This window comes from Netta rufina (genome assembly GCF_964035555.1).
Source record: "Netta rufina genome assembly, chromosome: 3".
In the NCBI taxonomy this organism is placed as follows: Eukaryota; Metazoa; Chordata; class Aves; order Anseriformes; family Anatidae; genus Netta; species Netta rufina.
Window position 1 is genome coordinate 86,652,087 of NC_140125.1, and position 72,089 is coordinate 86,724,175.

The following is a 72,089-nucleotide window of genomic DNA, read 5'->3' on the forward strand; positions in this document are numbered from 1 at the left end:
CTGTGTGGCAACCTGGGCATGGCGTGGGCAGGGGGCTGTAGAAGATCATTTCAAGCCCCTTTACAAGATAACAGCCTTTTTATTCTGCTTTCTTCCCAACATACAACAACTGAATATTCTCATGTTGTTAGTATTAGCTTTTTTTCTGCTTGTTTTGTACAAAAATATTCCTTTCATTATTATTTTTTTATAAAAATGTTCCCAGTGTTGTTATGCACACATTCATCTACTACAAAAATTTCTGGTGAGAACCCTGCCAACTAAAATGCTTTAATGCAGAGCTGTCACTGCTGGAAAATGTACAAGAACCCTCTTGAACTTTCATGAGAAATTTGTGATTTCACTATAATAGTGGAGGAAATGTGATGCTTTGCATGTGTCTGGCTTGCCTAGAACTACCTTGTGGGTCTTCAGGAGCATGGTTCTGGGAGTGAAGCCCGAGCTGATCATGCCTTAATAAGGCACTGGAAAGGTCCATGAGTTTATATGGGTGACTGAACAAGATTTATCTAACATCAGGAAGATCCCAACTTTTTTTTTTTTTTTTTTTTTTTGATTCCATTCCAACGAGCTGGCATTGCTTTTCTTGAGGCTTGATTGCACTATACGTAAACTGAAGTTAATAATAATCCCCACTTATCTCACTAAGGTGTTATATGACTAAACTATTGTTTATAAAATTTATAACCCTGTGGCAAATACTTCCACATGATCTTCTGGGGATAGGGCACAGCAAGCCTCTAATGAGGACCGGCAGTCGGGCTCTCCATCAAGATCACACGGACCTGCAGAATATCCCAGTGGCAGAGTGAAAGGTTGAACGTGCGCCAGGTCGCACAGGTTCAGAGGGCCAGAGGCTGACACATCCTTTGTGTAACTCCTTCGCCACAGCCCTGTTCCCCTCGCATCCATCGCACAGATAATGGCATGCCCTGCGCCCTCGCTGCCACCTATGCTCACATGGTTGCAGCAGAGAGCGTGAATTAATGCACAGCTTGAGTAATCCGCACCCCTCCACCTAACGACATCGCTGTGAGCGGCTTCTGCAGGGGACTATGCCCTACATTTCAGGCCATTACTAGCACAGGAGCAAAGATGCAAAATCATCCCTGCAAACAGCTACACGCCTTCAGGTGGCTGACACACCCAGCCAAGTGGGCGCAGCAGCAGTGACACACACCTGTGGAAAAGGCTGGATTTGGTAGTTAGCAGGGTGCTGCAGATCTGACTATACATGTTGGTGCCGTTTCAACACCGTGCCCTCAAAACATCAGCTGATAGTTTGGCATCGCCACTCTCCGGCATGTACACATACGAATCCCTCATTGCAAAAGCGTGCTTGCCACACCTCACAAATGACAGATGCTGTGACAGATATCACGGCAGATAAAAATCTTAGCTGTGTAAAAGTATGAGAAACCATGTAAGAAAAGTATCAGTAGGGTGAATAGGAGATAGTGCCCATGCAGGTTTTTATCATCCTTGTGCCCGTGGAACACTTACTTTTAAAGGGAAGCTGAAATGCAGATAAAGCTATGAACTTGCACCTGCCAAGTATGCAGCAAATCTGATACACTGTGCGTTACACATCAGCTTTGGTTAGGGTGAAATCTCCCACAAAGGAAATCATTATAAATAAATCTCTCGGAATGGGAAACACTGGGCCGATGGCTCCTCTTCGGGACCGGTAGGAACAGCAACAGCTGGGGTTGAATGCAGATGTGCAGAAAGGTGGAGAAGAAATATCCATATGGAAATAAAATCCTCTGGAAACAAAAGGTGTATTTACATCATACGAATTCCCTCTGTTGGATCCGGCCCTTCAGTATTTAAGCCATGATATTAAATATATTTAAATTCTGGGTTTAGATAGAGCCCCAGCAAAAATGGTTGAGGTTTAAAACTTGCAGTTGGTATGGACTGGAAAAAAAACTGGAACACTGCTGCAGGTATATTCAGGTTAGGTCAAACCTAGTGGGAACTTACATCAAAGGTTCATTTTGGCCACAGTCCTCACTGAGTACTGACATCTCTGGATACTTTCTGAGACTTCGCTCCGAAATACTTGTTTTGGAAAAATCTGTTTTGATGCAGCAAATTGTATGGGAGGACAGATGGCATCTAGCAGGTTGTTCAGAAGACAAAGGGCTGGATCTGTTTCAGATCCTGCTGAAGACTCTCTCTGTGTCAAAACTGTGTAATCCCTTAGTTACCCCACCTCAAATTACAGATGTAACAATATGTTACGTAATAAAAAAAATTAATTAGTGCTGAAAGACACATTGCTGGTATTAATGCTTTTTTAAAAAAAAAATTATGGTTGTTTGAAAACAGCCTCTTTTAAGCTTGCATAGCATAAAAGTGCATTAAACCAGCCTCTACACTGGAGCAGGTAGCAGTTGTACTATTGCATGTGCACACACTTGAGCCTGTACTTGTTGATTCAAAGATCAGACAAGCTTTTTTGGCACAACTAGCCATCTTCAAAATGCGTATCAGCTATAAAGCTTTGATGCAAGGACCAGACAAATTTGATGGGCTGTGTAAAGAAATTTCACATGCTACAAACTAATTTACGGATTTATTTTAGCATCTTTCCTCTTAAAGCATTTATGAAATCAAATGAAAAATATGGTAGTTCAGTATCTAAAATATTTAGAATGCATACGTTTTCTAAAATTAAGGTCTTCTGAACAATTTTAATTTGGTCATGCTTAACACATACAATAATTTGTACCCCTTTTTATTAATAAGTGAGTTGGTTGTCTCTTACCACATGGCTGAATATGTAGATCTGTCAAAATTGATTCAAGTCCTCTAATGGCTTCCCCAGCAGGGAAGTTCCTGGTTGTCATAATGCTCCTTGTAGGTGAGCAAAGTTCCTTTACTCCAGTTTATATCTTTTGATGAGCTCTACAGAGGAGATCACTAATGGCAATATACAAAGCTCCAGCTGCTTTCTCCCTAATACACCTCACAAATGTTACCCTGCATATCCTAGATGTCACTTTCCCCTCATAACACGCTCACTGCTAGCCTGAAGCAAACCCCAAGTGCTTTCAGTAATTGCAGAAGCATTGTCTCATTCATCAGATATTACAATAGAACACACTTCACTGAAATTCATGAGTAAATGCTTTTTCACGTGCATTGCTTACTGTACAGATCACCTGGACTTTCTAGCAGAATCCCAGAACCCCAGAATGGCTGGGGTTGGCAGGCCCCTCTGGAGGACACCTGCTACAGCCCCTCCTCTATAAGTCTGGACCAGGACCACGTCCGGGTGGCTTTTGAAGTTCTCCAAGGAGGGAGGCACCACAGCCTCTCTGAGCAACCTGTGCCAGTGCTCCATCACCTGCATAGCACAGAAGTGCTTCCTGATGTTCAGAGGGAACCTCCTGTGTTCCCTTTCCCTGTCACATCCTCTTCTCACCCTCCCTTCACGTAAGAAGGGGAGGTCCCCCCGAGCCTCCTCTTCTCCAGGCTGAACAGTCCAAACCCTCAGCCTCTCCTCACAGTGGAGGTCCCTTCATCATCTTTGTGGACCTTTGCTGGACTCTTTCCAGTCTGTCCATGTCTTATACTGGGGAGCCCAGAACTGGACCCAGCACTGCAGGTCTGGCCTTACCAGTGATGAGTAGAGAGTAAGTATCACCTCCCTTGACCTGCAGGAAATACTTTCCCTAATTCAGCCCAGGATGCCATTAGCTTTCTCTGTGGTAAGGGCACACTGCTGGCTCATGTTCAGCTTGGTGTCCACCAGGACTCTGAGGTCCTTTTCTGCAGAGCTGCTTTCCAGCTGGGTGGCGCCCAGCATGAACTGGTGCCTGGGGTTGTTCCTCCTCAGATGTTCTTGGTGTTTCTCCCCAGGTAACATTTATACTGCTATTTATTTTGGTCATGAAGAATGAGTACATGGCTTGAAAGTTCTGAGATGAGACATCACATTGCTTTTTTTACAAACAGGTCTGGAAGGAAGACAAATTGTTTGTGTCTTGGGGTATAAGCAAACCTCTAATAGGAGCTGGGAGGAGACCTTCCTTGGGGCTAGATATCCCATAACTTCCTGTTACCTTTTGCACCTTTCCTGAAGCACTCTGGCTCACCCGCTGCCAGCACAAGCACCCTGCAGCACTGGACAAGTGGCCGGAGCTTAGCTGGGATTTCCTGCATTCCTCTGGGGTTACCTACAATGGGCCTGCCTTTTATGAGAAAAAAATTGCCCATCTGAGATGCCAGGTTTTAGGAACACATGGATTACCTAGGTTAACAAGTAGAAGATGGCAGATCTTGTTAATTAATGACATTGAAAAATCATCTTTTTTTGGACTACCTTTTTGGAGATTTCCTTGGATGCTTTTGGGTGTTTTTACTTCAGATGCCTTCCTCCTTCTCCTCTCTTTAAGTAGAAGACATGGTTCTCAGTTTTCTTAGAGCCAGCACATCCTGCTGGGTGCACAAAGACAGGAAACTAGCTGGGATGTGTTTGGAAGTCCGTAGACCTACACCTAATTTCAAAACCATTTCCATTTGTTTGCAGGTTGAAAGTTAAACTAATAATAGTTTGTCATAAATTTAATCACATTTTTTAAGGCAATGTCAGTTCTTCAAGAACAAGAGAAGTTGCTCTTAGACTGCGCATCTCCTCCCTGTTGTCCATACGCTGCAGCTCTGTTGCTCTTTTCAAGCTTTTTCAAGGCTTAATTGCTCTGCAGAGTTATGTATGTACAATACCATTATCAATATAAAGGAATTTATTGCAGTCAAAGAAAAGGTATTTAAACCAAAATGGATGAAACAATAAAATGGATCATATACATATTTCATATACAATAATTATTATTGGTGTAATTGTGCAAAAAAGTCATCCATGGAATAAGGATATAATAATTCTAATAAAGAAGTGTATCTGTGCTGTCGTATAAATAATACCTTTCATGAATACGTATTAATATTGCTTATCTTCATTAGCTTATCTGTATGCTGTCTTATTCCTTTTTGTTCCTTGCTAGGCTGTGGGTCTTTACTCTGTGTGTTAGTGGTGCTCTGCTTAGTCCACATCTTGCGTGACATCAGGAGTGGTAAGGGACTGTGACCTTTTGTCATGTTCGACCATTCGGTAGCCTGTCTGGATTCAAACATTTGGCTAAGACAAATGGCTATACACCAATCTGAAGTGTATAGCTTGTTCTTCTGGTTTCCTTTCAATTTAAGAGATAACATTAACAAAAATTGAAATCCTTGCTTCAGTTGATGCCAAACATGCACGTGAAGTTGCTACCTGCACAGTGCTACGCTGCAGTGGTTTCACCTGAAGGAGGCACAGGAACCACAGCTAACACCGCGCTGTCTGCCTGCAGCTGGGGAAGCAGGTTGGTGTTCACTGCGCCCTACTTGGTGACAGATCCACTGCAGGGCTCTCACCAGACCTTCTGCAATGATCAGTGTCATCAGAACAGAATGCAACCCAAGTCAGTACGATTGATGCAGAGTTTTGATTGACTCTTCCCATGTGAGAGAACAAGCAGCCATCCATCCATTAGCGTATGGCAACCTTACTTCGGCTCCAACTTCCATGCAGCATTGGGATAAACTGGACCACCCTCTCCATCCAGACCTCCAGAGGATGAGCTGGCTCCTCCTTCTTTTCCTGGTGTTGGTGATCCCTGCTCCCAAAATGCTGGTTTCCAAGCTGCAGGTACAGCGGCTCTGCTCGCCGTGGAGCAATGGCCAGTGTGCCTCTCTCGTCCGTAGGGCTGGGATCAGCGCTGCCAAGGCAGTCCGGGAGCCAAGTGGCAGGTGACTCACCCAGCAGGAGGAGTGCTAGCTGTGCTCATGAGGACCAAGAGACAAATAAATAACCCATGGCACCAGTGTGCTGGGGGAGGGAGAGGTGGGTACATCTCATCTGCTGTGTGCCAGAAGGAGAGCTCATGACATGGGCAGACAGGCTCCCCTCCTGCCCCTCAGTGAGGAAGCCATCCCCAAATGTGTATTTCAGTCATCCACGCTGTGTGGATCACTGGGGAGAGAGTGGGAAGCCGGGAGGAGGAGAAAAGAAGCAAAGGGTGGCAGGAGCAGCTGGCGCACCCATATCAGGCAGAGGGCTTGTCTGGGTTGATCCCGACGAAGCAGGACTTCACGCACAGCACGTGCGGCCTCACCTACTGCTGCCTGTGCCATGGAGGCTCCTTCTGCAGCCTTCAGCGGCAGCCTGGGTGGGGAAACCCCTCTGCGCCTTGAAATCACCATTAAAAACTCTTGTTGAGGAGATGGAGGAGGGCGTGCAGGTGCGAGATACGTGTTATTAGTGGATGGAGAAGAGTGGGTTGATGCTGGTCAGGGAAAGACCGCCAGCAGCGGGACAGGGAGGCGGAGAGGTCTGCTCTTATCAGTGCTGGGAGGGGAGGCAGCGGGAGATGAGGTTTCTTGGGGAAGATGACCAAAACGCCGCCGCCTCAGTAGGGACGACCTGAGGCGAGGCGAACAGGTGAACACCTGAGGCGAAGCGAGCGCCTCACCGCGCGGCGCGGGAAGGCCACGGGAGAGAAAAAAACAACAGGAGACTGAAGGATTTATTCCCAATTCTGTTAAAAAATTTTATTTAGACGATAAAATAAAAGGCAAGAGCAGGCTTCCCCTCGGCCTGCACCTGCTCCCCTCAGCCGCCGGGGCCGGCCCCGCGCCTGCGCCCGCCGCCAGCCCCCCCCCCGCCGCCCGCCGGCCGCCTCCTCGCCCTCCTCCCTGCCCGCGGGGCGCGGGAGCCGCTGACGGGAGCGAGGCGGAGTCTGGAGGGAAGATACCGAGAGATAGAGATTTAAATCACATCCCCGGCTCTACAAGGGCAGCGGCCGCCGCAGCCCCGGCGCAGAGCCACGGACGCACGCAACCGAGAGAGGTGCTGCCGGCTCCGCTGCTCGCCATGGGTGCCGCTGCCGCCGAGCCCCCCCGCGCCGCCGGCCTCGTGTCCAGCGTGCTGAACGACACCCTCGAGTTCTACCGCTGGACCTGGAGCATCCGAGGTAACGCCGCCGGCCACCGGGAGCCGGGCACCGGGCACCGGCCGCCCCCCCGAGCCCCGCCGCCATCACCGCGCCCGGCGCCCCCCGCCCGCGGGGGCAGCGGCGCCGCGCTCAAAATGGCTCCGTTGCCAAGGCGACGGCGGGAGGGCGGGCGGGCCGGGGAGGGGGCACTGCTCCTCGCTGTGTGGGGGGCACCGGGAGGACCCCCACACGGGGGGTGCCGCCTTTCCCCGCTTCACAGCCGTGTCCCCGCAGCCTCCCCCGGCTCCCCTCGGTCGCCACAGCCGGTGGGCAGCCGGCTAGTTGCGGCGAGCCGGGCCCCGAGCCCGCTGGCAGCGGCGTTTGGCAAATGGTGGAGGCCGGGCGAGCTGGCTGCGGGCGGCGGTGCGGGTGGGGCGGCCTTAAATAATGTTAGATAACGTTAAATAATGTTAAATGTGCAATATTGAGTGCGAGGGGGCTCGCTCTGACGTCCCCCGGGCTCGCTGCGCGCTGACACCCGGCACGGAGGATGCTGAAGGAGGAGAAAATGGTCCCGGGATGTGGAGCCGGTGGCAGCAAGCCAGGCGCTTTCCGTCGCTTTCCAGCCGGCTGTGCCACGATCCGGGCTGTTTCCTTCCAACCTGGGCGTGCACGGAGCACGCTGGAGTGAGCACGGCCACCGAGGTGTCTTGTGGCAGCCCGATACCCAAAAACGTGGGGCCTGGATGCAGGCTGGGAGCTCGCTGCTGCACCAGCAGCCCTGGCTTTTCCGCCCCCCTCCGTTCTGCCATCTGCCAGATAAGGAATTAATCTTATCTCATAGATGGAGGGGCTCACTTTATTTTTATTTTATTTTTTATCATGGAAAGCCTTCCCGGCTATCCTCTGGGTTTTGCCGTATTTTAAAGATTGCTAAGCCTACGTGCATCGCTCTCCTTCGCTCTGTGCAGCCTGCCGGGCTGTAAGATGAAACGAAAATGCTTGCAGCAGCACTACGGGTAATCTGCCAGCGCCTGCTCGCCCTGCCTCGTGCTGCAGCCACCTGCTCCGAGCTTCCCGGGTAATGCAGGAGGGATGCTGCTCAGCCAGGCAGCTGCAGTTTCGGATGGGCATAGAAATAGGTGTGGGTACCAAGCTGACGTCCTTACAGATTACTTGCTTTGTCTGAAAAAGGATTTCGAGTTCTGATCTGTTTTCTGAACTTCAAATGTGTTATTTAAGTTCAGCTGCAGATTACATTTGTTGTCAGCAAAAATGCCCCCCCCCCCCAAAAAAAAAAAACCAAAAAAAAAAAACACAACACCCCAAAAAACCTACCCCCCCCCCCAAAATAAACAAAAACAAAACTAACAAAAAAAATCCAAGAAGGAGGGATTCCTTTATGTACGGAATGTAAAGATAAGTAACTCACATTAAATCTATCCATCCAGTGAACTTTTGCTTCCTCTTGCACTGCTTTGGAGAGCCTTAAGCAGTGTTAGGATGCCACTGTGATGGTATCTAGAATATGCCCAAGTCCTCGCTAATCCTGTGCTAAATGATTGATCCAAGTTCAGTGGTGTTGCTGTTAATGTGGGGTTCCGCTATGGAGTGCATCAATCACCTTTTGCGTAAGGTGCTGAGAGTTTCAGGTTCCGAATTTCAGTGTCTCCCTGCAAGGACGGTTTTGGACAGAGGCTAAGTCACATCCTACTCGTGTCACCATTCTTGTTTGTGCCCAGCCTTGTGTAGAAACGAGGTCCTCCTGTAGTTCTTAGGGTCAGGGATGGGTATATGAAAGGCAGTATCCACACAAGGTAGCTACAATGTAGCTCCAGATAAGAAAGTGCCATTATGAGGCAATGCTGCACTACTGTGTAATAAAATTGTATTTTAATGCCCAAAGTTCCTCTTTGATGCTTGCTCAGTTTGCAGCTTTCCTGCACGTGTCTTCATTCAGAACAAGACGTTGTCTCTATTTGTCATCTTTGAGCAAATGTATGTTAAAATCATGAATTTGGCACTGTTGTGTGAATCCATGCAATTCACCTTTGTGTCAGGAACAGCAGTGATGTTGCTCAACAGACAACACAAATTATGGCATGCAAGACCATTGCCCAACTTTCAATATCATTAAATAAAAAACTATACCACGCAGCAGAGTTGCTCAACCAATGATGCCGTGCAATACCATTACACAATAAATCATACTGAAACACTACTACACAGCAAAATTACACAATAAAATGTGAAGAAATTTTATTCCCACTACTACTCCTACACAAAAACTTCCCATTCATATAAAACCAAAGTTATTTATTCCCCAGATTATGCTTCCATTTTCTGTTGGATGCCCAGGTCTGTCCTCAGCCCCGTTGTCGACGTGCAGCTGGATTGTCCTGCCAGCAGGACTTTTTGTCTGTTATCCCACGCTCCTGTGATGGGACGGCATGCGACTGTGCCAGAGTGTCCCGCGCAGTCTTGTGCCTCTTTATTTTTATGCGGTAAAGACTTGGTCTTTCCTCCTTTGCTTTATGACATTTAAAAAGCAACCAACCCTTTCTGAGGTCAGAAAGAACCCCAAAAGGCTCAATATATGATAAGCCTAACTGGATTTTTTTTGAATGATGTCACAACTTTTAATACTAAGCCTGCTGTCCAAAGCAGATGCTGTTTGTTTGTTTTACTGTGGTCAGTTTCTTCAGCCTTGCATTTGGAAATGCTAGCAATATTCTTTTTTCCCCATATATATCATTAATATATGTGTTCAGCCTTAGCGAGGCTTAATATGTGTTTTTCTCTGTTAATTTGTTTGAAATACTTTTTTTTTCCCCCTCTCCTCTCCTTCCTTGACTGCCTTTTAAGACGCCTGTCATGAAAGCCTGAAATCCATCGTCACTGTGTATGTGCCTGAGAAGGCTGAGGATGGGTTGGGAAGCCATAAACTTCACAGAGAGGTCGAAAGGGCAAAAACGTGGCTTTGGCAGTTATCAAGAGGCAAAAAAAGGTGGTTGGGGGAACAATTCTCATCAGGAAAGATGATCTAGGAAATTCTGTGCCATTATGGGCAAGGGCATGGGACCAGTAACGTGTGATGGATGGGGCAGGGCATCTTTCTTTCGGCTCAGCTCGCTGGTTGGGGTTAGACCTGGGCAGGAAGGATTAAGGGTATGATTAGATGAGTGAGCAAATGACTTAGAGGGAGGTTCCAGGCTGAGTCCAGGAGAACTATTAAGGTGAATAACTCAGGACAAAGCCCAGAACGTGGACATCTGCAAAACGTGGGTGAAGAGACCCCTGACATTTAGGGAGGAGACATTTAGGGAGGAGACTGCCCGAAAGGGAGCTGTGTGAAACCCTTTGTCCAAAAGACAGAGGAACTACTGTGGATGTATCGAGCTGAAGAAACAGGATTTATGGACTCTGGGTGAGAATGGTTGTTTTTGGAGCTCAAAGTTAAAAGCAGGCAGGGCTGTCCCTGGCCACGTGGGACTGCTTTGGAACAGCACTTTTCACTGTGGAGAAACCGACTATGGCCAGAGGATCCTGGATTTTTATACCTGGGGAAAGGCGGCTGGTGTGGTTGGCAGACAGTGGGATTATGTGAGCTGCCTCGTCGCGGTGGGAGATTTGTGCCAAAAGCTGGAAGCCAGAAGTATCCCGATGAAAAATCTTCAGAAGCCGAAGATGGAGAGAGAGAAATTGATTGCAGAAGTAAATGTTAAAGGCTAAAACATGTGAGCGTACTGCCAACCACACCAAGGACTGGGAGCATCCCGATTTGCTTAGTGTATTTCAATAAGCATCCTTGGTGTAGAGGAGCCAGCTATTGGTATCAGAGATAACGTGCTGGGTGTTTGGGGGATGTTCTACCCACACTTCATCATCAGAAGATATCAGCTTGCAGACCTCAAACGACAGCTAGTGGAAATGTATTTCTGAAAGGTGCGTTCCTGGAGTGGAGGTCTCGGTGTGGAGATCTTGGATCACCAAGCTTCAAGAGCTGGGCCTGAGGACGTAGCCAGAAGCAAAGCTGACACCGTGAGAGCCACCACCAAGCTGAGGTGCAGGTGACAGACATCCCTTTCCTAAAGGAGGAAGGAGGAGTTGTAGGTAGCCTGCAACTCTCAGCTCCAGCAAAGGGATGAAACGAGAAAAAAAGCCTTCAGCACCTTCAGAAAGAGTGCTACAAACTTGTCTTTGAACATTCGTTAGCAAATTCGTGAAGCAAAATGAAAGGCATGGACGAGATGGAAAGAGGAAGGGATGATCCTGTCGTGAAAACTGGGTAGGAGAAGAAGATCCCTTCTCATGTGTAGATACCATGTCTCGAAATCTTTAAAGGAAGTAAGATGTTATGGACACTATTAAAGCAGTTTCCTTGGAAAAGGTTGGGGAAACTGCCTTTTACATGATTTAACCACGCTGACTGCATGACCGTAGCACCCACTGCAGCTGATCCAAACGACTGGATATATAAAATTGCAGCAGACGGTAAATTACTGTTGTGGAGATCTTGGCAGATCCCGTTTCCCAGCTGAAGCTACGTGCCAGTAGTGAGGGGATGTAGCAGGGCAATGGGTAAAGCTGTGGCAGTCCAGAAGAGGTTGTATTAAACTGTCCTGTGTAACCACGAGAGGCTGGCAAAGGAAACTTAAGGACAACCAGCAGAGGAAGAGGTGGGAAATGTGGTTTGTGGTGCCTTTTAAGGGCTTGTAGACCAGGAGCCGTGAGCCGTGGGTGAGGCAGGACTCTGCTTTTTGCCAGTCCAGGCAGGTTCCTGGAGTTACTGGGTTCACATGGGAAGGATTAAGGGAGCACTTGGATGAAAGGTGGATGACTGAAAAGGCTGCAAGCAGGCGTTGAGAAAACCTTGGGAAGAACTTGCTAGGGTGCAAGAATAAGGGGGGAAAGGTGGGGGTGTGTGCTGAAGAGCTTCAGAGCTGGGATAAATGGGGTTAAACGTGAGTGGCCCGAAGGTGGGCTGTATTTTAAACCAAAGTTGAAGCTACCACAGCACTCCAAGAGGGACTCGCTTCTGTTTTGTGCCTGAGTCTAGGAAGGTGTGGGTGGGGGTAGGTGGTTTCTGGATCTGAGGTGTGGATCACGGGTACAGCTCTGCTTAGCTTCGTCAGGCCTGGAGTGCTTCTGAGCGTAAGGCCTTCGAGGTCTTGTGGCATTTTAAGGATGTAAATGTGGGCGGGTGCGAAGTTCAGGCCTGCTGAGGGCTTGTGGCAGCCCTGGGGGGGGGTTGAGGACCGCAGCCAAGGCAGAGGTAAGGCAATAAGTGTCTGCAGGGCAGGCCCAGAGGCAGACTGAGCACACCATGTGCTTCGTATTAGCTCCGTGTGGTGTGCTTGGCTTCAAGATAAACACGAGGTAGTCTACCTTGCTGTTACAGGAGGTGAGGGGGATTATGCCGCCCCAATTCGGCTTGTGGTTGTTGCAAGATAACGGCGTGCCCGGGGCACGAACTGCTCCTGGTTCTGTCAGAGTAACTCACTGGTGTGCCTGCCGCTCAGCTCCTTTCTCCAGGTATGTGGCTGGATCCTTCGCTCCTGCCCTGGAGAGCTCTCTGCTCTGTGGTGCTGCCTGCTCGTCCCGTGAGACTCCCGCTGGCCCCTCTCATCCATCCACCTCCCACACACGCTCCTCCGCGGCAGCATCCCCTCGTGTTCAGACGACTTGGTTTATTCCCGTCTCATTTTCCTTTTCCTCTCACCTCTTTCCGCAGTCTCTCAGAAGTCTTTTACTATCTCTTGTACACATTTTGCTTCAGATGTTGCGATTGACCATGGTATCTTCTTATGTTTTTTCTTTTCCATGGCTGTAAATCATTTGCCTCTGCTAGTTATAGCAAACACTTTCTAAATGCTCCTAGAATATTGCTGGAAGAGGGTGCCTGTAGCCCATTCCTTTCACCTGTCAGGTGGGCCAGTGAGTCTTATTCCTTTAGACACAATTTGATGTCCTTCCATTCCTGTATTATTGTAATACCTTCTTTTTAAAGGGTTTAAGGTACCGCTGTAGAGGGGAATTAAAAAAAAGGAAGCACAGGTGCTAAGTTAAATACCTGGGCTGCAAATAGGAGGCTGTGTAACCATATTTCCTGGGTTTGCATTCTGCATTTAGTAGCTTACTGGAACAGATGTGTTCAATAGAAATACTTACACCCAGAGTGCCCCAAAGTGCTCTGAGACCAAGTCCAGATCTTTGGTTTGTCTACTCACAGTTTGTCATCTATGAATTTTTGATCAAGAGTGAGAAACTATTTCAGAAACCATTAGGAAGCTCAGGTCTGGGGGCTGTGTGCTGCCATGAGAGGTAACACAACCGTAGAAGCAGAGGCTCCGTTGCAGTGGTGGTTTGGATACAGCGTTATCTAGCAGCCAGATTGATGTTGTTCCTGGTATTCCTGGGGAAAGGTTCAGGTGTTCGTGATTGTTCTGGCCATCTTTGGGTACGGGACCTCTTCTTTGTTCCATTTGTGTTCTGAAAAACAACATCTGAAGACTTTTTTTCCCAGATTTGCCATTCTTGCTGATACCAAAGGCATGCTGAAGAAACAAATTCTGGTTTGCAGTGTTATTTTTCTTTGGAGACTGATGTCCTTGTCTTAGCCTAACAGAAGACCTACTGTACCTCGCTACTGGAAGCTTTGCTTCTGCCCCTCAGCTTGGAAGATAAGAGCTAATACATCTCAGTAACTCCTCTTGTAGGTTTATTCAAAACAAGCTTTTGACCTTGTTCATCCTTCTGTAAAACAAAGCTGGGCAGCAGCATCCTCGTGCTGCTGCAAACAGGAAAATAAAAGCAGGCAAAGCAGGCAGTTTCTCAGAGGGATTCATGTGCAGCTCCTCGCAAATATTCTCTGGTATTCTCCGGTCAGTGCACCTCGGTGTCTCTAAATATTGATCTGCAGTCCCAAATCATCCTGTATTTTGAGGGCCACAAGGTGGGTTGTTTGCCCTCGCTGTGTGGTTAAGCACTGCTGTCCTTCTGCTGCGTTCGCACCTCGCCAAGGTATTTCCGTGCTGCCTCCGTGCCCTGCGAGTGCTGAGTGTGTAACATCTCTCTGCAGTGGATAAGTGGAGATTTTAATAAACGGCTATTAATAATCCTTTACATTTCACGAGGGTGCTAGCTTCTGGCTGAGGGAATTTGATGAAAATCTGTCTATGGACAAAAAATATTCTGTGGTCATCCCCATTATATGGTATTTCCATAGGAGTACAGAGATGTGGACTTGGTCTCAGGGCTCTGGACCTAGTTCCTAAAATTGCAGCCTGTGTTTTTTGTTTGGCTTCTTTTTTCTTTTCGCATCTGAATGCTCTGTAACTTGTAACATTTAAGAAAAGACACACAGGTATCACTGCACTGGGCACCCGTCTGGCTTTGGTGGTGTTTGGAAAAGTCGGATTTGACAAACAAAAGGCTACACCATGCCTTGAGGGCTTATAATCTTGCACGTCTTGTGTAAGCTTCAGCAAGGTTTGTGTTTCTGTTATTCCTTGAGGCGGAGTGTTTGTGCTGTCCCCACAAATAATCGTAATCAGCAGAGAAGGTAAGTCAAAAGTAGTTTGAGTAAGGCAGTCTCTTAGAGTTGAAAATCCTGGGAGTTGATAGTAAATTGATATTTCTGAGCTTGATTTCGTTATTATCCTTGTCTTGAGACAAGCGAATCCTGTAATTGCTGTGTACAGGCTTGAAAGATAATATAATATTAGTGGCTGAATTACGGGAGTCCCAAGAAGGCTGAAATGCTTGTTACAATGCACCTGACCTTTTAACAACAAATTGGGATTAGGCATCCCTGTTACTTTAATGGGAGTTTATGAAATACACGCATATTACACAGGTGTTTAGTAGCTGCAGGAGACGTTCTTCATAGCTGTGTGGTGTTTTGGTTTTACGCTAGGTCCACGTGTTGCTGTGTATAGCTTTGTATAAAGCTAAATAGTCAATTACAAAGCCACAACAGTAAAGGCAAAGCCACAGGTGGTTGTAGGCAGTACCTGTCAGTCCTGGCTGTAGCCCTTTTGGTTTGGGGCAGGCACCTCTCATTTCTGGATGGGACAGGATTGGTACAGGGAACAGGATTGGTACAGCTTCGTCTGCAAACTTTTTAATTGCTTTGTTTTTGTCTGGGGGGGGTTGTCCTTGTTTTGTTTCAGAGTAAGGGCTTTCATTATTTGTTGTGCGTGAGAATTTCATTTTATTGTTACTCATTCTTGCATCTTAACAAGCTATGAAACAGCAAACTAAAACACTAAAACGGCTTTGCCACGAAATTTTGATGCATCTCAGCCCGAACAAATGAGCTGGTTAAAGCTTGAGCATAGACAAAATACTTGATTCAGATATGCCTGTTCATTCTCCAAGATCAAAGCAAATGCAACCATTTCATACTGTTCTGTGCCAAAAAGCCACTTAAATGGGGTCCTGCTGCCTTGTTGGAGCCGTGGTCTGTACAGCATCGTGCACATGTGATCCGTGGCTTTGCCAGTAGCCCTAGTACTGAATTCTCCTGAGAGGGAAAGTGGCAGGCTGGTGCAGGACGTGGTGTCCCCTGTCAAACAGGTGAACTTAAATGTTTGGAGGTGATCTGGAGATGAAAATGATGAAAGGATTGCAAGATACACCTCGAAGTGAACAAAACCAGTGAGTGACAGCTGCTTAAAAGCACCCAAATGAGGGGGAGAGGGGGGGAAATGATAACAGGTGAGTCATCAGCCTACCAGAGAAAAGTGTGATTAATTGGCTGCTTAATGTTTAATTTCAGTGCCTTCGGACTCAGGGAGCAAATTTATGCAGTGGGTGTAATTAACATTTTACAGCATTAGTGTCCTGCTGGATTCACTGCTTCTGGAAATACTTACTGGGTGGTGAAAAGAAACTCTTCTGAGGGAGATAACTTGGCTAAAACACAAGTGAGTTAAGGGAGGGCTATTGGCCTCTGTCCTGTGGATTGTACTATGTTGCTGTGTCAAGCACAGGTGTCTTTGATGCTGCCAGCCTCCTAAGGAATACCTGTAGTGCCCCAAAACTGCAGGCATTGCCAAGTGTGATGGGTGAGATAAAGGGTGAGAAATAAGCAGGGACTGGATACTTCTCGTGTCCCAGTCCTTCTGCTTGCCTGCACTGTCCCTCCTCAGAGCCTGTACAGACTGCTTGCTGATTCAGACAGGCTGCAGGAGTCCTGTTTGGGCACTGGCTTCAGTCCTTTATCGTGGCATTTCCCGTAAAGAAGGCTGGGGACTGGAGTGCAATACGTGCAATGAATAATCAGTATTAAAATAAACAAGTTAATTCAAGTGTTGGAGAACTTTTAAAAGAATGATTCATTTCAAGCCGCACGGATGCTCTATTAAAGCTGTAATAAATTAAGAGGAGACTTTTAGTTCTGTTGGTATTAGATTCGGGTACTTCTCTGAGAGCCTGCAGCCCTAGCTGTGTGCCATTTTAAAGCTCACATCTGCAGCTTTGGCTGTTCCCTGTATCATATAGAATCAGTAAGGTTGGAAAAGACCTGCGAGGTTATATCTGTATGCTCTGAGGGTTTGGTTTGTGGCAGACTGGGGTGTGTGGGTTTGGTTTTGTTGTTTTTTGTTCTCCTCCTCCTCCTCTTGGAATCTCTACAGCCAGTAGCGGTGAGTGTACTGCTAAGTGATTCAGACACCTTGCTCCATTTAATTTAAAAGCTTAGGGCCTAACCACATAGATGCTTACTTGAGTTTCAGCTGACCTAGTCTGCAGTGGCTGGAGAGCTGCAGTGAAGTTCTATTCGCCTGTAATTTTTTGCATTTGTGCTACACATCCTGGCTCAGTCCCACAAATAGAGAAATAAACTGTATGGGATATTAACTGCTAACCAGAAAGAAAAAACGGAGCAGAACACTAAAATACTGTGAAGAAATAGAAAAGCTTTGTAGATGTTTAGTTACAAGATGCACAGAGTTGTTTCTCACGTGTTTTCTTACATGATGCATGTCTTCGTTTTGTGATACCTCTCAAGTGTAGTGCTCCTGGAGCTAACAAGAGAAGCAAAATAGCTTGATTAATAAAATGGTGTAGTTTGTAGGACAGTAATTAGATACTGCTGGTTTGCCTTCCTTACACTGCAGAATTTAAATCCTGCTTTTTTAAGGAAATCTCTCTTAAAGTTGCGACTGGGCTTCGGGGGGGGCTGCTTGTTTAAAATAAACAGCTCTGTGGAGAACTCTCACTGCTGAGAACCACTTTTAAGCAGTCACCGCCACTTCTGCAGTGTCCTGACAAATGTAATTGGACAGATGGGTGTGCTGGATTGGCACTCTAAGTGTCTTTGCGCTGAGAATAGTATCAATAGCTATTAATAACTTTGAAAGGCTCTCCAGATAAATTAGTGAGTAGCGACCTTATAGCTAACGAGTGTGTGTGTTGTTCAGCTGAAAACTTGCATGGATTTTTAAAAATTATTTTTGTAAACCAAATGTGAATGCATGGAATTTCGAATTCATGTATTTCAGTTAATTTCTTTTAAAGCTGATATTAAATGCAGAGGTAGTCATCATTGCACCAGTTCAGGATTTCTCCCGATGAATGTCTGATGCATTTTTTTGCTCATTTTTTAAAATTTACTTCTTGATAAAAGGAAAAAAAAAAAAAAAAGATTGTAGGCTCAGTAATAAACCGAGAATGTAACCATCTAAACTCCTGCCTATTGGCAAGGAAATGCTGAATCACCTATACCAGAAGCATTTGCATATAAAAACACAGTGAGCTTCAAAGAAGTTTCTAATGATTTTCATTCTAGATCACTATCAGTGCAGTCTTACGTATTGAAGATCATCATCTTTTGCCTTCCATATTTTAACAGGGCTTCATTGTGTCCTCTTTGGACGTTACCAAGGATATTTATTCCTTTTCACTCGTTCTACTCTTGCCCTTGCACCGGAGGAAGAAATTGGAGCACTTCTTGTATATATTTCCCATTAATTGCCCCACATAATTAAAAAATTAAATCCTGCAAGATTAGGTGCCTTGGGGCAATTCCAAATTTGTATGTTCTTCTGCTTCTTGTCTGGCTTTGCAATGTGAGACTCAAAAATGTAGATACACAAAACGACAGGCAGATCTTGTGTGTGCAAAGATTTCATGTTCTTGCCTTACATAACGTGTTCCTGCTGGGACTCTGCCACTGAAAGACACCTTAATTTACCTTGAATTTGCCTTACAATTGGGTGCTGCTTTACATGTGTGGTCCAAAACGTGTGCCACCTTCCAAAACAGCCCTGTACTGCAGGCTGTGCCATGACAACAATCATTTTGTGAGCGAATTAGAATCTGGGTCTTAGGCTTTGAAAGACAAACGCATTAATCCCCTGCAAGATTCAGGCACTCTCTGTCAATTCTAATCAGGTGAAGGCACTGGGCGTTTTGCTTCAAAGCATTGGAGGGATACTTTTAATTCGGGGAGATGGCCTTTTTATTTCATTCTTATTTTGTTTTTCAGATAACGATGCACTTATGGTATATAAAATAATGCAGGGTTTAATACACTTACACGTCCCCTTAAGCTGTCGCAGTTCTCTTGTCATTTGCAGAAACCATTTGTGGCCATCAGCACCAGTGAATAATAGTACACAAAATTCCACTGTTTTTGTGAAAACAAGGGTTTTTTTTGTTTGTGCGTTGTTTTTTTTTTGTTTATTTGTTTGTTTGTTTTTAGTTATTCTTTTGAGTGGCTTGGAGGGCTTGTCACTTAATTGGTTGTCTTAATTTGTCTTGGTTTGAAAGAGTTGCTCGCTTCCCTGAAAAGCAAATTGGAACAAGGGTGCACGTGTAACCGTGTGTTTTCTGTGTGGAACAGCAGGCTTACCCCGTAGCTGACAGTAAGTCATTTTTGTAATACCCTCTGTGCAACAGGAATGATGTACCGAACTGATCTAAAACTTAGCAAGTTACTTTGTATTGTCCAGGCAGGATCTCATAATAAATGATTTGTGTGTGTGTGTGTGCATTTTTTTTCCCAAATCTCGCAGCCTCTAGGATGAATACTTCCATGTTTTCTGATTTCACTGTATTAGTGGAAGGTAATCAGATGCAGGGTCTCCTAAATGCCCTTAAAAAAATGTGATGCTTCTGTTTTGATTGATCAGGTTACACTCCAGAACTGAATTCAGAGGGAATGCTCAAGCCTACGGTAGTCATACGGGTGTTTCATGTTCAAAATGTTATAATTATCCCTACTAGTTATTACAGTCACCAAAATGCCAGTCAGGTGGATTCCCTGGGCAGGGAGGTGTGCAGCCCATATCAGTGAGCTGTGCTTTCCATGCAGGTACATTGAGGAGGCTAGTGTCTGAGCTGTAGTGGGTCACGGGCCAGAAACCCTGCACAGAGGGAAGGGAACAGCCTGAGACTACCACACAGGTACAGAAGTGTAGTGTCAGCTGTTCTGATGGTGAGAGAGAGAACTAAATATTTCTTTTGGCATTCTCCAGGAAAACAGGTGAAATAACTGCTGACAGTTCTGATGAAGCACCAGAAGAAGCCCATTTGCAAGAGAGCTTTCATTCAAAATAAATAAATAAATAAATAAAATAAAAATTGTTCCCTTCTCTGTCCTTTCACCTATAAGTGAAATCTTTGTCTCCTGACACACAAAGACATCTGAAATAGGTCACGCTTTCCTGTTTTCAGCAGTGGATGTTAATATTAATCTCTTGGGTAGAATTTAAATCTCCTTCCAGTTTCACGTCTCTCGTATTGTTGATTTAGCAGTCAGGACCCCACAAAGCACTAGGCTAGAAAATAGAAGCCGGGTTCATGACTGTGTCCCTACCTTTTCATATTGCTTACGCAGTGCAAAGAGGCCAGGAAGGCAACCAGTCCTCTTGCTTTCCTTGCCCTTAACACCTTGTGCACTGCAGTGTCTGAAACGAGATGCAGGTCTGATTAAAGCATGTCATGTGTTGGCTTTTGCCAGAGCTGCCTCTTAATTAAGAAGTGACGCCTTTGTTCTTGCTCGGCAGAGATGAATCTCTGCCCACTGTTTTACACCGAGTGGAAGACAAGGATCTCTTCCTGTGCTTTTGTCCTTTTAAGTGGTGCTACCTGTTATTTTTAAGTTCAGATTTGTTGAGCGATTGGCCAAGCAAGTGGAAACAGAAGCATAAGGGAGAGGGCTGTGCGCTAATTGCGGTGCAGCAGTGCGATTTCCATTTCTGTACGTAGTAGTCCGTGAGTCTGGAAAATGGGGCAGCTCTTCTGTGGCTCGGTACTCTGTGCTGTGCTGTACAGCAGTTGTCCTCATGTTTTATGCACAGTGTGTTATATTGTAATGGAAGTATCCGTCTCGGGGACCTGCTGAAGAGTAAAAGGTGACTTTTCTCATTTCCTTCAGTTCTGTTTCACTGCCTGCGTTTCCACAGCCAGGTTTCCACACGTGAGGAGGGCACGGCCTCTCTCTTGTTTTTTTGCTTATGCTATTAAGTCATAATGGAAGCAGCTAGACTGTTTTTTATTTCTTTTCCACTTCTTCTTAGGCCTGATGGCATCTTGTTTGCAGGTTAAGTATTGTAAAATCAACAGGAAGCAAGGTGAGTCAGTGTGAGGCAGGCTGTCTTTCTGTAGAACGCAGGATGTGAGATTTATTAGAAATACGGGAGGTCTCGTGAAATCTGCTCCTAAAATAAGGTTCTAAATTCACAGTCTTAACAGCAATCAGGGCAATGAGAAAGAGGTAGGGAAGGAGGAAGGGCAGTGCTGTTCTGTGCTTACCTCATGGCAAACTTCATGGATCACCTCATGCCCCTGCTCCCCATGGGGTCCCTCCCATGGATGCCGTCCTTCCCCAGTTGAGCCTGTGGGGGCTGCCCACAGGCAGCAGCTCCTCAAGCACTGCTCCCACACGGCTCCGTCCCACAGGGTCCATCCATCCCCCAGGAGCAAACTGCTCCAGCACAGGTCCCCCACGGGCGGCAGCTCCCCCCAGACCCCTGCTCCTGCGTGGGCTCCTCTCCACGGGCTGCAGCTCCGGCCCGGGGCCTGCTCCTGCGGGGGCTCTCCATGGGCCGCAGCCTCCTCCAGGCCACATCCACCTGCTCCACCGGGGGCTCCTCCACCCATGGGGGGGCTGCAGCGTGGAGATCTGCTCCATGTGGGACCCATGGGCTGCAGGGGGACAGCCTGCTCCACCAGGGGCCTCTCCACAGGCCGCAGGGGAACTGCTGCTGCCTGCCTGGAGCACCTCCTGCCCTTCTGCTGCACCGACCTGGGGGACTGCAGGCTTGCTAGTTATGGAATAGCTACTTTAATCTCAAGTTATAGCAATAGATAAAGCCTTCATACCATGGGCAGAATGATACACTGAGTAAGGAAATGTTGCTATAGTCTTCCATCCTTCCAGTGTAGCAGAACCATCATCTAATACTATGCGTCACTTGTTCCTCAGGCAAGGAGGAGTGCTTTCTTGTTATAGATCCAGGACTTAATACAGCAAATTCTGGGCTCTAGAGTATGTGTAACTCTAGATCCAATGAGTGACTTGAGAAGACTGTCTTTAAAAAAAAAAAAAAAAAAAAAAAGATGCTGGGACCATCCCTCTGAATTGTTTTATCTCATAGTTTTTCATTAACGTCGCTACTGTTTTGTCTGAAACACATCATACTGACATACATCAAATAGCATAGGTGTTTGGCATCATACAGCTGGTATAAAACTATTGGAGGCTTTTTAATGCCTAGTTTTAAATTAACAAAAGCTTTTAATTTTATCAGTATTTTGCCAAATCTGTTTCTTCCATTTGTAGTGGTGTTGAATATTTGGTTATGTTGCTGCTGCAGTCTCTGACCGTTGCAAGCAAAATGGTTTTTGGGGGTATGACTGGGTTGGGCTGAGTGTGGGCTCACTTGATTCAGTTTTTTTGTTGTTTTGGATTGTAGAATTGGACAGTAGAGCTTGCTTGACATAGTGAATCTCTCTGGGAGGTAATGTGATTTTTTTTTTCTTTTTAATTATTTTTCCTTAACTTCTTAGAAAGAATGAGCATGTTGTGTTTTTATGTAGCTGATATGAATAGCTGATGCAGCTATTCTGGGAGAAAATAATATTTAACAAATGGAGTGCCTAAAATGATGATGAAATTTATTTTGTTCAGACTTCTGACTCCTGTTTGCTTCACCCTCCCCAGACAAGCGTGTTGATGACTGGCCCTTGATGCAGTCTCCATTTCCAACACTGACTATAAGCACTGTTTATCTCCTCACTGTTTGGCTGGGCCCCAAATGGATGAAGACAAGAGAGCCCTTCCAGTTACGTTTCCTGTTGGTTGTTTACAACTTTGGAATGGTTCTACTCAACTTCTTCATTTTCAAAGAGGTGTGTATGCACTCTCACAGGAGGGAATTCCTATTACAGTCTGCGTGCCTGTAGATTGCAAGGGAAAAATAATCTTGTGTGTTTATGGTGTCTGTTGAAGAAGATTTGGCCCAGATTTTTGAAACTGGATTTGCCTCTGACATGAATATTTCTTTAGTTATTATTTAGTTAGGTACAATGTGTTTGTGAATAAAGGTACTGGATGGGTGTATGTAAAGAACTTGTTCACTGTCTAGTCCAGCATAGTATTTTTTTAGATTTATATTACTATAAGTACCAGAGAGACTAACTGAAATCCATAGGGATTTAACATTTATAACTATTTTTGTCCGTTCTATTTAATAATCTTAAAAGGTGTCAGACTTTTATTAGAAATCACACTTTCAGTTGGTTTCTTGAATGTGTTCATCACTTTTAAAAACTCAGATGTGTATCGTATTGAAGAAAAGTATCTTGTTTGTAAATTAGATTTTATAGAATAAAAATAAAATGAATTGTATCTTTATATAAAAATAAAAGTATTGAGTCTTCTAACATTTTGTTTGCAGAGTTCTGAATACGTTACTTCTAATAAAGTTCAGTGTGCTGCATTTTTCCTTTTGTTAGATTTTCTGTATAGCAGAAGTGGTTAGTAACAATGCAGTGGAAACTTCTCTTCAGCAGAAGTGAAGTGGGATTACGTTAACAGTTTGGAAACCATTATTCCAGGAAAGTTGTTCAAAATGTAGCTGATCATAAGGAGTAGTTTATGTTACTGTGACTTTACTCACATGGGTTTAAGGTCTTCTTCCTGGATGGCCTCAGATCATGAATTTGCAAGATCCGTTTCCAGGAGTAAGCAAACAGATAATGCAGTTTAAATTACAGCATCTCAAAACTCTTTTCTTAGACTCAGTTCTGCTGTATTTTGCTGGGAAAGTGGAAATCTTCCCTATATTGACCCTTTCCAGAGCTGTAATAAAATCACTAACTGGTTTCACACTGTTTTTAAGACATGGTTCAGTAAAACTAATCCTAGCTACCACACCTTAATCATCATTTTCTCTAAGTTGTCTCCTTGCGCTAAGCAACTAAGGAATAAAATGCGAGAGATAAAACAATTTAATGCCTACACCCAAGGATAATTATGGAAATGGATAAAATCTTGACAGATTAAAATTGAAACTCCTCAGAAAAGAGTTTGCACTGGTTTTGCCATTTTTGTCTTTTCATTTTTTTTTTGTTTTAATTTAAATCATTTAAATCAGTATGCATTATCCATAAGCTGAATTACACCAGGCATGTGGTCATTTTGTGTGCATACTTCTGTTGGATAATACATGCATTTCCATAGCATTTCCAAACTACTGAGTTCTCATTTAAAAAAAAAAAAAAAAATGTGGGTTTGAATGTGTTTGCTGCTGATAGTCTGAAAGCTCCTAATTTTAGGTACAGGCAGGTTCTAATTTCCTGGTATCCTATCCAATGGATTTTGAGCCAGACCATTGATATGACACTTATAATAGAAATTGACTTGTCTCCTTTTCTTCTCAAGACTGATGAAACTGTTCATTTGTTATCTTTAAGCCAGGGAAAAGCTACTTCAGTCTGTATGAGGTTTACAGTACCCATGTGCCACTGTTGTAATTCCCATGAGTAATATGGTTGGTATGAGTAAAATGATACCCTGTTTGGTTTTTGTGCATGGCTAGAATTTCCAGGTATTGCTGAGAACAGAATTTGGACTTGAAATGCTTTTGATAAGATCCATAGAGCTTGTTTTAAATTTACATGATATTTAAATATTCATCCTGATTGCAAACTGCATCGGTCATCTTCGATAACACGCATTAAAACTTAAAAAACAACAAGAAGAAGATGCATAAAGCATTGCCAGGTTGTTTAGCCCAAGATGCTCACATATTGGACTCAACTTCAGATTAAGAACAAACTTCTCTCAGAACCTGCAGAAGTCCTAGATGCCTATAACCCCTGTTTTGCCACAAAATATTGTATTTCTTCATTTTGAAGGAGTAGCTTCAGCCTGAAGTCAATTTATTGTCTTTGCCAAGCAAAATCCTTGGTGAAATTACCCAGTAGACTGCAGCAGAAACCTATTAGTTTCCGTGTTAGTTTCAAGTTCAGTCAAAATGAGATGGAAGTCAGGTTAAGGATAAGAATAGGCAGTGGCTGCCCATGTTTATTTTGGAAATCTTCTTGTGTCACCCTTCTTTAGTTTTACAGTTCCCAGTTTTCGAGTTATGCCTGCTCCACTGCTATCTTTTTGATCCTTAACAGGGTGGGTTACCTGGCTTTAAACAATCTTGGATCACAACATTTATGAACGTCAAGATTAAAAGTATTACTTGAACCTTGTACAGCTGTAGGCATGTGTTCTTTTTTCCAATGGGAGCTTGCTTAAATGTCAAGTTTATCTTCTCCTATTCAGGTTTTTGCACCACGCCTTGTTTGGAGCGTCCCTACAGGAGCACGTGGTGTGCTTTAGGCCATTCCTGTTGGCACAAACTGGGGCTCTTCTCTTCATGCAGTGACTCTCAGTATGTTTTGTGGGTGCTCAGCATTGTTTGTTCAGCTTTTCTGGTTTTACTTTTTTTTTCCTTTCTGGATTTTGATAGATAAATTGTTCTAAGAACAGTAGATCCAAATTATCTAATCCCTGTCTATTGGAGTGAATTCTTTCTACTCTAATCCATCATGGCTTTTGCATCTCCGTCATTCATAGTGAAAGCAATTAGGTATTTTCTGCCTCTGAATCTAGAGCCCTCTAAGGGAGGATTCATGTTTGAATAGCTTAAGGTCATGTTGGAAATCTTACTAATTTGTACAGGGCTCTAATTATCTGGTCAAAGGTATGCAAGGAAAAATGAGTACTCTCTTTAATATACAAGAAAACAGGCACTGTGTTAACAGGCTGATAAAACTAAATATTGGCTTTCTTCAGTAGTACTCTCAGGACTAATAAGGACACTTAAGTATTTCTGTTCAGGTAAGTTTGAAGTAGCAAGAAACTTGCTGATAACTGCTTTGAACAAGAAGTTTATATAGTACCTTTCCCCTCACATGTGACTTTAATATTTTCAGCTGTTTTTGTCATCACGAGCTCGAGGATACAGCTATGTCTGCCAGACTGTGGATTATTCAGATAATGTATATGAAGTTAGGGTGAGTATTTATCTCTTTTTTTTTTTTTTTTTGTATTTGTGTATGTGTGGATGTAATATGTAACACTACGTGATGTTTAAAGTCTTGTCTGAAAACAGTGTTCCCAAAGCTGTGCTGTCTGCCGTGACAGCATCCCGTTATATTCTCTCTGACCGCTTCAGGCTTGACTGCTTTGCACATAGCAGAGTTAATCACGGCGCATCAGCGTATCTGCACTAACTTTCATTTGACTGCTACAAATGAGGAGAGTCTTGAAGATACCATCCTTGACTTCATCCATGGCAGTATGATCCAGGATAAGCTTTATACACATACTTAGATTGCAAGCCTGTGCTGCCGTTTATGATAGAGCGTAACCGCAGTGAAGGTGTAGTTCTAGATCAAAGCCAGCAAGATTTGTCAGCAGGTACTGAAGCTGCACTTCATTCACACTGGTGAGGCAACTTCTTGTATCCTTTACTCGTTTGGCTTCATGAACTCTTGCTGGCTCCTGGCAAATGTATTATCAGTATACTTCATTGCAGAAGCTTGGATTTCAAATGTGTGTTTTTTGGAAAGCATTCAAGTTAAAATCAAAGTGCAGATGCTTGTTAACTTCTGTAATGCCGTTGACTAGCTCATGTGCTAAACCTTATCTTCCGGCAGAGCTGACACTTGAGAATCTTGCAGCTGTCCTTGCAAGTTTCATCCTCGACAGATTAGGACACGTTCCTGAAAATGCAATGAAAGCATGTTATGGTCTAAATACATCAAATGTTAATAATGGGTTTTGAAAAATACTTCTCAACAAAGGGGCTGTTCACAGGTACTCAAACGCCTGTGCAAGTGTCAGGGGTGGTAGTGAGAAGAGCAGGTTTGATTTTTACAACTTCTGTGTGATGGCTGATACTGCTGAACAGCTCTGTAGGTTTTTATTGACCCAGTGGTAGTCACTTGTCTTTCTTCTTTGCCAATACTGTGCACCTACTGTATCATTCACTAGAATACTTCTGTTAATGATTTTTTTAAAAACAAAAATTATTAAAGTATAACAATGCTTAATAGGTTGTGGGTTTTTTGTATCCTTTTTTTTTTTTTTTTTTACTGGAAAAAATAGGTTGTTCAATCCATATATGTTCTTTGTGCTTCCCAGCTTTTTAAGATTTTGCAAACTTATGGATCTGAATAATCTTTATTTCTAAAGTTCTGCCTTGTAACACTCAATTTGCAACTGATAGAGCTGGGAAAGCAGGGAAAATTGAGTTCTCTCAAGTGTTGCAGTAATTGTTTAGTATGTTGTCAGTCAAGACCCATATCTTGATTATTATCTGGTAGCGCTAAGTAAATTCTCACTTCAGGAAAACAGGAGAACTACAAGTGTACTTTGAGGAGTCTAGGATAAGTTTCGGGTCTGCTTTACAGTGTATCATGCTTTGCATTTAGATGGTATGGTTGTGTTGCTTGTCATAGATTGTCAGCAAACAAAAAATCAAGATACCTTTTGCAATGTTTTTTTTTCTTAATATAAACCTGCAAAAGTAATTTTCAAATATCAAAGTGTGGGCAACTTCCTGCAGTTTCAAGTTTACAATTGATAAACCTTGTATCACATCCCTGAATACCCTTTTAATAGAGACAGATACTAAATGTCTAGTACTTATTGGCAGCAGGGTTTCTCAGAAGGGGAATGCTACAATAATGGGCTTACTGACATATGCAGTCACTTTATTTGGTAGAAAGTGAGTAAATGAGCCCTGTATTAGTCAGATAAAGAAAATTGTAAGCAGCACTGAGCCCAGAGAGCAGCTTCATATATGGCTTCATTGCAGGGGTTGAAAAGCTGAAGCAAATACTGAAGATTGTAAAGACTAATCACATATGGTGATCTGAATGGAAATGTAGAAGTCTTGGCATGACCTCCATTTGTATCTTTTCCTGTTATGCAGAAACTGCCGCTACTTATTTCCCATGTAATGGCCTCATTTGACCAAAGGTCCTGCTCAAAATGAGGGGCCATCCTTTTTTCCTGAAGGCAGTACGAAGATGTGGTGAACAGTCCCAAAGCAAAGGCTTGGCTATCCTGGGTGGCAGGAAGTCTTTCCTCTCCAACCCATATCTTGTCCCAGGACCTTAGCCAAATGATTTCAAGGGAGCAATGTAAGACTGGGCACGTGGTGGCACTGCCCTTGTATAGTGCAACCCCAGCAATCTGCAGCTCTCAGATCTCTTGAGTCGGAGGCGGCCTCCTTGTTGTGCTGATTCTAAAGGGGACATCCTTCCATGAGTTCAGCTGTATGTTTTCAACTCTATCAAGTTTCTGGCATTCACTGACGGTTAATAAATACACAGTGTGAAGTTTGGTCCTCCTACGTAGGGTTTTGAACCTACCTACACCTGTTAATCCCACCCAGGTTTCCCTTACAACAGGCAATGGACAACTGGAGCAGGCAAGTGATAGAAATTAGATTCCGCAATTGCAAAAAGACTTTGCTCCTTTCAAATGGGCTTACCTTCTGGGTGTAGTAGGTAGCCTTACTGGCTGCTGGCAGGACATCGAGGAGTTTGTTCTGTAATTGATTATTTAAAAAAAAATAAAATAAGTCTTCATACTAGAGAAGAAAGAAAATGGGAAAAATCCCCAACAAGAGATTTTGAAGGAACTGGAGCTGCATTTTGGAGGAAAATTTAAGTTTATAGCTAGAGAGCCAAAATAATATAGGTGCAGAGGTGAGGTTTAAATCCATGCTTTGGAGTGCTCCTTTGGAAGCTCCAGTATTTAGGGTGAACACTTTCCCACTGTTGTCTAAATTAAGACATGTTAGCATCTGTAAATAGTCACTTTCACATCTGCTTGTGTCTGTGTGTTCTTGTTTCCCAGAACAAGGTTCATCTATTTTATTAGTATTTCTGGAGAGCTGAGAATTAGGAGTTGGGGTGAACTAATTCCTAGTTTTAAGCATACCAGTTGTAATTGCTAAGCTGAGCTGTGGTTGTAATTATGCTCTGCTTTTACTTGCATTGTTTATATGTATGTCTATAGCTTGAATAGTTTCCTCAAGTGAAACAATAACAACTTTCTATGAAAATTAACAAATTTCTATGAAAAGGGAACTTAATAAAACGAACGTCATTTCCTATAAACAAAATTCTGTAAGTGAAGTGGGAGGGGGAAAGTGAGTTCTTTAAAAATAAACTAACAAGTCTTCATGTTATTGTTAACTGCTAAAAATCACCTGTCTCTTCAAACTCCTTGATGGATAACCATCTCCAACCTCAAAGGAGGAAGGAGGGTGCAGGAACAGAGCCCCGTGTTAAAACAGCTCTCTGCTTAAAAACCCTGCAGCAGGCAGAGGTCATGGGATTGGACCTCTTGTTGACCCCCTTAATCCTAGGCTGTAATGTAATCTTTCTGTGCCATCTGGTGTTTTAACAGACTTAGGCTGATGGACATGAAAACTGCCAGAAATGGGATGGTCATGATCAGAATTATTCGTTTCAGGAATTCACCTGTTTTAATGCATATTTTCTTTAAAGCTGCATCTTTCTTTCATGCTGTGTCCAAAGAGAGACCACAGGTTAGGTCGTAACTTCTGATGCTTTAATGGGGAAGTTTGTGTATTGTTCTGCTTTCTTTCTGCCCCATCACTGACTGCATGCATGGCTTGGGGCAAAGGACGTAATATCTGCTTCAGTTTTTTCTGCGTCTGTAAGCTAATGATCAAAATGCCTGCATAAGTCATTGGGAGCTCTGAGGTAGTTCAGTACCTGAAGTCCATCAGTTGTGAGAGTGACAGGCAGTAAAACTTCAAGATAGGAAGGAGGAAGGCAAAAGAGCTTTTAGGCCAAAAATCTATACAAACACAAAAATTGGCAGGTATAATCCTGAAAGGGAAAAAAGAGAAAACAAAAGAAAATGGAGGCTATTTTATTCTTAAGTGACGGGAAGCATTTTGATCAAAACTTCAGTGGATTTTGATCCCTGGGCTCTAACTGTTTCTTTCTGCAAGGCAGGTAGAACTCAAGAGGAGGAATAAAGTGCATTGAATGACTTCCCAGAAGTGTACAGTGAACCTGTGGCATCCTGGGCATGAAATCTAAGTGTTCTGTTGGGTTTTTCTCCACTTGTGTGTTGCTCTGTCGTACCGTAAATTTGCAAGTACAGCTTGTTATTCCACTGTTCCTTTAACAAACTACACAGCAGCTTGGTTAGAGCTCTTCTGGCAGTTTGCTTGTAGCAGACCTATTGATCCTTTGCAAGTTTCTCGGCAGGCAGGGGGCCTCCAGAGAACCTGAGCATTGTAGCTGGCTTGTCATTTTATGGGCACGGTCCAAAGTCCCTGCTGTCAACTGATGAGATGAAGAGATGCTTATCTTAATTTATTCAAAAGATGCAGCTTTAGCAAAGATCTCTGCAAGATGCCGAGCTGTTATGCTAATCCATGGGCGTGAGACGAAGCCTTGGTGTGGGTGTTAGGCGCAGGGCTCCCTCTCCCAGGAGCAAAGCTGTGCTGGATGTTGGGTAACTTCTGCACCCACAGCTCCTGCGGCTCGCACCGCGTGGCTGCGAGCTCCGAGGTCCGTGGGGGTCCCTTCTCTTTCGTCAGGCACCTCTCCAACTTTGGCAGATATTCAAGATACATTTATTTTTTAATATAAAACTGACAACATCAGGCTCTTCTTCCTGAGATCCGAAGTAGGCTGCGTTATGTCTATTGAGTAATGGGTACACAGGAGGCTGCGGTTTGGCATCGGTAAGCTGTGCAGTCCCTTTGGGAAACCGCAGAGTCTGCAATGCAGAGCTGCAGCACTCTTCTGCTCCTGTGCTGCTGGTTCTATTTATTTATTTCTTTATTTATTTCTTCTACTGTAATCCTTTTTTAAAACTTGCACCCGTCCAGTTATGGCTGTGACAAGCTTCGTCCAAGGAGAGACGCGTTCCTTTCCAGCTGTTTTGGAGATACGGAGGGAAACTCCACGCGGGGCTGTAGCATTGCTCTGTACTGCCTGGTCTCCTGATGCCCCTTCCTCTCGCTCACCCATACCCATAAATCTCACAGGACATGGGTATTTGGGAAGGGAAGCTGCTTCTCTCTTCATTTTTCTCTTTTGTCTTCCCCGGGGACCATGGGGGTGGTAGAGTTACTTCAGTTACTGAAGTTACTTCTTCAGATGAGTCTGAAGAAGATGAAGTGAACAGCTTACAAATAGGAATGTGTTGTGACATTGCCTGCTTTCCTTGCTGGTGGTGCTGCTTTCATTCCTCCTGCCTTTTATTTTTATTTATTCTACGTGTGAGTCACCGCCTGGGATATGTCCTGGTCCCACCCTGCATAACAAGCTAGTTGACTTACATTGCCAGCAACTACACTCACTGCTGTGCTTTGGGATCGGGAAGGGAATCCCCACTAACAGCATATCCCCATAGCACGGCATTAGCAAATTGCTGCACAGAGCTTCTGGGCTTAACCTGGTACAGCAATGCTCCAGTTTCAGCAGGAAGCCTTGTTCACGCTGCATCTTGGGCAAGATCTACCCTAATTGGTGGATTAGGGAAAAATGTTTGGGTGTGTGGCACTGCTTTGTTGGATAGGTGGGTTATATCTGCAGCTTGTCTGGCTCCCTTGATCTCGCTTCTTCTGTTCCCTGACTGGAGCATAGCCACTGGGGTAGTGCTGGTTTCCAGAGAGGGAGACTGGGTAGACTGGAAGAAGCTGCAGGGAATATTCATGGAATCACAGAATTGCCTGGGTTGGAAGGGACCTTAAAGATCACCCATTTCCAACCCCCCTGCCATGGGCAGGGACACCTCCCACCAGACCAGGCTGCCCAAAGTCTCATCCAGCCTGGCCTTGAACACCTCCAGGGATGGAGGCATCCACAGCTTCTCTGGGCAGCCTGTGCCAGGGCCTCACCACCCTCAGAGTATTTCCTCCTTATATCTAATCTAAACCCACCATCTTTTAGCTTAAATCCGTTACCCGGTGTTCTGTTACTACGCTCCCTGATTGAGTCCTTCCCCATCTTTCCTGCAGGTGTTCTTTAAGTACCAAAAGGCCATGATGAGGTCTCCCTGGAGCCTTCTCTTCTCCAGGCTGAATATTGCCCTAACAGATGTGAAATCTTTACCTTGCCTAGCTTATAGACTGATTTGTTATCTTCCTACCAATGTGCCTGTGATAGCGAATGAATTTTATGTAACGTTTCAGCCTTTGCATTTTCATTTTATGGTAACGTTTCTGCCTCGTTGTTCTGACCACATCAAAGTGTTGCTTCATTAGTGTGGGAAGCCCTGTGGTAGTCTGCTGCCACAAAGCTTTGACACAGAATGAAGACACAAATTCCTTATGCATAATGAGTAAACTGCTCAGAGATAATAAAGCTTTTAGTTCTGTTAGCTCTTTTATAGCAGCAATTTGTGAGCAGCATCCTCAGAATACTACTTCCACTACATTCAGAGTAGGTGAATGAAGTATTGTTTTGTTGTTACTCTAATACCATCAGATGTTTGACTCCATCTCAACATTTACTACGATTTGGGGAAGGCAGAGATGTTCTCTTGCAGCAGCTAGATGGAGATAATTTTATTCCATTTAAATTAGAATCACTAAAACCTTTTTTTCTTCTTTAATTACAGATAGCTGCTGCTTTATGGTGGTATTATGTCTCCAAAGGAATTGAATACTTGGATACAGTATTCTTCATCCTGAGGAAGAAATTTAACCAAATTAGTTTCCTTCATGTCTATCACCATTTCACCATGTTCACTTTGTGGTGGATTGGGATTAAGTGGGTTGCAGGTGGACAAGGTGAGTTCCCTTCCTCCCATACCCTTCTGAGTGGACATAAGGGACAATTATTATAATTGTTTAGGATCAATGGAAAAAAGTTTTGTTAGACTTAACATTGTTATACAGAAAGTTGTTTAAATAGCACTGAAGCAGTGCAGTGGATTTAACGTGTATGATCTTCGTCTGTGAGAACTGTGGGGGAGGAAAAGATAGATACCAGGGCCCATATTCTAATGAATTGCAAAACTTTTTTTTTCCTCATGGGCATCAATTGCAAGCCTGAAGTTCTGTCTTCAAAATTATCCTTGTTCTGTATGAAACAGATGAATGTGTCTTGCTTAACTTTAACTTTTGCAGATACAGAGAACTGCAAAATCTAATTATGGGCAACAATCTGTGTGCAAATGTAATGAAGTTAACAGAGACATTATTTTGGCATTATATCTGAGTTTGGAGTTTGCTTTATTTTTTTTTTTTTTGTCTAAAAAGGCTTATATAAAACTCTGAAACCTCCCCTTGAAGTTGAGCCAATAAATCTGTCAATTAACTTTTAAAACTTATTAATGACACCAGTCTCTAATTCATTATCAGTCTATTTTTTCCCGTTTCATTTCTAAGACCAACATCAAAGAACTTTATTCCATTGTTCTTGCTACATCCTCCCTTTCCTGCAGTGTACCTTTTGCCCTGTTTATCTCTCTCAAAAAAAAAAAAAAAAGGAGAAGACCCTGTTCTGTTTGTAATGTGTTTTGTAGGCTCACAGCACTGAAAATAATGGACAGTGAAGAACAATTTTTTTTTTGTCAAACCACACTGATACTTAATGTATGTGAGTTTTATGTTCTCAGTTAACATAGATGTCTCATACTAGTAGGTGGCATATTGTTTTCACAGGAAGTTCCATCATAAATTAACTAACAAGGTCTACACATAGTTAACCACATGGGAATCAGAGTCGTATGATTTCAGCAGCTAATGTCTGCCTTGTCCTACAGTTATATACGTCACCACCATTTTGATCCTCTCTGTAGTAAAAGGAAAAGCTTAAAAGGATATACTTTATTCCTGTTAAATGGTTGCTAATCTTGACAGAGCAAAGAGACCTTAATGTGAAGGGAACAAATGCCTTTGTTTCCAGCATCGATCGTTCTGGTAAAAGTGCTATACATTGATTTAAGAATGCTGGATATTGTAAGTCATGAATAAAGAAACTAAAGATGAGCTATTGAGACAAACTCATTTTGCAATGCCCTTAAACATCTTACAGCCATAAGTGAAGTATTGCTTTGTATTATTTTCTGGCCTCTTTACTCAGACTGCCACGTGAGTTTCTTGATTTCTTGCTGAGTTGTGAACCTTACACATCTAATTATGGCTTAACAGATTTAAGTTCAGAACCTGAAACTGCTTTATACTTTGTGCTGTCAAATACTCCCTTAGCAAAGGGAGCATCATACTTATACTACAATAACTAATGTGTAATCCGTGTGATTTACGTCTGTTCAACAAAATTTTATGAAAAGCTATTGCATAAGAAGTTCCATGAAAGTCGTGACACACTAATTGCACGGACAGCTGTTTGTGTCAGTACATGTCAGCTATCAGGTCTATGCTCTACAATTGAATATTTCAAGGATGGAAGCCAGACATGCCCTGTGTTTGCTATCACACAAATACTAGAATAGATATTTTTCTTTTCTTTTTTTTTTTTTTCAAAAGTACATGAAAATCTTTCTTTTGTTTCTGGACAGCTTTTTTTGGAGCTCAGATGAATGCATTTATTCATGTCATTATGTACATGTATTACGGATTAGCTGCCTGTGGCCCTAAATTTCAGAAATACCTGTGGTGGAAACGATACTTGACCATATTGCAATTGGTAAGTGAAATTTCTCCATTTATCTCAGAAATTATTATCTCTAAGTAGATTTCTTTCTTCAGAGCTTTGGAGCAGATGTTGTCCTTTTCAAAAGTTCTTAGTTGCCTGATGCTCACAGCTCAAGTTAAAATTAGTATATTCTTAAATGTAATTAAGCACTTAAAATAATTGCCTAATTATACAACCATTGTTGTGGGAAAAGTTCTTAAACTCTTATTACTGCACAGCGGCATTTGTAAGTTTTAAAAGATTTGTATTTTCACAAAACAATCACTGTTATTTAGTGACATAATAAAAATTATTATTACACTGGAAAAGTGCTAAAGATGACTTCAGCTCAACTTTAGGCTGGCATTGACTCCATTCCTCCGCACCCACATATGGAAGCAGTCAGTTACCAGGCAGTAATACTACATCTGGCTATCCTGTTCTAAATCCTATGAAATTGCCACCGTAGCTTAAAGACAAGCTTGCGATCTGCTTTGTTGTACAGCAGTAACCTGATACAGGAAAATCTAGTTGCAATTGAAAGTGTCTCTGTCTATTTATTTAGTTTTTAGTTTTCAAATGTACTTTAGGGCTAGTAAAACAGAACTGGAGGTAGAAGTATGGACGTATTTATTTCATGTCTCAGAAACTGCACAGCATGGATAAGAATTTTGTGCATTTACTGATACTGCTTTATGGATTGTTTCGACTGAATTTTAAAAAGTTCAATAGACAGAGAAAATCCAGATCTCTTCGTGCCTTCTCATTTTTCTCATTCTGAGAACTCGTGCCAGATAGTGCAATGAAGTTGATGCTTCTGGTCATGTGTTGGGGGATACAGTTTCCCCCACCATCCTATTCATCTGTTTTCATAACTTAACACCCTGGTATACATCAGTGCAGTCAGACCCACAAAATGCATGCAACCCTTTTTTTGATTGTGTATTTTCTGTCTTTCAGGTGCAGTTCCATGTGACTATTGGCCACACAGCCTTGTCTATTTATATTGATTGTCCTTTCCCTAAATGGATGCACTGGGGTGTAATTTTCTATGCTGTCACCTTCATTTTCCTGTTTGGTAACTTCTACTATCGGACATACAAGCTGCCCAAGGAACCTGTAAAGAATGGCAAAATAGCAAATGGTGCTGTTGCAAACGGAGTAAGCAAAGCGGAAAATAATCCAGTGGTGGAAAATGGAAAAAAGCAGAAAAAGGGAAAAGCAAAAGGAGAGTAACTCGATCCAGGCCTTAACCGTTGTTGGCAGTGAGGAACCTACAGTTTGGTTTATAAAAGGAAGAAAAAAAACACTATCTGTACCAATTAACCTTAGGTTACTGAAGAGCTAGAACACAGATATTTTCATTATTTATGAAGATTGTTTTAAGAACAAAAAGTTGAATTTCTATTGTAATTATGTAATTATCACACACATGGTCTCTGTGTAAACTTGTAGACTGCTGGTGTTGGTGAAAGTAAGGAAGAATTGCAGTTAATTCCATGTTTAGCAGTCCAAAAATCAAAATAATCATTGACACAACCAGTTTTATTGGCACCCACGTTTCTTTGGGGGAGGGAGGGAGGGAGAGAGGAAGTAGCATTTGGATACTTGTGTTTTCTTTCCAGAAAATTATTAAATTTCAAATTATGATGTATTATCTAATCAGAATGTGCAACTTTTCTTGTCTTCCTTGGAAAGCATCTTCAGACACATCATGTTTATGTGCTGTCAGAACAGTGTTTGACTTTTCAGACATTACTTGATTTAATTTAGTGTCTGTTACAGTTTTTCGTTTTTTTTTTTTTTTTTTTTTTTTCCTTGTGTGGAAATATACCTACCTCTTCATCTGCTGAAAAGAATATTGAGCATTAAATAACTGATTTCTGAAATATGGAGTCCTCTAATATACATATCTGTTAATAAGAATTTAGCAGAAAAAATAATTTCCTGTGGGAGTAAAAGGGACTTTTTTTTCAGGTATTTTTTGGTCAAATCATCAATATTCTAATTTAATGTAAACTTAAATAAACTTAAATTTTGGAGTGGTATTTCTAGTATGGCTAAGTGAAGATGACATTTTAAGATTTTATAAGTATGAAACAATACGTTGTGTGAAGCAAGCAATTACCGTAGGCCTGTTGCTTGTTGTCTGTGACCTGCATTAAACCTGTAGTGCTGATGCTGAAAATTGTCAGATGACATTATGGTGGGGAGAAAACAACGTGTAATTCTGTTTAGAAGTGCAGTGTGTATGGGTAGTCATACTGACGGGACAGTCACTTTACTGGGGGAGAGAGAATTTAGTAATACAGTATAAAATACAGCAAACAAAATGCTGAAAATGCTGCTACTACTTGATGCCCATCAATACCCTATTTGTTTAGACACTTGCAGGCAAAGTATTGCTAATAGGCCACCATTTTAATGTGAATATCAGAGATGAGCTGCTGAAACTCTAGTCCCAAAATATTCTTGGCTCTTCTCAACCTAATTGACAAAGCAATTCTGCTAATCATTTTTCAGTCATAACTGCTACACAAAGTAGAAGTCTCTTTTAGACAGCTTTTCATTTTACTCCTTTTGTGAAGAAAATATAAAAAGAGTTATATGAAAGGGAAATGTGATCTTACTAAGAGAAGTTTTTTGGTTGCTGAGGATGCAATGAGAAAGATGGGTTGAATTAGAAACCATGTCCTGAGCTCCCAGGGTCCTTGCTCATCACTGTAAGAGCTGCGTTGTTGCTGTGGAAATGCATTCTTCCCAGCTCTGGTCAGAAACATTCATTGCTCGATGCAAGTTCATCCTTAGCAAGTGATACCATTACTGCAGGAAGGATGTACATGGAGCTCTAGGTATAGAGATTAAAGTGCGTGGCACATCTAAGTTTTTGCATCTCAAATACCCATTCACCTGTTGTGACCTGTTTTGCACATTATAAACATCTTTTGTGTCTTGGGTTTGTCTCTTGTCACTGTAATGGAAACTATCTGAACCTGAAAAAGCAGGTCGTAGGGAAAAAGGTTGGTTATGATCTGTTCTACTGGGAAATAATTCCTAATGTTGGAGTTGATTCAAGTGCAAGAGTGGTTTGTCAGTAATATCCATGAACGTGGATTTTATGGCAGAATATAAGATTGTTAGAGAATGTCTCTGCTGGACTGTAATGCATGTGACCATTAATTTTCCTATCTGTTGCGTCTCGTGATTCTTCCAGCCTTTGTAATGATGCTTTTTTTTGCATTTGTATAACTCTGTTTATTTAATGTGGCATGGGGAAGAGGGAACATGGTCTATCCTTCTTTCTTGGACAGATGCCACTGCATTTAACCAAGCCAAAATGTTGGCTGGCTGTGTTACTCTGGAATGGCTAAAGGAGCAAATAACTGCAAAGCAAGTTAGACAGCAGATTTACAGCACACCCGCTACTCCAAGGTAATGTCTGGTGTGGAGATTCTTACCCTTTTGTAAATTCAGGGTAGCTTACCCCACTGTGATCAAAGGGTGGCTTCTTTCTATTTGCCGTGGGATGTGGGCAGCTAACTTGTAAATCTGTGTCATTCCTTGTTTTGTGTTTAAATTGGTTGTTTGCTCTGTCTTTATTGCTGTAAGCCAGATTGGATAAACTGATACTCTTAATGTGATCCAGCTCCAAGAGAGCATACCGAAAAGTATTCTAGTACGTGTTCAACTATATCCTTTGCTACACTTTGTAAAGTAAGAATTATATCTTGCATGTTGGCAAATATTTAAAATAATTGGAAGTCAAATCTTCTCTCCCCCTTAGCGTGCATGGAAGCTGCTTAAAGTTGATAAAACTTGAACTTTATTGGCAGAACTCGAGTAGAATCCTATCCCCAAATTCTGGGTCACTTGGTACCTTTTTAAAAATTTAAAAAGAAACATTAAAAAGTGCATTGTGAGAATGCATGCTTAGATACACATCATGTTGTTTGGACATGTGGAAAAACCCAGCTTGAGATTAGCAGTTTAATGGGGGGAAAAAGAAATCACGTATTCAGTTGCTGCAATGCTGCTCTTTTGAGTCGATCTTCTGCTATACGGCTTTCCTAGGTCTATTTATAATATATTGGATTGTTCATGACTTGAGTCCCATTCTAATCTTGAATATAATGGCCTTACTAAATGTGCATTTTTATAGGCATGGTCAAGAGTGCAATACTTCTGTTTATGACTATGCAGCTTTTTCTTTTTTCAAAATTTGAGGTAATGATGCATATGTGAGATGCTGCCAGATTCATTAAAGTCATCATTTAGTCCAAAGCTCTTCAGAATTTTGCCACAAAAGTAAGAGTGTATGTGTAAAAATGTTTTTGCTGTACACAGAATTGAAATTTAAATTATATATAAAAAAAACTATTTTTTCAGAGTGATTTTTTTTTCCTAAATGCTTCAAAATTATTTAAAAGTTCAATCCAATCCATTGGGATCATTTGGGGTTTTGCTGTTGAAAAATAGTTATTTGCTCACAGTTCTGAAGCTCTTGGACCAATCATGCAATCATTTGATGCCATATAAGTGATACCATTTCATTTGGCCTCATCTCTAGCAGTGGCGGTTGTTGGAGTCTTTTAGCACTTTGCTCAGCGTAAAATAAATACATTGAAATTTTGTATATATACGCATACATGCCCACATACATTGTATGTGTGTTTGTGTGTATATATACACGCACATATGGGTTCTTAACTGTCTCTTTTAATATGTGAGGTAAATGATATTTCCTTGATGTGAAGTTGGCCGGAGTTAATAGCATAGTTCCTACAGCCCGGACAGCCGAACGAAGCCATTTTCATTGATCCATAGATTCAGTATCGGCACACGTGAATAGTATTTGTCAGTCATTTTAGGCATAGGATGATGGACAAGCCCAGCTACTTCTAGCACTGTAGTAAATATTTTGAGGTGTCAGGTGTAGGTTCTGAGGGGAGGAAGCTCAACTCAGAGGAGCTGAGGAATGATGCTGTGGTCAAGTAGAGATCATTTGGGGGAAACAGTGTGACTAATCTGCTCCAGGTAAGTCTTCAAAGTCATCGCGATCACATACTTTGAGATAACACTTACTTAAAAATAAATAAATAACAGTTTCTCTGTAGGTTCAAAAGCATGGTCTATTGGATTATATGATCATTACCTACTTCCAGTTCCAGAACAGGACAAAAAGATGAAGGCAAAATAAAAATACTGCACATTTTTTTTCCAGGTTGACCTTGTTTCTTTAGAGTAAGCATTTGACATTCAGATGCTGGGGAGACAGGTAAGAAAGGAAAAAATAGCTATTGTGCTGAAAGGCCTCATTCCTAAACCAGCTTCTGAGCACACTTGCTGTCTTTTAAAATAAATAAATAAATAAAAATTTGAGTGAAGTTGTTCATGGTGCATAAAGTTGAGCCTTGCATCATGTTAGCATGGGTTCAGTCATAATGTGTGAAGTATTTAAAATCAGATAAATCAGATCTGTTTCAGCTGAAGTTGGAGAGCATGGTGGTTGGGAAGTATCTGGATGGTGTATTCATCGTGGCAGCACAGATTATGACAATTGGGTACTTGGAGCAAGTCGCTGTTTGGACATCTTGCTGTGTTCTGTTCTGGCAAGGTGGCCTCTTTGCTAATGTAAGGAGTCAGAGCTCCACGGCAGGCAGTGGGGTGGTTGGTTCCAATTTACATGAGCAGAGGATGTTTAACCCTAAAGAACAGAAAAAAAATTGCTTTCTGCCAATATCCCGTGAGGATGAGGGAAATGTGTGGGTCAGGATGCTTCTTTTGCATAAGGTGTTAATGCTTTTGTAAACAACAAAAATAAACATTACTTTTTTCATGCTGTTTTGAGTTTGGTTTTGTGCATCCCACGGAATGTCCCATCTTTGAATTACGTGCTCATTTTACACCGTCGCTCAGGTTGTGTTGGTGTAATCTGTCACGTAGCCCAAAAGTTTGAGCCATTTTTTCTGGCACATCCTCCCAGTTTCAGGCTTGGGGGACTTCGTTAGTTTGGATATTGCCCCAAAATCAGTCTAGTGGCTTTGAAGTGCCCTTGCAGGACTAACTGTATATAAGATGCCTGATTAACCTACAAGCCTCCTGGAATATATTCTGGCTGTAGAGTGCGTATATCTGCATCAGCTTTGGTCTGTATGCCATCTCCAGCCTGGGAGGTTATGGTTGGAATGGACCTCGACAGCTCTCCTAGCACAACACATCGCTGGGGCTCCTGCCTTGGGTCTGCAGGAGAGGAGGGAGGGAAGGGGCAGCAAAGTGCAAGGTGGGTGTAATGCCTGAGTATGGTGGTTCTGGCTGTGAGACCTCAGGCAGTCTTCCATCTCCTGTTTTAAGAAGGTGGTGGTAAGTGAAGCTGCACCCTGCATTTAAGGCCACTGATTTTGTTGGTCTTGGAAGGATTGACCCGTATGGACACAACAGAAAGCCAGGTGGTTTAGCTTTTGCTGGACACCGCATTGTGTTAACGCCATCTCTCTTCTCATCCCAGGGAATCTCAAGAGCTTCTGACTGGGGGTGGAATTCACAATTACGTGTTGCTGTGTGTGATATGTTCCTTCATAGCCAGTCCATAAACTATCATCTCTCTAATCAAGCTTATAGCGAGTTGCAGCCCACGTCGCGCTCCTGGCACCTAAGTGCAACCAGACGCTGCACGTCAGGTAGTAGAGGAGCAAGTCTGCCATCATAGCAAGATGTGGTGTGGTCAATTATTCCTTACATCATTTGCAACTCTTGCTTCAATTCCGTGCTGGCATCCTCCCAGCAAATGTACAAAACGTACAGAGCAGGGCTTGCTCATCAGATGATTAACGTGCTGGCGGTGGGCACTCTGCCCAGGCATCTTTTCCATGATACTTGTTCCGTACAAGTAATTGAAAATAAGCCTGTGTGATTAAGTTAGATTCATCAGGTGATTCAGTAGGATAGACTGGGCCTTTCGTTTTTCATGTTGGGCTTTCTTTACCGTGCCACTTGCTTCTTCCAGGAAATTTGGATTTAGGAGAAGGGCTTTATTGCTTGCTTGCTCAGCTCCAGTCACCGGCGCCATCACAACAGACACTGGGTGAGCACATGTTGGAGATTTAAATGCCAGTGAGGTACTTACTCCAAGGCAGGACTTTCTCTCTATGGTCCAGTGCCTTTCCATATCTTTTTAGGCTTAAGATTTCAAGTAGCCTAGCAAACACGCACACACTCCTCTCATACTTGCCTGTTGTGACGTCCCATTTTACTTGATGACCAAGTTGCTTACTGATGGGCATGATCACGGCTGCTTTGACTGCTGCAGTACCTGCTGTGCAGAGCCTGGTCAGTGCGTGCTGACCTCGTGGTTTTAAAACACAGCCACCAATTACTGATGGATAGAGAGGATATTTGAGGTAAGGAGCTATTTACCTTTCAATACAAGCTGGTATGGATTCACTGCTGCCTGCCAAATCCCTATCAGATAGGGTTCAGTCTGCTAAATTAGAAGAAATCTTTGGTTCTTTAAGTGATTCAAAGATAAATGCTGCCTGTCCTTACCTTCAGATTGAGAACTGCTATGTCTGTGATGGTATCCTCATACATTTGTTTCATCAGCAAACTGCATTTATGCTGGTATTCTTTGGAGTGTTTTTGTAAGAGAAAACTTGACAGATACAAGAACTAACTTGGGACAAAGGCTAGGGGATGTGGAGTGGTGGCTCCTCTCATTTTTTGACCTTGTCTCTAGGTAATGCAGGAGTGTGATGACTCCTGTGCAGCTCTTACTGCTATGTATTTATTATTTATGGATGCTGTATAAGTATGCAAGTAGTGTACTTGTTCATAAGTACATCCTGAAGTACTTTAAAAAATGCTTTCTCTCTTAAATTACAATAAAAACATAAAAATAAAAATAAGGGACTCTGCAATCTTTAACCACAAATGCGTGTGTTGGAAGTCATGATAAATAATAAATATTACTCTGGATTCGCTGATCAATAGTATTTTCAGAGCTTCTTAAGATATTAAAACAGCACAAAGCTCTAAGAAGTTGAAAACTGCAGTGTAACTGCTAACAAACAGTATTGCAGAGCTCCTGTTATGGCTTGCTTGTATTTCTCTAAATGTCCTGAGTTATTCCAAAGTGGGGTATATTTCACAGCAAGATCTTGTGATAATTGCAAGTGAGTAAAATGTTGCCATAGGTTTCAGGGTGTTGTATAGCCAAGGGTTTCAAGTCCACGGCCCCACTTCATGCACTGCCTCCATCACTTGGGTGAAGGGAGCAGCACCTGGGTCCATCCAGCCCGCTAGGAAGCCTGGTTTCTGCACATTTGGCAGAAGGGACAGCAGGAGTCCTTGGGCCAAAGAGGAAATTTTGGCAGTTCTGCCTTCTCTCAAGATGCCAACTTTGTGTGTTTGAATATTTTCCACTAGCAACTTAAGATAGTTTGAAGGAAATGCAGATCTGGATTCAGTACTGGTAGAGTAGAGTGTTGTGGTTTTGTGTTTGGTTTCGTTTGGTTTGTTTTGGTTTTTTTTTTTCAGGTCTTGGTTGCTTACATAAACCAAGAACATTGGAAATACTCCAGTGAAACAGAAAAAAAAAAATCCTCTTTTTGGATTTCTTCAGAAAGCGAGGCTTTATGTAGCAGGTAGTTGCCGTACTGAAAACTTCCCTTTTCCCCCCTTAGCCATCTCGAACCACTGTGCATGCCTCTGTGCTGCTGCTACAGGACTTTCCCACTGAATGAAGAAAGCTGCATGTATTCAGGAAATAATTTCCTGCTGTGAGGTGTCACTGGGGCATTTGAATTGATTTATCTTACAGTCTGACATGCCTAATGGCAGCCTAATAACTCCTAGCAGGCTCAGCAGTGGCAGCACTTCACATATAATGCTCTGAAAGCATCACTGCAAAACTGGATGTTCTGGTTACAGCAAGATGTAGAAGTTGGTTTCAGTATGCTGAAAGAATTGGCTCTCATTAAATTTTTCTTCCAGCTTAATAATAAAAACACAAGGAGAAACTCCAGTTTTGTATTTTATCATACAGTGTGTGCTGTGTGCACCCCTAAGCTTGTGGCTGTGAGAGAGGGAGAATTTACTACCTTACAAAATCACTTTGTCAGGTTTTATACTGAGCTACTCTATTCTGTGACCAGAGTTTAATAAATAAGTAAATTACATATATATGTATATATACTTTTTTTAAAAAAAGAAGATTTATGTAAAAATCTGTCTTTTTTTTTTTTTTTTTTTTTTTTTTCAAATTCAGGTAACAGGTACAAATATTTTCTTGCACAAGCAACAGTTTTTCTCTAGGCAAATTTTCACTTGGTTCAGTGAGAATTTTCACTAGCTAAGGACATTCCCTGGTGTTACAGAGTCCTTAACAGTTCACTCACTGAGTAGACCTCACTTTGCACTAAGAAATTCAGAGAACAGTAGAAAAATGAGAGCTGAAAGCTTTTGTTTTTTCTATACAAATATACATACATATATTTAAAAACTTTGCAATAATGGTGTAATCACTTCAGTAAGACCCCAGGACACGTGCTGGCAGTGTATTCTGAACTTATGCAGTGTTGGCTGTGGCAAATTCCTTACTGAGGAAAAACCTGCTTTGTGCCACAGTGACTGCAAAGATTATTTTTTTTTCTCTCACTTTTTACCATTTTATCAAGTATGTTTTTGGTAAGGGCTCAGATAGGAGATTGTATGTGCATGACCTGTAGCTCAGACTCTCTTCAGTGGCGGTGGCTGCACCAGACCTGCAGAATACAACTGTGGTTCAGCAAGAAGAAGCAGTTGGCATAAATCATCTGTCTCACAGGTCTGCGACTCTTCTGGATCTGGAAGGCATCGTCTAAAGCTCATTGAGTACTGGAGAGGTCTTGATGTACGAAAACCCTTGTGCTGTCAGTAATATTTAGACAACACTTTGAATGCTAAATGTTGCAGGCCTATATTTTTAATATTTAGACTCACATTACCTTCCAACGGCAGGGTTCAGATAATTTTTAGCATTTCAGACAATTTCTCATCCTCTCAACACCTCAAGTCCTTGGCTTTTTGAGCCTGTGGTCTGTCCATCAGCTACCAGGGAGCAGCACTGGGATCTCGACTGTTCATTGCAAATATCAACATCATTGCTCAATATGCATTAAATGAAAGGAATTTGTTTACTTGCTTGCAAGGTGTTCTGTCTGGTATTTTAGCAGCTGCCTGGGCCCTGTGTAGGTATTTTAATCTGGAGAAAATATTTCTTCTATTTTCTTCACATCATATCTTGATGCATACTATCCGTGGAGGGCAGGAACATGTGCTGAGTTATGAACAGCTGCACAAAGCAAGGATGCTGAAAATAATGTATTGGTTTGGCCTGGCAGTTGACTTAGGGCTCTGATCTCAATTTAAATTTTAGTGTAGTAATTCTGGCAGCACAGCACCTTGAGGCAATGGGATTCTTATTTTGTTTGTGTGTTAGGAGCACAGAGTGTTGTACAGTGTGTTCCCTGCTGAGCAAAGCTCCATTTGTAAGCAGAGTGCCCAACACAAAAGTTACCTGGCAAAATTTATGCCCTGATAAGCAGTGTGCTCTGGATCTGAATTCAGGATAAAACACAGCTCTTTTCTGTGGCCAAAAATCTTGATTTAAAAGTGATAATCATGAAAAGCAAAATATCGTTACACTCAGCACAACAGTGTCATCTCTTTCTTCACTATTGAATAACAAGTTCAATCCATGAATTGTGCTCACTGAGTTTGGTACTTACTGTTTTCTTTGTGCCCTCTGCTATTTTAGTGGCAGAAGTGGACAAATAAAAAAATCCTTTTGTTATTGCTTACTAATACCCTTTATTCCAAGAAAAACAGTGTCTCGGGTTTTAAAGCCCCAGATGGCACTTGTATCTCTTTATTGTTTAGATAAAATACCCAGCAAGGTTGTCAGTGTGACCAGCAGAAGGTAAAAGAATTAAACATCATAAAAGTCTTTGACCTTGACCCCTTTACGAAATGATGACATCCTCACCAGTGGTCTCATCCTTAGGTCTAGCTTACTTTTGGTCTTATTGGAATGACTGAACAACAATTTTAAATAAGTAAATAAATAAAAATAATCTAGGTGCTGGATTTCCATTATGGGTGATTTCATAGGGAAAGAGAAGATCCCAACAGCTGGAGACTCAGTTGACTTGCAAAATATTTTCTAGGTGGCAGGTTTTGTACAGTCTGTGAACTATTAACAGATTACACCGTGTGGGGACAGACACGTTTTAGCGGAGGTACACCCAGCTTGATGATGAATATCACTGCAGTGTTTTCTTAGGAAAATTTGGAGCCTTTCCCAGCTGCTGGTGTTTTCTAAGGAAGAGCTAAATAATGTTCTGGCATCAACAGGCAGGGCGTTTCTGCAGCTCCACCTCCTTGGCTTTAAAAATTTAACTGATGGGCAAACTTAGAGTGACTTTTCTAGTGCCCAAAATCACAAAAAGCTTCTCTACACCAGTTGAAGACCTCTTTCAAGTGTTTGGTTTAGTTTGTTGTTTTGTTTTGTTTTTCTTTGTTTTTACCTTAAGTGAAAGAAGACTGAAACAGAAGCCCTATAGTTTATCTGGGGTGGCTATCGTGCTGCATAGCAGCAGGATTTGTGCGTGTTTTCCAGCAGCTACAGGCAAGGATGAGCGGACTGAACAAGTTCTGAGCAGACACCCTCTCTGCAGCGTAGTGTCATGTTATAACAATAGCCTTATCCCTCCTGGCAGCTCTATAAAGTGAGGAGATTTATTAAACAATAAAAAGTGGGGTAGGTAATTTGTGTTAGCTCTCCATTAATTTTTATTATAATTTAAAAAAAAAAACACCAACCATTTACAAAGGGGTTGAAATACTCGGTGAGCAACCAGAAATAAGACTTGCAAGAACTTGGGTAGTGATGACGCTGCCTTTTGATCTTGTTCCTTCTGCAGCCAGAGAGAACAACGCCAGCACAGCGTACCTGTGAGCCTCCATGGCTCGCACTGTTACGGCTTTTGCAGTTTCTGCTCTTCAACAAGAGACCTAATCACTTTCTGCAGCATGAAACAGGAATTTAACTGATTGGAAACCCCAAAGCCCACCATCTTGTTCATTATTAATAAAATCTTACAGGTAAAAAAAATAATAATAATTTGGGATGTAATTAGGTTGCATCATAAAAGTTTCTTGGTAAGCTATTTCTAACAAACAGCTGAAGAGCAGTCACGTGGAAATATCAAGAATTGCACAAAATAAAGGTAAAATGATTTTGCCCCAAAAGCTTTTAATTCACACTGCAGTTGGGTTAACCTTAAAATGAGAAGTGTTTACTTTCATTATGTTTATCTACATATATACACACCCAGATGCTCACATTATTGAAACTATTACATTGCAGGTTTCATATGCCAATACTTTTGTTTTGAAAGATACCACACCTTAGAGTGCATATATAGAGGCTGTTATTTATTTCTGATATTAAAATAAACCTAATCTGCTGTTGTGTTGTTCCTGCATTGTTCTGCAACTCCCATGTTGTACAGAAACAAAAATCTTCCTGGTCTTACTAAGGAGCTTTTCCAGATACAGCACTTTAGTTATTGGTGCATAGCCTGTGAAGTCTTTGTTGGCCACGCAAGGATGACTCCTTGTTACCTTTGACCATCTCTAAACCATGTGAGGGAAAAGTTTATGCTGCTATGTGACTCCAAAGCACGTCAAGTCCAGCACTGGCCATCAGCTGGTTTTACAGAGTGGTTGCTGACTTGATTCCCAGATCCAATCCTCATCCTATGCTTGCTCCCATTGTTTATGGAAGGGCTTGACCAACCTGGCTCCTGCAGGAAGACCTGCCAAAGCATCACCGAGCGACGAGGAAACACAAACAGATCCAGTCTTGGTGTCGCACGGGTTCCCTCTGGAGAGCATCATGCAACCCAGGCCGGCCCCTCTCCTGCTGACAGACGAGCCTTATCTCCTCCACCATCCTTCCCATGTTCTAATTTTGCGTTGCGCCGCTGGTGACTCAGTCTATTAAATGGGCGTCGTATTTTATTACAAACCTGAGCTGATTAATTACATGCTGTTAGGCAAAAAAATGCAGGGCAGATTTGGAGGGGGGAGTGACGCAATGGAAGTACAAACAGAAAAGTTGTCACTTCTGGAAAGAGAGGAAAAGGAATGAAAGAGCCGTGACATGAACTTAACCAGCAGAGCGGCTTCGCTGAGTGCATCGGTGGCTTGAGGCATCTGCGCTAACCTTAAAAAAAAAAAAAAAGGTAATGCTTTTTGGAGAAGAGCCTGAAGGTTCTTCAAAGGGTGAGTGACTGATTTGGCAGCAGGGAAGCAGTGTGGAAAGGCAGAGGGCATGGAAGATGGGTGTTCATGCAGCTCCCTGCATGGCCACGAAATGGGTGCCTACACCTGGAGGTCCTCCACGGCCAGGGTGGTAAATCTGCAACCTGCCCTGGGAGCAGCGCTGAATCATTGCATCCTAAATGGAAAACAGCAAAAGCACCCGGGAAAGCCGACGGCTGGCTGAGGGCTGGGTGCCTCACCTCTCGCCCATGGGGAGGGAGGACGTGACTCCAGCCCTCCGCAGGGAGCAGGCACCAGGAAAAGCCAGCCCGAGCGCGATGAGTAACGCCGGGGAGGAGGGCGACGTCCCGCTGCCAGCCCGGCTGCTCGGGACATGGGGTGGCAACGCCTCTCTTTCGAAAGAAGGCTCCACAGACTCCCCCCCACCCTCACTAAAAAAAAGCCCTATTAAAAGCCCTTTTAAAGCTGTGGATCCAAGGGCAAAGAGTGAGTGATACACTATTAATGAATCCAGCATGGCAGTAGACAAGAATGTGAGTCACTCCAGCAGCCTTTTGCAAAAGAAGGTGGCAGGTATCTCATGAAAACGACCTTGGGTGATTGCTCGCTCTCTTTGAGGTGCTGGCTAAGCCAATTTATTTTATTTCATTTTATATATTTTTTTCTACAGTTGTTTGTGCTTGAGATCATGCAGAAATGAACATTTCTGCTTGTTCTGTAAAGCAGACAGCCCGTCCATCACTACAGCCTGCACATCCATGTTATATGATGCCATAGGAAACTTGCCGAAGCCTGTTGAGTAAGAAAAGGTTTTTTCCCCTTATCCACCAAAACCAGGGGCTTGCTTGCTCTCTGGAGAGGCCACGTGAGAATCCTATAGTGTAGATAAATACTCCTAGAGTGTCTGAAAAGCCACGGCTATGTGTGAATTGGCTCACTAGGAAACCACTTTCAGCATTTGCTGATGGTTAGGAAAAGCCTTCCTGCAGTCCCACGCTGCCTTGTAGGTGTCTCAGAGCCCTGTCCAAAAACCAGTTAGAAATGATACAGATTTTGAACGCATTATTAGTAAACTGAGGTGACTCATTGCTTCTAAAATAGCAGTATTATCACTTCTTACTTCACTGGGGAGCTCAAGATCCTTTGTATCAAAGGGGTAAGAAGAAAAATCATCAGGCTACTGCTTGTGCAGTAGCACTGAAGTATGGCATTAATGGAGAAGCTTCAAAGTAGCTAGAAAATCCTTGGATTAGGGAATATAAGACTAAATCTAGTCACACACTTTCTGGAGACTTTTACTTCGGGAAATTAAATCTGCTCCTTGCAAGAATAACGTTTATCACATATCCTCTCTTGCACCCATCTTTCAGCATTTTCTTTTTAAGTCCCTGTGTTTTCTAAGGTGAAACTTGCCTGTGTGCCCTGCCCTGGGTGCCAGAGCAGCATCCTGACTCAGGACAGGGGAGAGCAAGCCGTGGCACCACCCACCTGAGCTTTCGCAGCAAAGGAAACAAACAAACAAAACCATTATTTTTTTGCAATAATATAATTATGTCTTGTATCTCATCCTGCAGCCCATTCCAGCCTCTTTTTTGTACTTTCACCTATCTTCCCACTTAATATACTTTTTGCACAGGGTCGGGGACAATTTGGCTTGGGAGGTCCTTCTGCTCAGACTGGGGCCAATTCCAAATGAAAGCAAAGCTCCTCAGATAACCCCTGCCTGTTTCTGAAGATGTGTCCTCAGCTAATGCTCACTGCTTGGAAGCCTGGGCAAAACAGGGACAGGGCCGAGGAGGTGGGAGGTGTGCCAGCTCCTGTTAGACAGGGCAGGCTGTGGAGGAGCAGAGGTAGGAGGTTACGCAGAGGATCTGGGGCTAAACTGGCTCTTCTTGTACCTATATGATATATTCAGCATTAAATCATGATGAATGGACAGTCAACGGCTGGCAGGAAATATTGGTGATTGCCAGTGAAAGCAAAACCACATCCACCATGTGATTCAGAAACTGAAGCTCAGCGGTGACCAACGACTGGCATAAGAATAACGTCAGAGGTCCAGCCTCAGAAACCACAGTCAAAATCTCCCCAACAAAAGATGCCATTAAAAAGGGAGGTGAACTGGCAGTATATGACCAGGAGGGATCCAGAAACCTCTTAACCCATCAGAGGCACTGTACCATTGCAAAATATCCAGCAGGCCACTGAGGATCCTGTGCTCCAGGAGAGAAATGAGAATTCACTAAAGGTCAAAATTTGATGGACCTCCCCAAAAATCAGCAGGCAGCAGCAACAGTAACTCCCTATGTAGGAGATGGAGGAGAAGAGGCAAAGAAAGGTAAGTTTTTTAATGTTTCTGTAATATATTTAGAAAGAAAGAGGATGGTATATTCAATTCAAGCAAAATGAGAGCAAAATATGTAAGTGACATATAAAAGAAATTGTAAATGAAGATATTAAAAATATTTATCACATAAACATGTTTAATTCTTGCTACATACTCGGGAGATCTGGAAGGTCTGCCTAGGAGATAATTGGCCCGCTTATCTTCATTGAGAATACATCCAGGTGTACAAGGACAATTCCTGAAACCTTACAGGATATTAACATCAGGCCACTGTTAAAAGGGCATAAAGATGAGCCTGGTAATTGTGAGACATGTAGTCTGACATCAACCTGAGACAAAACGATGAGGCTGCTATAGGGGGATTCGGCTGATAAATGGCAGGAACAGAAACGAATGCTGCTCGGTGGGATGGAGAGGAGCAAGGCATGGGATTCTTGACTGCAGGTCTGCACTGGGTGTAGACAGATGTCTGTTCTTCCACAAAACTGCTGGCTGAGCACTGTGCAATGTTTCAGCAAAAACCTTATTGGCAAGGCATGTCAGAGGCGGCCACCTTAACGGGCCAGTGGCTGGTAGAGCTGAAGAAGTGGCTGTGGCAGGAGAGGTGTCAGTGGTGCAAGGCTCCTCCTCGGGTGGCTGCTAGTCCCTGCCATTCAGTTTTTCCTTCTGTGGCCTGGGAGGAAATCTGGAAGTGCAGCTGACCCACTGCACGGGGTGTCCAGGCGCTGGCAGTGCCACGGGGGTGGCCCTGTGCTGCACATAGCTAGGCCCATCCGCCAGGCTGGTGGCACCTCAGTGGCATTGTAATTAAAGAAGGGCAGAAAGCACTGGGTGGGCAGAGGAGGATGGGAGGGGTGAGGACTAACGGAGAGAGAACCAAGGTCTGGGGAGGAGGAGGATACGGGGAGGAAGAGGCACGCTGGGTGCTGCAGGTACCATGTGCCCAGGGTTATCCCAAAGGATGGCATCCCATGGGAGGGACCCCATGGGGAGCAGGGGCAGATCGTGACCATGAGGGAGTGGAGGAAACAAAGCATCAGGGACTGACCACAGCCCCCATTCCCCGTGAGCACTTGGGAAGGGAGTGATGCTGAGTCTGGAAAACAGGGGAAGGAAAGTTGACGATTTAACATTTGTTTCTCACTGTCCAAATCTATTTTAGGTGGTAAGACATTATTTTTCCCCAGGTCAAGTTGGTTTTGCCTGTGATGGTAACTGGTAAATTACCTTATTGCCCTGTCTTTCTCCTGACTCAAGTGTTTTTTCATCCCGTTTTCACCCCCTGCCTTGCTGAGGAGAAGTGAGGGAGTGGCTGGGAGGGAGCTGGGCTGTTTGTGAAGGCTCCCACGTACAGTTTGTGGGAGGCAAAGAGCTTAAATGCATTAGCTAATTAGAAAAAGGGGTGATTAATAACACTAATTTATAAAGAGTGAGGAGGATGTGTCCCTGCTCCTCCCAGGAGCCATGATTTCCAGCCTGTCCTTGGTGACTGTATGCCAGGGACCCAGTGCCAGCCCACGCTACCCCAAAACCTGAAGATGGATGCTAGTGGCAGATTGATTTTGCCTTACAGGTATTTTCCCCTTGTGTGTTACCACATTTACCAGTTCAAAAAACAAGCAGTTTCTCTCTGAAGTATCGATTCTTAATCTTGTTTGCCCTTCATATTTGATTTCACTAAAGAGAAGGAGCTCTTGTCTTTGCAACTTTTAGTATGTGCTGTACTTACTGTAATCCATCCCCTGTGTATCTTAACTATAAATACAAGGTTTTCCAGAGAGCTGCTGCTAACTCTCGAGAGACCGATAAAGGGCTGAGATATATTTTCCAAAAATATCCACTAGAGGGTACTCAATGACCTTCCAGTGAAGGGAGGTTTGTATTCCGGCGACTGCAGGAGGAGAGCCGAAAGAAAATGTCACTGACAGTGGCATTAACAATAGCAGGGGACAGCACGGTACCCGCAGGCAGGATCTGAGGTGACAGGAGGCTTGGACTATCTCAAATCCAGTACGAACATTGCTGTACCACCTCTCCAAGCCGCCAGATGGAAACGGGACAATTTGTTTTCCCGGTGGGTTTTGGTGGCCCCTTCCCCAGAGCAGGAGCTGGTGTCCAGTCCCGCTGCATGCCAGGGCTGGCCGGGGTTGGGGCCCCAAGTCACTCATGACAGACAGTACACCACTGTGTTTCCTTCCCTTTTTTCCCACTTTTGCTGTCTGACCTTCAAGAGGAGAAGCTTTGGGGGTGACCTCGATGCCAGCTGGTTTGACACAGCTGAGGTTTTCTAAAAACATGTGTTTTTTATACTGCTGGCCATTGACACGGTTGATATCGGAGTATAAGCAATCCTCTAATAAAACAACAGTGATCGCTGTTCCATGGGCAATCTATTTTTATTGTGCTAATCACTCGTTATTATTTTAAATGGGTGGCTGATAAATGTCCTTTGTAGGCAGGCTAGAAAATGAGGTGATTTTAACATGCAGCTAAGTCACATACATCCATGGAGGCTTTACAAACCTGAAGAATTCCCTAGTCATGAATTTCTGTTCATATTATTATTCCAGGCTTTTATTTCCCCATTAAATGTTACAAAGGGCATGTAAAATGCTAGGAATGGTCTCGAAAAAGCTGTCCCTGAAAGGATATGCCATTCATCTTTTGCCTTCTACTTTCAAAAAATCAATAATAAGCATCTTATTTCAGGGTTGAAAGAGAAGATTTTTACTATCCAGCAGGACATCTGAGTTATTGACCTTGAACGCTAATCAGTATGTTTGAATGTTCTCACCAGGTTTAGAGCCGAAGCTACAAAAAAACTAATTAAATCAGCAGGGGGCACGATTTCTTCAAAATATCACAGGATTATCGGAGCCGTGTGCTGGGCTTTCTTTCTGTTACACTGCTCAGGGCTGCTCACCAATACTGTTTTTAAAGATCTAATGGCATTTTTCTCACTTAACCTGTTCTGTCCAATGCCTTGAAGTCAGGTCTCACGTTAGGGTCTGTTGTGGGGTCCCAAACAGCCTTTGGGGGCAGTGATTTGCCACCTGGGCTGACAGACCCTCCCTGAGATGCTCCACAGTGGGGAAATTTCAGGTGTTATCACTGCTGTTCATGGTCCCGCGTGGGACCAGTGGGCCAGGCTTGCAGAGTGAGGGTGTCACTGTAGCCATACTGGAGTCTTTTTTTCTTGTTTTCCTGGAGATCCCTCTTTTCCTGGAGCAACTTGAGCCTTGTTGTCCTAGCCATTAAGCCACAGTGTGCAGAAGAAGTGTGTGATCACATCTGGCCAAGACAGAGAACAGTGGGCACTATGACCAAAGGTCCTAACGGATGGCACCCCAAAATCCTTTTTAGCAAGAAGTAAAGAGGAAGGCAAAAGTGAGATAAACACAGACTGGCATGCAACATATAGTAAAAGAGGTGTCACATATAGAGACTGCAAGAAGAAAATCTGAGGGTTATTGCATCAACACAGGAACCGCCACACCACAGTGTCCTAGGAAAGACCAGCGGAAGGCCCACCTGGCTCAGAGCCCCGCGGACAGTTCCTCTGTAGGGAAGCTGTATCAAAGAGGGCATGCCGAGGTGTGGTGCTTTTACCCAGCTAAACAGCTGAGCTTCACCACAACTGCTTTCACACTCCCCCTCCTCAATGGAAAAGGGGAAGAAAATACAATGGAAAGGGCTCAAGGGTTGAGATAAGGGCAGGGAGATCACTCAGTAATTATTGTCATGGGCAAAACAGACTCAACATAGGGGAGATTAGAGAAATGTATTGCCTATTACGAACAAACTAAAGCAGTGAGAAACAAAACAAAAACAAACAAATAAACAAAACTAAAAACACCTTTCCCCCATCCTCCTTCTTCCACCTTCTCCCCCCGAGTGGTGCAGGGGAATGGGGAATGGGGCTGTGGTCAGTCCCTGATGCTTTGTCTCCACTGCTCCTTCACGGACTGTCTTTTTAAATATTTTTGTCCATTACCCTCCCATTTGGGTCTAGCTTTGGCTTTTTATCTTGTACCAGATCTCAAACCTTGAAAAACTCTTTTTTTATTATTTTCTTCACCCCCCCAAAACTTATCTTTAAGCCATAGGCACTCAAGCAACACAGCAACACCTGCAGTCCTGGGAGGCACTGGCACATCACCTGCCTGAAACAGATTCTGTCTGAAGCTTATGCCTGCTCACAGGTAGGAGTTAACTCCTTGGTGAACTTAAGGGCTTAATGCAGAACTGCTAAATAGAATAAAAAAAGCAGATAGGATTACAAGGATTTCCCCTGAAATTTCTCTAGGTCCCTCTCTCCTTTTAATCTCTGGTACCTTACTCAGGCTTTCGGCACAACACATACCGTTGGCTCTGGCAGCCTTTGCAGGCCACCAGGTATCCAGGTATGGCCAAACTCAGCCTGACCAGAGTCTTGATCCCACACTGCCAGGGGCTCCTCCAGCAGCAGCTGGGTTTGCAGTGAGTGGCCACCAGGGCTGGCAGTGAGTCCCCATGGTGTGGAAGGGACAGGATGTCTGCAGCACCCTGCAGACACATCAGGAAGATGTGGGAGAACACATCAGAGGACTGGAGATAATGGTGGCAAAAATAACCAGCATTGATTATGAGCACGGGCAAGGGAGCACTGTAAGTACTTGCTGCTAGAAGATGTGGTGTGGATCTTAAGGAGAGTTTTCAAATCCAAAAACGCTTATAGTGGAGATCCTCCTGTAGCTTCTCTGGAAGACTTTTTATTTTTTCCATGTTTAGCTTGTTCCAAGTCATGTCCTATTACAAATGCCCTCCTCAAATACTCCTGCAGACTGGGTTCAAAAATAAAGGCTAAAGAACAGGTATGGTCAAGGGTAACCACGTGCGAAAATAACTTATCCCCTTTCAGTTTGGGACAATAGAGTTTTCCCACTTCTCTAATACGCCAGCTGGGTAAATTTGGCATTCCTTCACTAGTTTCCCCACTGTCTCCTTTTCATGTTTTTCACCTATAGAACAGGCAGAACAAACGCAGCCGATGTGCTGAAGGTGGTCATTAAGATGGTGCTCTGAGGTGGGGAGCAGACGGAGCAGGCTATGGAGACATGACAAAAGATTGGGAGATTATTTTTTTTTATTTATTTTTTAATATGTTTAGCGTGTTACCTTATGTACCTGATCCAAAAGCTCAAGCTATTTTCATCCTGAATTCTTATCCAAGCTCCACCTCAGGTTCTTGGAAAGTTCAAGTTCACCTTCTGTCTTTGATCATTACAGAAGGGGATTTTCTCTTTGGCATCAATGATAGCACACAGATGTGGGGGCTAGATTGACTATGTTTGCTTTGTCTTGCTATAAAAAGTCTCAATTAAACCACAACTGAGTAAGTAAATCAAAGTTCAGAGCACAGCATAACTGCAAATACGTGGTACTTCATGGTTTATGAAACAGCATGTTGGTTATTTTAATAATTGCAGTGTCTTTTTGTTTCAACCAAATCCCCTGCCCTCACTTCAGCACACTTATCTAGGCCTCTAATTAGGTGCCTTTGATCCAGCCACTATTAGCCTTTCATGTGCACCTGCCCCCCCCCCAGCTTTTAGGTACTTCAGAAAACAAAGTGGGAACGGGTCTGCTTGGGCTTCACTGCACAAGCACGAGTGACAACACGACATGCCAGCTTCTGCTGAGATGAAACCAGGAGGAGACCTGCACTCTAAAACGGACTTCCCAGAAGATGAAGTGCTTTAGCTTTGCTTGTTCCCCAGTGAATATGCAGGTGTGGATTAAAGGCCACCCACCTTCTTCTGCTCTCCAGAACAAATTATGTGCCCTGAAGTGGGTGCGTGTTACTATGGCTGCCAGTTGCTGGAAAACCTTGGTTGATGCATTTAAAAAGAGCTATTAAATGCTGAAAATAAAATTAAATAAAATAGGTAAATGATTATTTTCCAGATGAGAAATATTTTACAGCCATATTTAATGAAAAGACAGAGGTGATATGAACCAGGCTGCAAATTTCTCTTTCTTTGCCAGACCCAACCTCCCCACCATGCACATGCAAATCTCCTACTACACACACAGATGCTGAGGACTTCCTTGGTTTGGACACATAGGTCTCTATGTCTCTGAATTCATGCAACTCAACTGGTGGCTATGAACCAAGAACTATGTAGGTGTTCTTGGTAGCTTTTGGCCATTTTCTTGCATCCAGGGCATTGCAGTTTCTTCTCTGAGCAAAACATTTTGATTTTGGAGAGCAGCAGGAGAAGCCCATTTCCTCAGATACATTTTGTCCCATTGTTAAAAACTGAAGCCTGCTCAAATGGCACTCGACTTATCATATGCACCCTTTGGGCTGAATTTCTGAAGCAAAACAAGTGATATTACAGCAGGGATGGGTTTCTCGGTTTACTAGATTATGTCGTCATATTGATGTATGAACAGCCAGGAACGCATCTGTCTTGATTTACTCATTATGAGTGGGCAATACTCTCTTTGTTTTCCAACTTCTCAGCAATGCAGGCCGTTAATTAAAATGTATGGCTCTCTCAAGTGCAATTTTAATTGTATTTCAATTCCAACTTAAAAGGCCGACAAATAACAAAGCTGGGTATTATGTACACTTTGAAATGCTGAGACTCATAGGGGGAACAGACAGCTCCTGCAATCAGTTTGTTCTCCCACACTGCCCAGTTCCTGAGAGAGCCATTTGCTTGACTAATGGGTTTTAGTTCTTTTTTTTTTTTCAGTAAAAACACAACAATTTTAATATAATTTTGCATCAGAATCTCTTTGTGGCTTGCTTGTGAACTAAGAAGAAAGTTCTTCAGCCCCTGTCCCTCGTGCTGGTGGCACCAGAGCACACGGCAGGCTTGATCCAGTTCACATCACTACATCGCATGGCCTTCTTCTCCTCCCACCTAGCCTCTTCTGGTGTTTTTTCCCACCATCCTTTCTCCCTTCGCTCATCCTCACCTGGTGTGCCACCTCTGCAGGGAGATGACTGGTGAGCCTTGGATGTTGCTGTCACCTCACGCACCCTCTTCCAGTTGGACCCGCTGTCCACCTGCTTGTCTCATTCCCACTCTGCATTTATCTGCTGTGCTTTAAACCTTCCCTCCTCAGTCAGCACCAGGGCTTTCTCTTGACAGAGAGGTAAGGCACTCATGCTCCATCCTGTTTCTGAAGGCCATAGAGAATGAAGATACACGTGCATTCAAAGGTAGTTTCAAGTCAGTATGTGTGCCTGTATTTGCAGGAGCTGTACTTGTAGCAGAAGTCATTGTTTCTTGCTCTGTGTTCATGTTCATACCTCCCCAAACATACCTTCCTACATGAGCCGAGTGTAGCACACATCTGCCCATTGATATCACGTCCCTATATATGAAAATTAGGGTTCTTAAATTATCATTGTAGAGATGTTTTCCTTCGTTCACTGTTAGCCACAGAGTAGCCCATTTGGATGCAGTTCACTCTGCTCTCTCATAAATTTTATACTACTCCAAGGAATATATAGATTAGTCTTGTGTTTAAGAGTGCAGCTGGTATCAAAAAACTATGAGCAGATGAAGAGAGACCATTGACTTTGACAAGAAGAGTCTGCATTATTCACACGTGAGCAGCTGAAATGGGCTGCGTTTGATGCCTGCCGTAACATCCCATTACTGAACGTCAGACATGCTTATCACATATGAGCTGTGAGGTTAGTAGATTTCATGCCAAGACCCTGAAATTCTCACTCTGGGACTTCTCATTTCTGGCTGAACTATCAAGTATTACCATTTTGGCAGACGCGATTATTAATTTTTTAAAAATCCAATAGCAACAGATGCTTCTTCAACTTAGACCGCACAATAACTTTGCAGCCTATTTCATCACTTGTTTCATAATATTTGGTCCAATCTGACGCCTGTGTCAAACATCAAAGTTTATCTTCTTCAGTGGAGGACAGCACTCCCGATTTAGACAGCAGCAGACTTCTGATTTATTGAGATTTCCTCTCCCCCTATTTAACCAAGATGAAAAAGAGTTGGCTAGTACAGAGAAAAGCATATCTGGTCACTTACTAGGCAGTCTGCATTTGCCTAGTATTCTTTTAAATATTTTAATTAGATGAGTGGGAGGGGGAAACTTGGTCTCATTAATCGGTACACTGAAAATGTTCGTGGATAAGCTCCTGAGGGAAGAATTGCAGGATATGGGTTATTTTAAGCTGCATTTGTCTGTCTATGCAGCACTGAAAATGCTTGTGATCTACAACAGTTGACAAATAAAAATTTGAGCAATTATGTGAAGCCAAGGAGGTTTATTCCGTGCTGAATTACAAATCACCCTACACGGATAGGTCCAAGGGAGCAATTGCACTGGCACTAAAAGTCCAGACAGGTCTCCTTACATAACACCAACAACAAATCCAACTTTTTTTTTTTTTTTTTTTTTCTCCCCTCAGACCCACATCAATATGAGAAAGGGAAAATCTTGGAATGTTTAATTCATTATCATGCATTTAAAATGTATTAAACACCCTGGGAACCCTAAGAACTTAAAACCTGTGCTGTTTTGAACAAATTAAAGATGGCTCTGAATAAATATTAATTTCCCTTTCACATATTGCCTCTTAGCTCAGTAACGTGCCATCCCAAACCCTTTACCCAGAATAAACTCCTAGTGAAGTGTGTGCCTGGGCAGACTTGGTTGTGTCAAATACTGACATGGGGTACAGTTAAGTTGCTTGAGCCTATAGTAAATAAATGCAGAGGCTTGCCTAAAGCACATTTTAGAGCAGCAATTACCCACAATTTAGCAGCTGGCTTAATGAAGACACCAGATATACTACCCACCAGGCTACCATTGGACAAAGGCTCCCTTTGATGGCTCCCATCCTCCCTGCTCTCTCAGCACTCCCAGCCCCATGTCACCTCCTCAGTTCTGCCTCGGCAGTTTATTGTTTATTCAGACAATGATTACAGAGTTACCTATAGCATTTATGAGTTGCAGAACTCATTAAACAGAATGCACAAACAAAATGTAATGGCCTTTAACCACATAGCCAAATTGTGAAAATCTGATTAGGTTTGCCTGATTTACACCATTTGAGATCTCAGAGCCCCTCTGCCTCATGGCATACAAACACAGGCCATGTAGATAGCATCTGAAAAGAGCTGTCAATTGTCTTAGCACTAATTAATCAATCAAGCTGATGATAGTTATGCAACTGAACATTCTATTACTGCAGTAACTTTGCTCATTTACTTGTTTTTTCCAGCCAAGACCACCCCAATATAAGGAAGTATCCTCACAGAAGGAAACACTGAGATTTACAGAGGTAAGAGGCTGAATTATAGAAATGTATATTGGCACCCAAAGATGAGGGGTAAATTTTTCTTAAATTTACTTCTTAAATTTAAAAAAAAAAAAATTAAACTTCTTAAATTTTTAAAAATGACCAGCATGACTACCACTGAAATGAACCTATCTGAATCCAAGTAAGTTGCCTCAAACCTCACAGGCTATTTATGGTGAAACAATTGTAGCCAGGCTGATTTGGCTTTTTTTCCCTTGGGGATAGCATATACTCATAGAGAGGTATAGAGAATAACTATTTTGGACCCAGTGGCCTTATTTTTGTTAGTAAATTATATGGACTGGAACCTTGTGCTCAGGTGGCCTGGCAGAGTTCACAGAGGACTAAATGCCCTAAATTCCCTTCACCCCCAACATCCTGTCCCTGTCTGTGCTGAAGCAGTCTGTGTCCTAAGCTGTCCCCAGAAAGTTCCTGCATGCTCTCTAGGATGCTGCTATTTGGTGCTTTCTGTATCCATGCCAGGGAATGTGCCCACATTTAAATGTGGTGGGCGATCACCTGCTAGCATTTGATCCAGTACCTCCATTTTTTTCTACCACTATGAACATGTCCATTGAATTTCTGAGTTAAATAAATTAAAGAAATCAATTAGAGGATTGAAAGGAAGACTGAAAGTATAATTGAGGTCTAAGCCACAAGATGGGAGTATTGCAAACACCTCGACAAATGAAAAAAATGCAAAACGGTTTGCTGGTGAAATAACACAAGCTCTAGAAGGAGTCCAGACCCATTTCTAAGGGTGCCTGGTCTGTCATCTGGGGTCCTGGTTTGGTGGTCTCTGTGACACCCTCCCATTTACAGTAGCACATTTAGGCTGTCCCTTACGGTTGGCTCTTGAGCACTTTGGCCTCTTCCACATTGTTCAAGTGATCCTCGAGAGTCCAACCCACAAGAGTCCCTGCTGGAGGTTTTCACAGCTGTAACTACAAGCCTGATTTAGAGCAACTAAAGAAAGGATATTTGGGATGTGTCTGTATCAAGGAGCAAGCTTTGTGCCAGCTTCTTCTGACTGAGATCAGGACACCCTGCTATTGCCAACTGGAGAGAGCCACCCATCCCCATGGAGCTGATGGAGATGAGCCAGATCTGGGAGCCTCTGGGAAACTCTCCCTCTTTCCCACGGAAAGAGTGATGGAAACACTCGATCTCTCCCACCAGCATGTCTGTACTGCAACAGCATGCTGGGGCCCCATTGCTGGAGGTGTTCAAGGCCAGGCTGGATGGGGCTTTGAGCAACCTGTCTTGTGGGAGGTGTCCCTGTCCATGGCAGGGGAGTTGGAATTAGATGGTCTTTAAGGTCCTTTCCAACCCAAACCATACTGCGATTCTATGATTTTATGATTCTATGACCTGGACACTTTGGGCTCAGGAGCAGACCTCTGCCCTCCTCAATCCTTGTGCAGGAAACCCCTCCTCATCTGACATCAGTGCTGCAGGTAAGGGAGACCTCTTTTAAGGCCGTGGTGCTGTATTTTACCCGTTTGCTTCTTTTGAATATCCACACACCTCGGGTCCAGAATGCAGCCATCAAAACACGTAGCTATACTGAAATGAGCTCCTCCAGGGAAAAAAATAATGACACTTTCAAAACTGTTGCTTAGATCTTATCTCAAGATTTACCCACCTCTAGTCCCAAAAGATTCTTGGGGAATCTCATTTTTTAAGCTTCCAAAGCTGGTTATTCTTGCTTGGCAGTGATAAAATGGAGAATGAAACCACATCTGAAATATTTGGTCAGATGAGTTTCTATGAACTACAATTTTGATGACAGATGAGAAGGTTGGTGCTTAATTTAAAATTCATGGATTTCAGCAAAGTGCTGCATTTCTACTTATACAGCAAGGATTTGCTACAAAGAAGTACTTGCAACCTCCAACAGCCTTGCCAAAAATCTCTGTCAGAGCCTATCTGTATGCACAGATATTTTATTAATAAGGACACATGGGACAGGAGTGTTTAGGGACACCAGATTTGTGAGAGTTGCTGTACACATTGGACAAAATATCCCTGCCCTTAAGAAAAACTACGGACACTGGGGAGCTGAAGGTGACTGTGAGACAGTTTAAAAGTGTCAAAAAAAAAAAAAAAAAAAAAAAAAGAGAAGCTATGTTTTGTGGCTGCAAATGGTGTAAACTCAGGATTTGGAGACATCCTGATACTGCAGTTGTGACCATGAAATCAAGCTCAGGATTTGGAAGAGAATAACATGTTAAGAGAATGAGAGGATTTTGCAGGATATATTTGATTTATTCGAAGTTTCATTGCTCAGAGCTTATCCCCAAAGCAATCTAACACACCATGGAGTAACGGTCCAAGAACGCTGATCTTTAACTCCATTGAAAACCACAATGTAGAGAACAGAGGTAACATCTTAAAGGGTATTTTTTTACCGTTATCCTAATGGATCCCAAAAAACAACATGAAAGATCTTAGAGAAGTTGCAACTATAATTCTCCAAGTTTACTTTAGCAGCTGTACAAGCCAGGTTAGTGATATCACCTCAAAAGCCAACCAGCTTGACTCAGTGTTAAAACAGTGGCAATATATGTTCAGAAAATAATTAAAAAAAAAAAAAAAGGAAAAGAAAATAAAAGAAGGAAAAAAAAAAAAACCAACAACCAACAAACACACAAACCCTAAGACATTGTAAAGTTATTGATTATGCAATGCAAGTTGTTTGTATATAAATTATATTAAGGGAGAAAATTGAAACACCTGGAAGGGACAGAGACATAATTATTGTTGGTGGCATCTACTGCATATCCTGGGAGAAGACAAGAAGACAAAAAAAGTGAAATGAGATGCTGTGCTGTTCTATTGCTCTTTCTCCCAGCACAACAAACCCATATATATAAATAAGCAGCTGGTGACTCCCCTCTCATACCCCTTCACCCCCCCCCTCAAAAAAAAAAAAAAAAAAAGTAAAAAAAAAAAAAAGTAAACAGATTTTTCCAACTAGCAGGATGGTGATGTGAAATAATTATAATGTCTGTAATCTAGGAATGAGCAAAAACACCAATTACCATAGCAAGACACTTCATATGCCATCTTTTGGGAAATATTGCATTTCTAAATAATGCCATCTAATTAGAATCTGACTGTAACTGAGCATCTATACACATAAAACTAAATATTTTAAAGAAATGCAGTGGCTGGAGTCCAAATGTGCAAGAATCCATAAAATGAGGATGTGGGCACGATTCTGGTAAGCGGAGCTTTACAGGGCATGGTGGTTTTGCTGATTTCAGGGTTGCTGCTGCCCATTTGCAGTGTCCTTCCAGCTGCACCTCACGTGCACTCTGCTGACGGAGCGGTGGAGATTGGCTCTGCTGGTTAATAAAACAAGATGCATCTTGTTTGGGATGATGCAGATGTCGTCTGCTGCCACCAGCAATCTAATTCACTGCTCTGATGTTTGCGATGGTTGCAGGTGAGTGCTGCAGGAGCTATGAGGAGGATGGAGATGTCCCCATGGGTTTTGTTACGGTGCTGAGTCCCGTGGTACCAAAACCACTGCTCCCAGTCCAAAATGGAGAGCACCCACCTAGAGCACCTTCCCCAAACTTGTGTTAACACAGGATTTTCCCAAAAGAGAGGTTCAGGATGGTCCATAGCCTACATTTGCCTGAGTGAAGTTCACCAGAGCTTCTTCCTCTTCCTCCCTGCCCTGTGACCGTGCCCAGGGGTTGCCACTGGTTGGTGCCTGTTTGCCTTGGTCACGCTGGGCCCCAGGCAGACCAGAAACAAGGACAGGGGCACCTCTACGCTGCCACAAGCATGTCATGGAGATAAGTTAATCAGTGATTGTGCTGCAGCTACGTTATAGGATAATGACTGCCACGGGAGAAAAAGAAAGTATTAGGAAATTAGTATTTTGTCGGAGTGTTTGGCTTGCATGAAGTAAATAAGGCCTGGGGCAACACTTTTGATGAGGAGGAGGTGCTGGAGGAGCACAGCAAGGTCCAGCACTGGGACTTTCTGCATTCCCTGTCACACCAGGGCCATGACGCAGACTATGGGAATGGGAGGGGGAAATTTCAGACCTTATCCATTACCTATCATTTGCTGAACAGGTCAAGGGTAGAAAGTCAGGGGTGGCGGGTAGAAACTTCAGTGTAGAAATTTCAGTGAAAATATATTTTTTTGACAAAGAGAGCTTGTGGTGAGCTACCAGCACACAAACACCTTCTCCACCAGCTCCAGCTGGACTTAAATGCAACAGATTGACATGCACAAGGAGTGCTGAGAGCAATAACACAATCCCATCAGTATCCATGCAGCCAGCTCCTGCTATCCATGATGGAAAATAAATAGCACCTGGGTATAAAAATCACCTCCTTGGCAGAACAGAGGTAAAATTTCCATTCATCACATTTCAAAACAGCCTAATCACACAATGTGTACATGATATCCATAAAGGAAAGGCTTTCTTAACATAAAGATGATTAATAATAGGCAGGGATGTGCTAGGTATTTTCCCACTGATGAGAAACAACCATTTAGGTCCAAACATAAATACCGCAGTCGTATAATGAAGTGTTTGCATTAATCTAGCAAACAATTTCTTTTTACTCCTGCAGGGATTAGTGCCATTAAGAGCACGTAAAGGAAACACAATTCTGCCCTATCCACCTGATGAATGGAGGAGAGGGAAGGAGCAGTACCTGCAGTGCAGGTGTTATCACTGTCAGTGTCCATGGCCCGGGGACTACAGGTCGCAGGGAGCCCCGAACACCCCAAGGCCCTGCCCCAGGGGAGGGGGAAGCCCTCACCCACACCTGTTTTCCCTTCCCCACTCCCAGGGAAGCCTGGCATTGCTAAGCTGCTCAGAGTTTATCTCCTTATTCATCTGCAGGAGGATTTTCAAACCCGGCATCTCCGGGTTTCAAACCATGCAAGGTCCTACCGACCCAAGAGCCTTTTTCAGAGCCTGTCTGCTGAGCCAAGCAGAAGGCCCAGGTGCTCACCCGAAGTACACAAGTGTCTTTCTAAAACCCACGTCAATCTGAAAATCTTGTCCTTGAAAAATACCCTGTCCCCCAGGTCACTCACTGCAGTGCAGATCCCGGTCCAGGGGTGCTCTGCCATTCACGAGTGACCACGGACACAGGAGGTGTCTGATGGGGGCCAGCTCCATGCCCCCGTCACTGTCATTCAGACTATCCCATGAGAGATAAATTCTACCTTGTACGTCCTCACAAGTAAGGCAGCTTATGTACTTACCTTATCTCATCCCTCTCATTTACTGCTTACACTCTGCTTCGCAAGCAGCTGTGTGCTGGGATGCTCTTTGGGTCTTTTCCCCCCAAGAAGTCCATGTACATGATGGGTGCAGCATGTCCCCAAAGGGCAGGGTGCCAGGGGTGCGTGTCCCATCTCCAGCACCTCCCTGTGGGCTTAGCCCTTACCCCTGGGAGCTGCCACTGGTCCTGGCCCAGAGGAGGTACCTGGCAGAGGTGGTCCATTGGGTAATTTGGAGGATAGTTTGAAGGGGTCATCTACATTTTCATATGCACATTGCTGGACAGAAATATTATCCCAGATAGGCAGCAGATGGCAGGCTCTAGGTGGGAGTTTGTCGTTGTAAATGGGAAAATAAAGTCAACTAAGTCAGAGGCTCTTTTTCCCCCCATGTTAACTAATGATTCCCATAAGCAGGTATCAGGGGATGGCAGAGACTGTGAGCATCACACGAGCCCACATTGCTCACACAAACCACCAGGTATTATTTAAATAATGCTCAGGAACAGTACATCGTTGCTCCAAAATTCATGTCAGAAGTAAACAGCCTTTAATGTTGCTGTGCTGCCCTGGCAGCTGGCTGTGGGAAGCGGCACCATCCTTTACCTACTCGGCAGTGAGGCTTAGGGGCGCTGGCTCATAAGAACTGCTGTGACTTGCAGTTCTGCCTTTCACATCACCAAGCCTCCTGCTAATTCAAAGGGCTCAGCAGGACAAACAAGGCAGGCTGGTAAGGATATAAGTAAAAATAGCAGCAAGCATCGCCTACTCTTATTTCCAGCACTCCCTGTTCCTCTGTTTGGCTCTCAGAAGAGGAAGGACACTGTCATGAAAAACACCCACTACCAGGCAACACACCTGCAGCTAAAACTGTAGCACCTCAAACTACAACAACAGGGTTGTGTTGAGCCCCCCAAACCCAGCACTGTCCTCCAGGATGTGTCTCACTCTGCCACTGCGTCCCTGAAGAGGGGACGGGACCATGGAGGCCACCGAGCCTCCCTCTGCTGCATCAGCCCACATGCTAGTGTAGGAAGAATAGGGGACCCTGGAAGGGACAGAACTGTCCTGTAATTCCCAACCCCCCAGATTTTAAAAGTTACCTTGTAATGTGGTTCACCATTATGAAATCAAAATTAGTTCCAGATCTGTTTTTTCTTTCATGCAGCCAGGTCATCCAACACTTCTAATTTTCCATTAGCAGAAGGATGGATGGGGTTAATCTTGGTTACTAATTTTGATGTTGTACCAAAAACATACTTAAAGAAGAGCTTCTATAAAATGTCTATATGCAAAGAGCTCCATTTAACCACGTCTGAAAAAACTGCTGAAAGAAAACAATAAAAATACATTACAGTCTTTCAAGAGGTCAGCACTATGACGGCCAGTGTTTTTTAGAAGTATGGGGATGTATAGCCAAAGTTTTACTTTTCAAAACCTCTCTGTGGTCCAGAAACAGATTGTTCCCTCTAACCTATTGGGTAGAAAGTGTTGACTATTCTGTTGATGTGACTTGTGGAAGCGCTAGAAGCACTGCTCTCCCATGGCCAGGGATTCCTTCAACACTTTATAGGCACCTGTGCCTGAAACAGGTACTGTAGATGAGAGGGCTGGAAAAAGAAGGTTTTGAGTATTAGGAGGTTCAGGTACGAATGTTCCTGGATAGGCTTTTCTTATCAGTATAGTCTGTCAGAATAAACTTTACAAATGAGGGAGAGAAAGGGCATGAAGACAGCCCTAGACCCCTATTCCTCATGTCCCTGCAAGCACAGATATACAGGATATGATTTTCAACTCATCATGAATCAGTTTGGTACAAAAAAATACCTTTTGATTTGGCACATGAACTTGTTCCTAACAAGGGCTCACATAAGCACTGCCTAACTACAAGTAGATGCAGGTTAATTATAGATATTGGCCCTTCAGATGATGAGCACACCTCTACCACCTGCTTTTGGGACACAGTGATTTCTGTAACATCATCTTTGCTAATAACACCTAGCACTACCTCAGGTGTTCACCACTTGGAAAATGGGGAAATTGTTCACTATTTCACCCACCGGGCCTGTCCCAGAGGCATTTCCGAGCACAACAGTTGCTCTGAGACCCTGAAAAAAAACACTGTAGGAGTGCCCAGTGTCCTGTAGGAGACCACCCTTCCTGAGCTTGGTTCCCATCGCTGTCCTAAGAGGACTTGAACCCACAGGAGTGCATTGGCTCCTTGGCAGATGTTCAGACCAGTAGGTTATTCCAAACTGGACTGCTCAAAGCTATCTTCCTAGCTGAATATTGCACACAGGGTCATAGCTTCCAGTGCTATCTCCAGCAGCATCTCCAACAGTAATGTAAGTGGGATGCGAAACACAGATCCTCAGCACCTTGGCCACTCAGCTAAGGTATCATGCCTTACGTCTCCTCCTCAACTAGAACAGATTTTCTAGTCTTCATGGAAGAAGCAAACAGCTAATGTTTATCATGCAAACAAAATTGCACATGCTATTACGCTGCTTTCCAAATCTGCTCTTATATGTATTTTGAATAATTCTGCTTCCCTGTAATTTGAAAATTAGAGCTGAGACATGGAACTTATCCAAAAGAAAGAGAAAAAAAAGTATGGGCTATGCACAGAGGATGTAGTGCTACTATAGCTGAAGTGGAAAGAATCTCCACCGATTCATTCACCAATGACAGGACGTGCAGAAATGACACAAAGCTGCACCAGGGTAGGCTCATACTGGGCATTAGGAAAAAAATCTTTGCCATGAGGGTAGTCAAACACTGGAAGAGGCTTCCTAGAGAGGTGGTTGATGCCCTGTGCCTGTCAGTGTTCAAGGGATGTTTGAATAATGCCCCCACTAATACACTTTAACTTTTGGTTAGCCCCGAAGTGGTTGGGCAGTTGGACTTGATGATCTTTGTAGGTCCCTGACAACTGAACTATTCTAATTCTATATTCATTGGTAAGTGCAGCAAGGTTTGGGTACATGTCTTCCAGGCTAAAGAAGGCTAACTACAATTCTCTGATCTTAGTTTTACTTCCCTGACTAGAAAAGAAAACAGGAGAATTCAGAAGTGCATCTAAAATCACAGTGAAATGGGATACAGATTTCCTCATACTCTAGGACTGATCAGGGGAAATAGCTGAAATAAAAGCATTTGGAATGGGAATGAAGATTGGTGTTGGAATAGGCACTGCCGAGTAAACTTCTTTTTTTTTTTTTTTTGTACCTGCCTCATATCTAAGATACTTTACTTGAAATAACTTTGTCTTTCAAGGAAAAGCAGGCTCCAGCGTTGCCATTTCTTTGTGACTGCACTAAGAATCCCTCACAGGAGCAAATCACCCGGAGAAGCAAGGTAACTGTTTTCCAGCAGAGATAACATGTGCTAATAGAGCAGAGCTTTCAGTGAAACGCTGAGCACAGGTTGTATCCTCTGGTTTTATGAAAGATACCTTTCAATCACGCAGCTTACTTTCATGCTGCTTTATCTGTGGCAGTCAACTAAAAATCATGCAAAATGGATTAGAAGAATGGCACATGTTCCAAATGAGAAGTTGATTTTTGAGTTACTTGCCAAGAAATGGAAGATTGAAGAAGCTGTAAACGACAATGGGATTTAAGATTTGAAAGCTGCAATTATAAAAGATGGATGCCCTTAGGAAAGTGGGTCACCAGGGGAGTAGGAGGGGTCTGTGTCATAGGCAGGTCTGTAGGTTACTGAGACAAGGCTGGATTAGGTATGCTGGAGGGTGGGTTAAATGGTCTTCCAAGAGCAAATTTTTTTTTAGCTGTATATTCATAATCTTCCTCAATTACAATAAATCTTAATATGTCACTGGAAATAAAAAGTAACAAAATATAATCTAATTTAGCCACCTAGGATCTGGTACCTGATCATTTAGGCTACTCATTTGGTACTCAGTTGTGAGAGATGGGACTGAGCCAAAACCTTTTTTCCTTGCAAGAGACTCACAGTAGCAGCAGCAGAGGTCCTGGAGATCAGCCTGTGCAGTACTGCCTGGGACACAGCCATATCCTACCTCCACACGGAGTTTAGGCCAGTCATTTCACCTTTGTGCTTTTCGATGTAAGGTGGTCAAATATAAATTGTGAATAATATTGAAACATAATTCTTAAACAGGCTGTCCTGCTACACAGTGTTAAGCATGAAGTATCTTTCCCATGCTGTTGAGGGGCAGAACTCACAATTCTCTTTCCTATCCAGCCGTTATCACCTGAAGGAAGGAATTAGATGCCTAAACTCCCTCTGCAGTTCTTTTGTTTGTTTGTTTTGTTTTTGTTTTAGGTGATATAAAGCAAGATATAAAGATATCTTGCTTGTAAGATTTAAGATATAAAGCACAGTATCATTTTTTTTAGGTGATATAAAAATGGTTATAGAGAACAAATGACAGAGAGGAGACAGAGGATTAGAAGAAACACAGGAGTAGACATAATAATATGAGCTCTCATTAGATAATATTTCTGCTCTTGTGTGCCCACTGATTTAAATTTCTGCTGTAACTTTCTAAAATATGTCTTTTGGGCATCTGACTTCATGTATCTCCTGCTGCAGTGCATATTCTTGGCCAGTCCCCTCTGGTAAACCATTTCACGATCAACTTTCATCTACCATTCAGCTCTGAGTGACATTTTTCTTCAGAAAATGATATCTTAGGATATAAAACATCTTATGGAATTTTCACTATTTTATATTTTGTATTAAATTGCTGTATTTTCTTAGCTAATTGAATAAATTGGCCAAGGCTAAATAAATTTCAACATTCTTTAAAGATGTCCAAATTGATTATCCTGTATCTACTTTGGAGTAATTAGTCTTCCACACTGTGCTATTAGCAGTTAATTCTTATCTTGATACAGAAAATCAATCCTACTCTAAAGTAAGGTTTGTTTAATTTAGAACTTGAAGTGAGCAATCGTTTTTTAGAATATATATATATATATACACAATGTTTTGAGAAAAGGTTTCAGACAGACCTGCTTTTCTGCAGCCTTCTCCATTTTGAAATGCAATCGGTGGCACCCACTTTTGAGATACTTTTGGCTTTAGTAAACAATAAAAACAAACAAAACAAAACAAACAAACCCATGTTGAATGTCATTTCTTCCTGATGCCAAGGAAGTGAAGTACAAGTGTATGAATTGTAGAACCACAGAATGTTTTGGGTTGCAAGGGACTTAATAGCCCACTTAGTTCCAACCCCCTGCCATGGGCAGGGACTCCTCCCACCAGATCAGGTTGCCCAAAGCCCCATCAAGCCTGGCCTTGAACACCTCCAGGGATGGGGCATCCACGGCTTCTCTGAGAAACCTGTTTCACCACCCTCATAATGAATAATTTATTCCTAATATTTGATTTAAACCTTTCTTTTTAAGTTTAATACTGTTGCCCCTTATTCTGTCACTACACCCCCTGACAAAGACTCCTTCCCCAGCTTTCCCTTTAGGTACTGAAAGGCCACCATAAGGTCTTCCTGGAGCCTTCTCTTCTCCAGGCTGAACAACCCCAACCCCCTCAGCCTCTCTTTGCAGGAGAGATGCTCCAGCCTGCTGGTCATCTTTTAACAGGCCCATGTTCTTCTTGTGCTGGGGGCCCCAGAGCTGAATGCAGCACTCCAGGTGGAGTCTCACAAGAGCAGAGCAGAGGTGGACAAACACCTCCCTTGCCCTGCTGGCCACACTTCTTTTGATGCAGCCCAGGGTAAGGTTGGCCTTCTGGGCTGCAAGAGCACATTGCCAGTTCATGTCCAATTTTTCATCTACCAATATCCCCAAGTACTTCTCCACATGGCTGTTCTCCATGTATTCATCCCTCAGACTGTACTGACATTTTGGATTGCCCTGACTGAGGTTCAGCAATTTGCACTTGGCCTTGTTTAACTTTATGAGGTTTACATGGGCAAAGATTAGTGAAATCAAGCTGGAAATATAAACTTGATAAATAGTCTCATGAAGTCTAGAAAAGAAGTGAAAATACAAACATTATTGGAGAAATTATATAAAAAAAAAAAATAAACACCTATTTGCAGATTTTTGGAGATTTTTGGAGCAGAAAAAAAATATTGAAATGAAGCTGTTAGCAAAATTCAAATGAACTAGACTCATAGACAGACAATTCTTTCTTCTCAGTGGATATTTAGGAAGAACATTACTAAACAAGCCAAAACTGTGGGCTGTCTGCAAGCTAAGGCATATTTATCGCATCAGGACTTAGAAACCAGCACATCAGAATACTGGCACCTCTAGAGATAAAAATAAATGACTAAAAAGAACTAATCCATATGTTTCTGTTCAAGTGTGAATCTTAAACTAACTCCGGGTCAGTATACAGCTGGTGAAATCAGAGATTCCCATCATGCTGGGGAAAAGAAAATCTGTGAGAAGTCTTAATGAGGACCTTCTGGGGATTGCTTGGAGTACGCATTTGTGGTGTTTGGTCCATCGCAGGCCTCTCACCAGAGAAGTACCAAAGGACTATGTGCCATCTCTCAGTGCCCAAAGAACAGTGATGGCATGATTTGTTTGCCCACATGGTAGTGCCTTGTGTCACTTAAGATGTTGTAGGCTCGCTGAGATGCTGTGGGGTGCTGTTGGCAGTGGCCCAGGACATAGGCAGGTGGGTGCCTGGGGCATCCTATCACACCAGACACCTCTGTGTGGGCAACCAAGCCAAGGCCAAGCTGTCCCATCAAGCCAGAATACCACAAGCTTGAGGAGAAAAATAAAAATCTGTATTTTCAGAGAAGTGAGGATTCATTAGGAGAAAACCTGGTAGGTGATTTTAAAAAGGGAGTGTCTCAAAAGGCAGCAAGGCAGTCTTCTCTACTTTGCTTCTCAAAAGCTTTCTGTGTTTTTCTTGAGAAGCTATTGAAAGAATAGAGCCCAAAGAAAGGAACGCAATGTTGGAATGGACAGAGGTCTGTTTAAACATCAGAAATCATAGCAGATGGCTGTTCACGCATGCTGAGATGTATTGAACCTCTCTGATGGATGCATGTGTAGTTTTTCCCTGGGGAGACCTGTAAGGAGCTGTGCTCTGTGTCAATGTCTGGGCAAGTCAGCAGAGAGGGAATGGATGAAGTTTGCTACTGGCATAAATAATTCAATCTATTTCCAAAGCTGAACGGATAAGACACAGGAATGTTTTTAAATTGGGAATGGAGTGTAATTCTTGAAAAACAGTGAATAAATCTTGCTCAAATCTTTACCAAATCCAGCTTAAAAACAAACAGAAATTCAGGCATTCCTGGGTCCCAACATATGGGACTCTATCCTTGTTCTCCACTTCCCACGCATGCTGATTTCTTATTTCTGTATGAGAAATATGATGAGAAATAGAGTATGATTTCATTTCATAGGAGCATTATTTTTTTTTCTTAAGATAAACTGAAAGATTTGGTAGGGTAAAGACTTAACAACAATCCTTCAAAATATAAGTTTTGTGGCTACTTCATCACCCTCTGAAGAAGTAGCTGACCTCCAAAGTCATAATTGCATAATAGACTGCCTTTATGCAAAGCTGGATTAAGTCCTTCTTGCTCGAGCCTGAAACCACTTGTCTGTGCCAACATTCCCTTTTTCCAATTCATGTTCTGTCCCCAGTTCTTCCATTATTCACTGAGGTCCAAACTGTAAATGTGAGATGAGGGAGAGCT

General features: G+C 43.1%; 1 protein-coding gene across 1 annotated transcript; it reads left to right on the forward strand.

Annotated features, from left to right (window-relative positions):
• Positions 1-6,922: 6,922 nt before the first annotated feature.
• ELOVL4 (ELOVL fatty acid elongase 4) lies at positions 6,923-35,378 on the forward strand (the record flags this gene model as incomplete). Its single annotated transcript, XM_084283282.1, has 6 exons — positions 6,923-7,022; positions 22,159-22,346; positions 25,428-25,508; positions 32,122-32,293; positions 34,027-34,154; positions 35,103-35,378. 6 exons carry the CDS (start codon positions 6,923-6,925, stop codon positions 35,376-35,378), a joined length of 945 nt encoding a protein of 314 aa, XP_084139408.1.
• Positions 35,379-72,089: the final 36,711 nt, after the last annotated feature.